At 35.6% G+C, this 72,089-nt stretch overlaps 2 protein-coding genes and 1 long non-coding RNA gene across 3 annotated transcripts; all 3 read left to right on the forward strand.

Annotated features, from left to right (window-relative positions):
* Positions 1–6,573: 6,573 nt before the first annotated feature.
* LOC110854791 (pickpocket protein 28) lies at positions 6,574–11,034 on the forward strand. The gene is made up of 12 exons (XM_022103238.1): positions 6,574–6,815; positions 8,156–8,356; positions 8,517–8,772; positions 8,832–8,974; positions 9,167–9,401; positions 9,480–9,614; positions 9,689–9,833; positions 9,887–9,949; positions 10,021–10,168; positions 10,421–10,518; positions 10,590–10,718; positions 10,790–11,034. The coding sequence occupies exons 1-12, from the start codon at positions 6,574–6,576 to the stop codon at positions 11,032–11,034; spliced, it is 2,040 nt and encodes a 679-aa protein (XP_021958930.1).
* Positions 11,035–27,885: 16,851 nt separating this feature from the next.
* LOC118436836 lies at positions 27,886–28,953 on the forward strand. Its single transcript, XR_004835726.1, has 3 exons — positions 27,886–28,097; positions 28,615–28,701; positions 28,796–28,953. It is a non-coding gene; the product is annotated as an uncharacterized LOC118436836 (long non-coding RNA).
* Positions 28,954–32,648: 3,695 nt separating this feature from the next.
* On the forward strand, positions 32,649–39,191 carry LOC110854793 (pickpocket protein 28). Its single transcript, XM_022103239.1, has 11 exons — positions 32,649–32,773; positions 34,948–35,188; positions 35,255–35,397; positions 37,194–37,440; positions 37,506–37,640; positions 37,713–37,857; positions 37,911–37,973; positions 38,074–38,221; positions 38,579–38,676; positions 38,748–38,876; positions 38,947–39,191. Exons 1-11 carry the CDS (start codon positions 32,649–32,651, stop codon positions 39,189–39,191), a joined length of 1,719 nt encoding a protein of 572 aa, XP_021958931.1.
* Positions 39,192–72,089: the final 32,898 nt, after the last annotated feature.

Here is a 72,089-nt window from a genome sequence, read left to right on the forward strand (position 1 = left end):
GTGGGGTTGACACACATCCCAACCAAAACGGAGGGAAATTATACCACAGAATTATATAATTAGAAGGTATAATACGTAATACCCGTTATTATCATGCCGCTAGAGCCAGTCATGTATCTATATTTTGGGTGTGTTCACAATATTGATTGGTAAGTTTTTTGAGCAAAATCTATGTACATATTCAATACATTGGCAGAAAAATATCTGACGCGGTACATATGTACCTATGCATTTATTCAAATCAGAACATATAGATGCACATTTTCGCAAATTAAGATTAGTGTATGCACACATTTCATTTTTGTCGTGAGTTAGCCTATTAACTCGAAGTTTAGCTTGATACGTATTTATTAAGATAAAGGAGTAATGTTGCACCAGTAATTGTGCATGGTCGAATCAGTTATGGTCAAGCCAGCAAAATGCATACATAGTAAGTAAGGTCCCACAAAGGATCAAGTGTCGCATTGGAGACGAAATTGTATTCACACAGTCACACAGATTCACAACTTATGCAGATGCACACTAAATAATTTCGAGAAAAATCATCATAAGATTTTTAGTATGTGAATATAAGATTTTTTTGAATTAAAGTACGAACTTTTTAAATAACAGCTTATTGGTATACCAATAAGCTGTAGGGAAATAAGGGAAATAAGTAAAAGGAAATAAGAAAAGGGAAATAAGTAAAAAAGCATGTATACATGTTTTTTTTTTTTACTTATTTCCCTTTGGTGACAAAATGTCTTAATCATTACCCAGAAATGGAGCACTGCGGGTTACGAATTGTCTCCAAATTATTCAGAGTGTAAATATGTACATATGTATGTAAGCAGAGGTCATGTTTCACTTACTGATTCTTACAATTAGCCGAAAGAATATGTCGCACTGCTTAAAAACTAATTACGCCATGTCCGCATTTTTCCTAATGTAAACATTTATTAAGATCACTTACCTTGTTCATGAAGGTTTATAGCATTTCATGCAAATTCCCTTAAGCAAGGATATTTTTCGCATCTTGACTACTCCAGTACAGTTCTGGACAAGACGGGGACAGGATCAGATCACTATTTGAAATATATTAGACTTAATTACGCAATTCGCAAGACATGGCAGTAGAGCTCCAAGTTAATGAATCGGCTGAAGAGGAAGCAGAATCACTTTTACAATTCATTTATGAAGATTTATTAATGGAATTGGAGCACATGTTGGAAGAGGAGGAGGAGGAGCAGGACGGTAAGCAGATTTTTATTGCACATTTGCATGCACTGCAAAAAATCAAGAAGATTCACATATTTACGTATTTACATACCTATGTATATTCTCATTGCAATATATTATTTTATTTAAACTAATGGTCAAATTACTTTGTCAAATTAAAGTAGTTTTGATTTGATGAATTGGATTTTCAGGGCCTTAACAGCTACATAAAGTCGAGTGTCTACATACATATGTACATACATACGTAGATAATATGTACATATGTATCTATGTACAGCGGTCATAGAAAATTCTAGGCTTTTACGAGATTAAATATTATCACATGAGAAAAAATCGGTAACGATTAACTAAAGTAATCTATGTATATATGTATGTATACGGAAAGTACAACGGTCACAAAAAACACAGGATTTTCTACCGAAATTGACTCTTTATCGGAGCCAAGTTTGTTTTCGAGAATCGTAGAAACATTTAATTGGCACCGATAGAAATCAAATTTGGCTACAAACACTACCTGTAATTTTGAATGCCATCATGTACCTACATACGTGTACTTATGTACATGCATACATACATGTACATACATCGATTACTTTAGTCATTATAATCCTTATGCACCGATTTTTGTCTCATGTGATAATAATCTCTCACAGCCTTTAAATGCAAATTTCTAATATCGCTTCAATTTCATTTCGAGATTTGAGATACTGCCTAAATATGTACAACTTTTCATGTTTGAATGTGTATCTGTACTACAAAAGTATCGATTGGAAAAATCCCTGAATTAATTTTTGAGGGCATATATCGTGAAAATAATTTCCAAATGAATTGACACTTTTTTTTACTAAGGCAATGACGCTTTTGTGGTACAACATGTACCAAAAAAATCAATTTCACATTAATGTATGAAAATTTGCATTAATCTCAAAGCTCATGAAATTGATGTCATTTTAGTTGGTTTTGTATATCAGTAAAAGTATTGCGTTCGGGTATTTAGATTAGAATTTAAAATCTAGGACCAAGTTATTCCATTTAAATGTCCAATAATAATTTTGATTCTTTTAATAGGTAATATTTATTTTATATATTGCTATTTTTCAGAGTACATTGTCCTCGCTCCAGCCTTACCCGATGTCGATATGATAGAGGACAACGAGGAAGAAAATACTTTCCATGATGCTAACGGTAACACAATTTTAGATGAAGTTGTTGGTTTAAGCTAGAAACTGTAACAATTAAGCAAATTGAAAAATGAATAATTTGCAACGTTTCATTTTAAATAGATGCCGCATCGGAAAATGATGCCGCGGAGAAGAACGATCAAAATTCTGATTCAGGGACTCCCAAATCCAACTAATCAGTAATTTCAATGTACTTTTTTTTATGTCCAAGTACATTTAGCATTATTCGTATTTTTCACACCATACATCCATTTCCAAACTTTTCTGGGCAAAGCTATTTTTTATAATTTTTCCATTGCTTTGAAATAAGTAAATAAACATGAAGCGCACTTGAACAAATTTGTCAGAAATTATGCTACGGTTTTGAAAAAATAAATATACTATTTGAATTCTATATAAATTAGACTATGTTAAATATTCAAATCCTTACTAGAAATTTGTCATCAAAATTTGTCATACAATATGTGCAAATTTCTTTGAATATTCGAAATACGGTAAGGTCATCGTGAAGCCAGTAATATGTGGACACAGATTGTCCAGAAACTAAATATGATTATTTAATGCAAGTAGCTATTAAATACAAACGCTTTCACGCGTATAATATTTAGGTTCATGTCCACATATTTAGGTTCATGTGTGCACATCGTTTAAATATGTAAAATCGTGCAAATACGGTACAATATCCGTTACAATATCCTATGTATTATCCATAGTCGGATCCTTATTTATTTACTGCTTGGATACAATATCAGATTGTTCGTTTAATTAATTAATGAATGAATGGATGAATAAATGGATTATTGAATGAATCTACCACTCTCGTTTTGAGGCTGCTTACGGCTCATGAAGGTAAAATCATATACAAGCATATGTACAAGTTAACTTGTTCGATTAATCATAAATACCTAATTAAATTTATGTTTATCTAAGCGAACAGGACGCTACACATCCCGGCAACCCATTTCCTGTCCGAATTTTCCTACAGACAAAGATACATATTTGAAGTATTCGATATCACATAAATATGCAGCGGTGAAACCTAAATTTTGCCATTATGTGGTGTGCTTTTGGTTATCGAAATGCTGTCCAAATCTTTGCTCCTATTTTTAAGACGAACTTTCTCTTATGCCGACCGATTTTACTGGTTGTCATTCACCTTTGATAAAGAGAAGAAAATCGTAACCACCCGAAAACGAAGATCCGCGTGGTTACACCGTCTCAGTCTCGGTGCATATTTGATTTACGTTTTTCTTCAAACTTACGGAATTCTTTGGCACAATCGTACCTCAAATCGTTCAGTGAAACTAATATCTGCCCTTTTCAACTTGATATATGTCGGCGCACTCGTGGTTACGCTGTACTGGGAACCCGATCCAGGAATCCCGCAGTTGTTAAATGTCCTAATTAAGCCTAGAATGGTTCGAGAAGGGGAAAAAGGTACGGTGTAAGACACTTTTTTTCTAACGAGGTTATTAATCGGTGTTCCATTTTTTAAATCTGACCCGATCGAATTGATCATCATATTCGAAAGCCGGATACGGATTTTTAATTGAAAAAATTGAGACATACTTTAATATTTTTCATATAGGAAATTAGTGTTCTGTAATATTTATCGTTAATGATAAATCTTGTTGTACTATAAATTTGGTATGACTATTAAATTCACGATTTGTTTTTAATTCAGTTGCTAACGTGAAAATCGAAGACTAAATAATTTTTCGAAAATTGACGCAATCGGAATCAGATTTATATAAAAAGATAAGAATGAATTTCAACTAATTTCGCAAATATTTAGCAGATTCGTTAAACCCGGCACAACTTCTGGTCAATATCAGTGCTCGCTTCTTGTTTTCCTTCTCGAACATTGGATATTTTGTACTACCCGCCATTATTGCGACTATTGTCTTCTTCATCCCATGTCAACAACCTTTTTTAGGGTCAATCTTTCTGTCAGTGAGATCTTGTCAGGCTCCATCTGTACTTGTGCGCATGACCCTGGCCACCCTTGAATACGCCACGCTACACTACATGGCCTTAGTCGCGGGAATATTTGCACTTTCAATTGCATTCAGCGGTATGGTGCAACTATGGTTTATTTCTTCAAAACTTCCACCAAAATTTTCGCAAAGGTAAGATGCATATGTATGTACCTTTTCACATTCATTTATTAAATGGAGAATGGATAAATTGTTCAGTTCATTCATTACTCAATCAATTTGTTAATAATTGGTGAATACTTTTTTTCAAAACTGTTGAATGGAGGAATATTGAATAAACACGCACTTGTTTCCCATTCGTGAAGAATAAATAAATGAATAGTTGTATTCATTGCCCATTCTTCAGGCCATGCTTAAAACGTGATGTTAATTTAAAACCCTACGTAATATGGCGTATTTGAGATAAAATTTATAAAAATGAATAATGAATGAATAATTTTTTAATTAAGTTTGCTTTTAATTAACAAATCTATGACAGGTATCGAGAGCTCCAGGTTTTTGAGAAGCTGTTCAACTCATGCGTCCAAGGTCGCAGTTTGCCTCTTCTTTTCTCAGTTTGCCCTATTATACAAATTTTGGGGGGGTTCGCGTGTGTCCGCTTGCGCGATGGGATGAACCATTTACAATTCGCCTTTATCGCTATGGAAGCTCCACTAGTCTCGTTATTAAATGTTCTCCTGTTTTCCCTGGCCGGCCAGATTTACGCGGGCAGCACGAATTGGTTACGACGTTGTAGCAGTTTTGCATTATCCAAATGGCTAATTTGCTTTTGTTATTTTAGCTTATTTTGCATCTATAAATTAACTTCCATTTTTAGGGTCGTGTTTTTTTAATTAAACATACTGATTTATGTTTCATTATTTAACAATTTGGCTTTACAATTCGAAAGTGTGGATAAACACTGGTTCAAAATTATTCTAGGAATTATTTCTCTTCGAATTATGAGCTAAGTTTTAACGATATTTCTGCACAGATACATACAATCTCCCAAAATTCGTAAATAGTTGAATGCAAGTCGATCACAAAAAACTGGTGATGCATGCTTAATATTATTTATTTTACGGATTCTTTATGTGAATAAAATTGCACAAATTGTAATCTAATAGATTAGAATATTTAGTGGGAAATATGTACATGCATAAATCTCTCATATACATAATTATGTACATACCTCTACCTTGTATTAATTACTTGAGAACTAAAGAATATGTACACGTAATTTGCATGATGTAAATACTCGTTTAAATTTCCATAACTATGTAGAAATGTAAAAATTTTATCGAGTGTTTCCGAGTTAACATGTCGACATAGGACTAATAGATGTGTAATTACTAATTTTGTAGCACAACTTGCTAATTATTTCACCTGAGAACCAATTTGTTATTAAATTAAAGTTATAAAAGCAAAGTTTTTAAACACAATTTAGAAAATTCCACGTTACCGAGCCCATGCATATTTCTTCCTGTATCGCATACACAATTGGATGAACAAAGGCTTCCGAGAAAGACAATGGGCATCAACCGACACATTCAGCTTTCGCCTGTAATTAGCTCCGGGGCCCGTGCCGTGCTTTCTTCGTATCTCTCACCTTTTCATACATACGTATGTATATATAGCCGAATATCAAATACCGATGTATTTTCAAATCTTTTCTTTGTTTTTTATTATACGTGGTCATCAGACCAATGCGTCACACCGCCACACCTTGGTTCCCATGCCCACTGTCCACCATAAACATGAACATTCCTTTCCTCAAAACTTTTGCATATGCATATGTCACTTATTTTTGCTATCTTTCATAATTTTTTAAGTTGACTGAAGTACAAATTTTTAATCTGCAGAAAGCCTTAACAAATTATAAGACCATCGGAGAAAGTGTAAAAAACTTCATAAATCATAAATTATTGTATTTGAAATCGTTCAAAAAATTAATTTCTTAATTGTAATAAACTCAAATTTTGAATCTGCACAAGCTGTAAAGGTTTTTAAAAAAACTTATGTGATTTTATTAAATATTTGTCAAGCCCCTCCTGGCATTTCATATTTATAATCGCAAACAGTTCAAAAATCCTACAATTCTGAACACTGAATTGTTTGACGCGAATTTTGTCTCTCGACAATTTAAGGGACTCTTGGAAGTGAACAATAGCACTCGGCTTTAGGCGCGTTTAGTTGCCATGGAGATTGAGATGCGCCCCATCCCACCACACGGGCCCGACCAAGAAATCGTCCGTCCGCCTCATCCTGGTTTCCAGCGGATGCTACTTTACATTGCAAACGAACAATATGAAAATGTACGAAACAAGTGGACAAAGTGGATGTCATTGCAACCATCACCAGATTCCGGATGGGTTCAAGTCTTCGAAAAATTGCCCGGTTTTAGACAAGCTGTGAAACCAGGACTACATCCCTTGATGAGGTAATTTTAAGCTTCTAAAAAAATTATTCATGAATTATAAATTCGAATGCCGGGAGCAGGTCACAATTAATGGAACTTTAGAGCCCTCCCGTGTTTAGGTTTTAACTAATCTCATTTTTGTTGAGTCTCAAAACCCCAAGATGTGATTTTTTAGCTTTCGTCATTTAATGTGAAATGGGCGAGTAACAAAAATTCCGAAAAATGTGCGATTAACCATATTGCATTTATTCGTGTTCAAAAAAAAGGTCCTTCATTCAAAATTCTTGCAATTTTGAAAATTGGAAAAAATTATTCATAATTCATTGGGAAAATTTACTAACAATTAATAATTCGGTATTCATTTTATCTTAAGTAAACTTTATGTGGATTTCGCAATATGAACAAGCGGGCGTGAAAAATAGGATAATGCCTAAAATTATTTATTCATTCTTCTTAATCATCAAATGTACAAAGGTTTACACGGTATTCCGACATTCCAACATTTTACAAAAATTATTCACTCATTACTCATGAATTTGTCGAATAATGAATGATTAATTTATCCACTCTTGATTAAGTAAATGAATATGTACGAACAGAGGTGATAGAATTTATTAATTTAGTGATTTTATATTATTTCACCTACAAGGCAAATGTTGCATATTATCAATTGCGCCCACTATACATACCTTTAGTATTAGCTAAATACTCAATTTTACGCATTCTTTTAATGCATGCGGTTTGCAAAAGGGACACGGTCCACCATTTATAGAGGTCTGTGGTTGACATATTTCTGCCCATTTTTCACAACGTCTATAGGTCTCAATTGCTATTTTTCGCATGTTGACACACCTGTACACGCTCTGTGGGGAACATTTTTTAGGCTGAGCTAACTCTTGGCCGCAAAATTCGACCCAGGTGCCTGTAGTATTAATGTTGGGCGGACACATGCACTCCCCCACAGATTCACGTGTCCTGACTCTATCCATGGAATCCAGATCTTCTTTCGACGGGGCATACCCAGCAAAGGACGTGCCGATAAAGATAGTGACGATGGCGAGTATTTGAAGATTTCTCATCTTCCTGTAATCCGTCAGCTTGACCACATAATAAATATTATAAAAGTACTTATCGTATTAATTCTGAAATCTGTCGAATTAATTCCAATTATTAGAATTTATATACATCCAATTACCTGAGTCCGTTTGAGAAAAATTAATTTACTGAATGGCGATCAGTTTTGTTGGACAGAAATTCAGGCTAATAGCAAAGTTAGAATGGAAACTTTATTCGAATGTCGACGTCTTAATGATCTAATTGTTGTCATAAAATGTATTTATGACATTCTTCCTTTCTTTCAGGGCCTTTTGGTTCATTGTGGTTTTGCTTTGTTGCATCATTGTGTACCTCATTATAAAAGAGGGCATAAAGAGAACCATGGGGCATCCACTAGTCGTGTCAACGGAAACAGAAGAAGTTGGAATCACGAATATCGACTTCCCACAAGTAACCGTTAGTCATCTTGGTGGCTTGAAGCTCACTTCCATATTACAAGCACATGAGTAAGGGTCCATATTTTGCATTGATACTTTGGTTGCGAGTTTAAATTGCTTTATAGGGTTAACATGAACCTGCAACCTTATCAAAACTTTTCCACCCATATGTCCCACAAGGTTTTGATTGCTTAATGTACATATACTTTACGGTTGTATTTTTTTCTAGTAATGATGTGGACGCCAGATTTTCTGCTAATGTGAAAACCGAGGATGGAGTTTTATGGAACAGAAATGACACCGGCGCGCTTCAACAAGTTATTGATCAAGCTTGTTCCTATCAAACTACTTACGCGGGATTGAACAACGTCGAAAATGATGATAATGGTAACACTCATTTATATGTAAACAGCAAGAGCTACAATCTCATGGACGATCCAACATCCCAGATAATGACAGAGAAAATTATTCCGTTCCTTAAAAAAGTAAAGTCCACCAAATATGTTGGTGAATATTTGTATACATGCTGGGTTTTAATTTATAGGCAACTTATAATTGCTCTGACGTAATCGCGGGGTGTTTTCTTAATGAAATATCTATCCCTTGCGCATTATTGTTCAAGAAACGCTTCTCCGAGTGGGGTAGCACGTGCATGTTCAACGGCATCCCAGGGCTAGTTAGCAGACGGTAAGTTCCATTACATTCAGGTTAATACACTTAGGATTCTTTATTTTGCTTCCACTAATCCAATTTCACGTTAAACATTCCTGTCTTGAATTAAATGTCTTCAATAAATTTTGTTCCGTTGTATCTCTTGGAACTAGCAACCATCCATTTTTCCTCGAAGGCCTAAGAACAATCTTCAACATCAATTTACAGATTCCAAACCATGCAGACAGTCATTAGCGAAGAGGAATATACCCCCAACGAGCTTGAAGCATGGAAGGAGGCTAAATTAGACCAAGATATTGGGCAAGCAAAACCGAAAATAATAGGCCCAGTTCGTACCCCTTGGAGACAAACCTCTGCTGGAAAAACGTCAGGTTTATCGTTTATCATAAAAGATGAAATACTTGATAAAGGATGTGTCCATGGCGAGGGAAAAGGGTTCATGGTATGTCTAGGTTAATTCTATAGGCTGTTGGATAATTAAAAACTTCTAGTGTATTAGCAATTCTCAAAATATATCAAGCTCGCCGTTGCTCATCCGTCTGACGAGCCTAAAATTAAGCCTTTCGGGAAATCCATGCCCTTCGGACATGAAGTATTTATTTCAATCAATCCAATTCTACTATTGGCGGATGGTGATATTAAAAAGATGCCATTGGTATGTTCTAATCCATAAAAGATTGCCTGCAATGCATACACGATAATAATAATAACTTTGAAACACTTGGCCAGGATGAGCGTGGTTGCTTTTTTAGTGATGACAAAGCAGGCGCCAACTTGAAGTATTATGAGAAATATACTAAGCAAAATTGTTTCCAAGAATGCATTGCTGATGCCGTCGACGCAAAGTGTCATTGTAAAGGAATTGTAAACCCAGGTAAACAATACAGTTCAAATTGTTATTCAAAAAATGCATGATTCATACAATAGGTGACCCAAAACGAGCATTGTGCGATACATATCACTCGACGAAATGTGCAATACAAAAAGAAAGTAAGGCCGCCTTAGTAACACGTAATTAAAATATGACAAATGAATTACCAAGTCAATATATTTGTTCCCAGAGGAGATGTATGACGAAGGCATACAAGATTCTTGTAAGAAATGTCGACCTAGTTGTCGACAAACCAAGTACACCACGTCTGTCACTTGGAGTCCATTAACGCAAAAACACATGGCGTTGTACAGGAACAAATACAAGGAGCAATTGATGTAAGCAAAATCACTTTAAATTAATTAAATGTAGTAATAGGTCCAACCGTTAATTGTTGTGCTGGACCGCTAATCCCACTATCCGCATAACCCGTTAAGAATAACGTTACCTTGAAATTAAAAAGCTTAAATTTCAAAACGCCACGTAGTTCGTACTTTCTGTACATATTGACATAAATTTACCAATTCGTTCCTGACAAATTTCACTGCATGGGTACACACACAGGTAAATATACTTTTTTAATACCGTAGTAACAATGAGACGTTCTCCATCGTCTACGTCTACTTTGAAATGGACTCCGTCCAAGCGTCACGAAGAAGTGCAAGATACAGCACCTTTGAGGAAGTTGGTAAATGCCACTAATTTTACGTGCATTATTTTTGTATTTTTCTGTAATGGTAAGTCCGAAATTCGAAACAGGTCTTGTGGGCGGAACGATTTCCATGATCACTGGCCTGACCTTGCTGGACATCATCGAAGCAATTGTCGTCATCGCAGCTCTAATTATGGCTCAGCACAAGATTAGGACGAGTATCAGCCAAATGGAATGTAAGCATCTTATTCAAAACAATGTGGTGAGCAAAGCTGACAAATATCACAAATATTTTGAATCATTTCAGTTACCTGGCCCAGCCGTATTCCACGCTTTACATTGCGTGCCCCACCTCCCCAAGAAATTATTGACCTACCCGTAATTAATGTTGACCATTTGGACGTCCAAGAAATTGTTGAGCAGCTTACAATTGATGTCGAGCCTCTGGAACCCCAAGAAACTGTCGAGCCTCCAATTGTCATTAGTGGCCAACCAGGAAATCCATCCCCACCCGAGCATCCGCTGGAAAATCTTCCCGGATTTATCGTCTAATTTTCGAGACGATCAATTCTCCCGAAGAGGTCAGCGAGATTTTTTTAAATACAAAAACCTGCACCATTTCTCGAAGAACGATCATATTGTAAACATAACCTTGGCAACGCTCGAAAACAATTCCAATCATATTGTAAATACATAAGTGCACGAAACACAATTTAAAAATATTTTACACAAAATGTGTGCACGCTACAAAGTTGCTTATGTACATACAATTGATACAAGTTTAATTAGTAGTTTTGGAATCAGTGGCGGTGGAACCGTGGAGAAAATGCCAACAAAAGTACCATGTCCAACTAGAGATTTTGGGCACAATTGTATTCAGCCCGTACACTTTGTATTTTAAAATCTTACCCTCCTAACGGTGTCTCCACAGTTCCGAAGCGACTGCAATAACGGCACCGACACAATAACACAATATGCTATTGTTCTACAACGGATAGGATATGACGCAGTTGTACCGATGTTGAGTGGGATTTTGGCACGGACAAAAAGTCCTGTTTTCATGTGAATCGAGCGTGCACGCGCTCTTCCCTACTTTTGCACTGATCCATGTGAAATTTTAAACTTTCTCCTAGAGATGCGAAATTTGGCATGCACATGCACAAACATATGCTGCATCATAATATAACATCAATTCCCGTTCCGTTCGCTATAAATTTTTCAGGGAAAATCAAAAACCAAGTGGAATATGGGTGACATTTGGTTTTAGGTTTTTCCTGAAAAATTTACAGCGAACGGAACGGGAATTGATGTTATATTTTGATGCAGCATATCTTGGTACATGTGCATGCCAAATTTTGCATCTCTAGGACAAAGTTAAAATTTTCACATGAATCAGTGCAAAAGTGGGGAAGAGCGCGTGCACGCTCGATTCACATGAAAACAAGACTTTTTGTCCGTGCCAGAATCCCACTCAACATCAGTACAAGTGCACATACTTTCTTCATTCACCTGCGATGAGGTAGCGGAGATTATGGAGCCGTACAATAATGCCAAATTATCCACCATAGAGACTCCCAACTTTGTAAAATAATCGCTTTTTTAGATCTTTTCTCAAAACACTTTTTTCTCGACTCCGTATGCGATGTCATTCTTTTTTTATTATTCAAAAATAAAATTATCTTAACCCTGATTTTATTTTAAAGCAAAAATATTGGAAAAAATTTCGAAATCGCACGCGGAGTTGAGGAAAAAAGCCTTTTGTAAAAGAACGAAAAAATCGATTTTTTACTAAGTTGGAACTCCTTAATATTCTCAACATACATAGGTACATATTTACATGTGCGAACGTAAGTTTTGACAACCATAATTTTGAAGTCGAGTTTCGACTTTAAAGTCGACCCACGAGATGTTGTATTAGGTTAAGGTAGCTATGAGCAGGGCTTATCAAAGTATGTTAAATAATCCAAGAGCACCATGTCGCGAGATTTAACCTCTTGCAGTTTTACTCACTAAAATATCAGATTTCTTGCAATTTCCTATAATTATTTTGACCTATTATTAGGGAGAATGCTCTCGGATTTTATGAATTTGGTTGGGTCTAAAATATTTTTTGATACTCCTGTTCACCCTATCGTTTTTGGGACCCCTTTTATTTTTCCCATTAATTTAGCAAATGTACATAAGTATTAGGAGATAAAAAAAGGAAGAGAGTAATGGATAACACTTTAAGATACGACGAATGTACATAAATATATGTACATACATAATTGCATAATGGAATTTATTAGTGGAAAATGTACCTAAACGAGGAGAATTCAAAAATATATGTAGGTATTCATATTTCCCAGCAACAATGTTCGTAGTCACCTATATGCAAAGGGCTAGGTTAAAAATACAAAAATCAAATAAAAAATTAACTAGTAATTAGGAATAACAATTGTTAATGCTTATCCGCATTAGCAGGCTCAAAAATTTGGGGCACAAGATTATGCTTGGCTGCAAGTCAATGCACAATTAACGAAGAATCATATTGTGTCACGTGAGTAGAGAGACGACAATTAAAAAACAATAAAATAACGCCATATGCATAGAGTTGCTACACTAAAAAAAATATATCACAACAACAATGCTCTTAGTCACCCATGTACAAAGGGTTAGATTTTTGTTAAATAATAAAAACAATAAAACCAAATAAAAAATTAGAAATTAGGAATAAAAATTATTAATAGAGTTGCCTATTCTGGGCACAAGATTATGCTTACTTAGCTGCAAGTTAGTGCCCAATTTCAAAATCATATTTACGTCACGTGAGTAGAAATAAAGCAATTAAAAAATAATAATACAGATGCATAGAATTACTAAACTTAAAAATATATCGCAGCAACAATGTTCGTAGTCACCCATGTGCAAAATAGATAGGATCAAAAACATAAAAAAATGAATTAGGAATTAACAATAAATTTATTATTGATCAATTATAAAGCGATTTAGCAATTATCCCGCTAGTTATTAATAATTGTATGATTTTAGAATAATATTACGTCAGATGAGCAGAATTACATAAACGCACATACATAATTCTAAATTGTACGCAAATTGTTATTATCTACAATGTTGCTATACTATATTTATTGCATATTTCTTGTGGAATGTATTTTTGTTTGTGCAAACATATTATATGCGCATTGGCCGCGAAAGCTGTGGGGGGCATGTGGGGGAGATTAATATTGTGGGACAGGGGAGGGAGGGGTTTATATTATATGGGCAGATGATGAGAACATTGAATGATCGGGGGAATATTGTCCACATTTCTGCGGTCAATGCATGCAAATGCGTATTAAATTAGGCAGTAGTTATTTAATTAATTAATTAACAATTAAGCAACTTATGCGCACGAGAACAAGAAATATTTTATTTTAAAATAGTCAGTTTAATCTTCATCATTAGCAAAGTGGTAAATACATATATCGAGCTTTTTCATCAAATTATGAAATTACAACGAAATACACGCTTACACATCTTCTGCAGTAAATTAATTTGCAAACAATTGAATGTCAATTCTTCAAGCAAGCAAATAAAAAATTTTCTTCAACATCTGGACTCATCGCTTTTAATCGGCTATCAGTCCTTGTTCGGTGAATAACTTCAAAAAACTTTATGCAATTTATAATTCCTTTAAGTTTTCAAAGAGATTGCAGACCATAAAAAATTCATGCGTTTAAGGCTTCTAATTTCTTAATTGTTTGGAATTCCATTTGGGATCGGGATTTGTGGACAAAAATTTCTTTAAATTGTGTAAATTTTTGGTTACACGAATATCTATTTACTTATGGAGAAGTTTCACGTTATGTCTTAACACACTAAATATCTATTTAATCATTTTTTTCTATCGTCTAACCCCAATACTATGAATATTATACATATGCACCTACATAAGTAGACATTGACATACATAAACTTACGTAACTAATATGCTCAATATTGATTAATTTATTCAATTCACACTAATTTATATGTCAAATAACTATCAACGCAAACGCTAGAAATATTTCTAGATAAATGTATCTAGTGACCTTTTTTCATATAATTTTTAGTTGTTTTAATCGTTTCGTCAATTCATTTTCATTATAGTTCATTATTTCTTATGTATTTTAATATTATTTTTTTTAAAGAAAACTTCCTCTAATGTGTGCTTTTTCTCTAATTTTATAAGCTTCGTTTTTTATTCTTTTATGGAATGCTATTTCATAATATTTTTTATTTATTTTATTTATTTTTATAAATTAATTTATTGTTTTTTAACATACATGTATTTAAATTGCAAAAAATAATCAATTAATGTGGTCTTGAATTAGCTATATTTTGATTTGTAAGCAGCAGATTATTGTTAAGATTAATATCTGCATTTCTAATTATATGTATACGTTTGTAATTGCTGTTTTATTTAGAACTAAATTAATTTTTGAGGTAGTCATTGGCAACTTTACACATTTCAATATTTAATTTATGTAAATATGTATGTATGTATACAGCTTAAAAATCTAGTTAGGAAAGACTTTAATAAATAAAGATTTATTTCGTTTGAAAATGATGCCCGTCATTTGGCCAAGAACGACACATGCAAAATAATAAAATTAGTTTGGAACCTACTTATTTACCTACCTGTTAGCAAAAGTTCAAAATTTCAAACCAATTACTTTTTATAGAGAGATTATTTTACAAGTCTCAAAACATCGTTCCATTGATGATTAGATCGGCACAGGAGTCAAATATCGCCTTCTGGAACATATGTATGTAAGTAACATCGATGACATCTTATTTTTTTTTCGTCGGCTTGCACACGAATCAGTTACATACTGTCAATTGATAAAAGTGTAAAAAATAAATTGCATAATCACCAATGCACAGTATTATGAGAGGTAAGTAGATAGATGATCAGCTAGATATGGGTGCAAAAGTAAGTTACGTGAGTGCAGGTTGAGTAAGATAAGCATCAGAAACCAATAAGTAAAGCATGTCCAATACATATCCTACTGAATATTATGTAATTGCTGAAATTATTTTTTAGCCACGAAATGTATCGTATCCCGAGCCTCTTTAAACAGAGGCTAAGCGAGTCAGACCCGGCCCTGGGAATTTCTAAAAACTCCAGTCTATTTTTCGGCGCAATATTTAGTGGGGCAAATTGTGTCTCAATAATAATAGTTAGGCACGCATTATGAAAACAACGATTTTATTAAAGCTGTCGTGCTGTCGGTGACACACTGAAATAATCCGACAATTATTAGCAACATTTATTTTTTGACATTAGATAATCTGAATTTTGCGACATTTTTGAGTAGCGAGATCATTTATAATTGAATCTAAATGGGTGGCATCTGTACGTCTCTTTCAATTCAAATAAGGTTAAAGGCGTCCAATCTGTCTAGCCCCATCGTACATAGATCTTAAATAATTATTGATTATTTTAAGCTTGGAGAATTAACGTTCATTTAACACAACGGACACAGGCAGCGTGAGAAAAATCCGTGACCTCATTATTTTTAAAATTTCAAGCTCCGTCTCAAAAAATCTCAAAAGTGAACATATGCGGAAAATTTCCTCGTGGCCGATTTTTAATATCGCAAACAGGTCAAAGGTCAATATTATGTTTTTAAACAAATTTGAAGGGTTAAAAAATCATCGTAGATAATTTTTTGGACCTTTCTAATATTTTATCGGATGCGACATGCGTTTAGAAGAAAAATGAGGTTTGGTTGGACCGTGTACGATGATTTTGACGCCCACCGGAATTTTTCGCCAAAGACAGGTTGGATGTCTAAAATCGCCACCGCGGCGAAAAATCGGAAACTGAAATATACTGACCGTCTTGATATGCAGAAAAGACTTGACTTGACCTAAGACTTGCAGAAAAATAAGCTTGACTTTTGACATGTTGCGATATTAAAAATCGACGACGAGGAAATTATCCGTATACACTTCTGAGATTTTTGGACGGAGTTTAAAATTTTAAAAATAACGAGATCTTGCCGATATAAAAATTGTATCATCGTACCATTAAATATGTCACATACTGTATGTCAAATTTGTCGGTAAATAGTAAAGACCCGAATATATGCCTGCCATATTTGCACCATTGTCGTAACCTTGGCCGCACTAGTATTTCAATTCCATGTTCAACCCATCTTTGGATATACACCGCCAATATAACCGCCCAACTAAAATTATTTTTCTTCCAACCAAAATAAATAATTTTCGCAACACTAAAATTTGCAACCAATGGATTTTTTTTAATCCAACCAAAATGTAAAATATTACAACCAAAAAATTTTGTATTTAAGCAGCAGAATAATTAAGTTTATGCAGTACAAATGTAACATTTCAAATGTTCAAATGCAATAAAATTTTTAAGAAATTTCACAAGTTAGGGGACGTTCATAAACTCCATAACGCAAATGTGCACTTTTTTAACACCCACGCTCCCTTACACCCTGTGTGTCACTCTGGTGACACGAAAACTGGATAGCCCACCCCCGCCTATATCACGTAACGTAAGTGTCAAATTATAGTGGTGTTTTGGAAAATTTTTCAGGAATATTTAGTGTAGAATAGAAAAATTCCTTCGAACATATAGGAACAGTAATGAATTCGCGGAAACGGCGATATAGGCTGTTTAGCCAAAAGCCGAGGGAATACGTTGAAGAAACAAAACAAATTAATTGACGCCGGCAACAGTCTTTAGGCATGTTTTAAAATCCGTCCAAGTAGGATAGATAACCCTCAGTATAAGGCTTTAGGTGCAAAAAGTAGGAAGGTAGAAAGACTTCATCCTGCCTGTACTATATTTCATTCCTAAGCTAATTCTCGAAATTTATCTGTGAAGAATTTTTTTCAACCCACCCAAGCTTATGAACAAAAATAAACCGTAGTAACGTTAGAAGTAGCTCACCCTGCAATAATTATTTGGTTATATCTTGCCCCAAAGGTGCAGAAAAATGCAAAAAAATAGATACATAATTTTTATGCAATATTGCACCAATGGTGCAGAAAAGTTATACAAAATAGATACATAATTTTTATGTAATATTGCATCAATAGTGCAGAAAAATCCAACAAAATAGATCAATAAATATTATGCATCGAGGAAAGTTCAAAAATTGTGCATCACTGGTGCGGAATTATCTACCAACGATCAACGATAATTTTGAAAAATTTGTGTCAAAATTATCTAATAAAATCCGCCGAGTAGTATGCATTATTGGTACGTTTTACATCCCTTCTCCCAATTATTTCGCATCATTTTGTGTTACCGATTGTTAGATATCAACGGTGCTATTAATTTATTAAAAAATTCGATTCGGTTTGTTCGATACCAATGGTGCGATTAAGATGTTCAATAATGGTCAAGGGGATTTTTAAATAGCATCAATTGATGCAAAAAACTCGTTAGCTCCATATATGTGTCTGGGTCACAAAAAAATTTCTGACCCGGGAATGATACACTTTGTTGCTTAATTTCGTGCGTATTTTTGATGGAACTTTCTCTTTCGTGACCAATTTTTCATAGTCACAGGAGGAATATATTTTCAAGGTAAATACATGTTTTATACGTGAAATTTAACTGGATTTTCAATGGAATTGAAGGGAATTTGTAATTCCTTAAAACTAAAGAGATATGGTCGTCTAATCTACATTACAATCACTTTTTATTACTAGACTATGTAATAAAGCCATTATAAGTAATTTGTCCACTTAAATTTTTAATGTACATGGATGGCCCGGCCCCTGCGGGGCCCGGCCCTGGGGAATATGCCCATCCCGCAGCTAGTCATTTAGGCTCTGTCTTTAAGCATTAGTTTTAGTCTGATTTACATAAGTTAGGTATAAGATAAGACTCGACATCTTCACCTGAGGTGTCACTCTAAACAGACCATACGGGCTTTCCATAATGAATAAATTCTATGTCTCTCGCGAATGCGTCAAAATATGCAAATTAGGTGAAAGTACGCACATACATATTGTGGGTAAGATATACATACATACATACATATATACCGATTTATACAAAACTAACCCGCATCACACATCCGCCATGGAATAGAGTATTTCATATACGAAAATTTGAAAACACTGCAAATGCTTTAAACAAAATTGAATGTTTATCTTACTCTAAATTTAACCATTATAGATCGATATCCTAACAAAAACATGTATGTAGAAAACTCCAAATTTTAGTCATTATTTATGCAAATAAAAAAATGAAGAACAAATCGGACTAGAAATTAATGGTCTAACATTGAATATATGCAGCAAAACTCGGACATTTGTACACAAAATTAAGAATTTCCCTTTTATTTATTCATTTGCATTCGTAGAAATATATGTATACCGATAAAGTAAAAACACGTGCATGGACAAATGCATGGATTACATTCTAAAATATTCTCCAATTTGCTTATAAAAAGTATTTACCAATGAAAAGGCTTAATCAGTAAAAGCATCGTTATTCATGCATGTTCAAGCTTTTTAGGGCAATATTTAAAATTCTAAATTCGCCAAAACCAGGCAAAACTAGTTGTGCACCATGAAAAAGCGTTATCAATTTTTGTAACAGATAGTAACCTATTTAGTTTTAGAACAACGCTGCGAGCACAAAATTACTTATGAACACTCTTAGAAATCCAGTAGTAAAATGATGCACATCCGTGTTCATATTCAACTCGGTCAATGTGGTCTTTATAAGTACTACCGTCTGGTAATAATACGAAGTTGTGTATTAAGTTGTATATTATCGATAACAATTTTTTACAGGCCGGAATAATATTAAGGCCAAGCCGTAGCAAGTTTAATACTGAGAAATCAATACCTACTTAACTACATAAATACATAAATACACCCGATTTCTTAAAGTGTGCATATATATTCCCCCAAAGCTCAGCCTGCAGATAGGGAAATTAATTAACGAACAAAACTAATATCGAAATTGGGCATCAATACATATTGGTTTTTATCAGTTAATTTCCGAACTGATTTGACTTTAAAACAAGATAACGGCAAAAAAGTTGTTGAAAGTCTACGCCGCAAACTTCAGTTGAAAAGAAGATGTCCACCACGCTTCGACTTTACCGAGTTGCAAACGCGTATTCAAATTTGTACAAAAGCTTCCCGCAAGGTCCGGTTTCCTGGAATGCGAAACGGGCCGGATTTGTGGCTGGAAAATGGCGAAATGTCCTCCCCTGGCTGTTCTTTTCTTCGGGCTTGGTCATGTTTGGTTTAGGCCTGATTCCTAAGCTGATACAGGCCATGTATCTCTACTTTTTGTATCGGAAAGAAGGATACATATTTCCGGCCGGAAATGAATTCTCTACGCCGCTCCAGCTCGTAACGATTGTTATCTTTTGCTTCATCTGTGGCGTGATTCCGGTCATAAATTTGGGCATATTTGTCGGAGCATGTATGATTGAGAGGATTTTTGACGCGATTATTCCACTCGAGGAAGCTCTTGCCGCCCGAAGTGGTACGTATATAGGGGAACAATGAGGCGATTCACGTAGGCTTTGGTAACGTTGTAAAATCCGTAACTTTTGAAATTGTATGAACCAACTTTTCCAATATTTTATAAAGATAACTAAGGAAAATAAGCTTACTCATTTTTTAAACACTTACATACTCCGTCCTTCTTTTTTTAAACGTTGGTAAAATTATTTTGCTAAACTAATCGACTCTCCAGGTTATGTATGTATCAATGAATGTGTGAATTGCCTCAATCAATGTATAAATTTCCTACTCCTACATACTTCTTAATTCTAATTAGGTAAATTAATTAAGTTTGTAATCTTTGTCATATTTAGGATCATTCCTCGTGAAGTCAAAAAAGGCTAAAATCCGTATTTCAACTTTACTCAAACATTACAACTTTACTCACGATTGTTTGCATAATTAGCTAAATATTAATACGAACTAAATTTTCCAGGCTCAACTACATGGAAGAATTTCGACCGCGATACCTTGATCGAAATCGGAATCCGAGCAGCCTGTCAGGTCCCGAAATTAATCATTTTGATGGCCCCACTTCTTTCCGCTTTCGCCATTTACCAACGCATCGATCCGATCTACATCTTTGTAAAAATCGTTCTGCGCTACGAGCCGTACGGAAAAAAGGTCACGTTCTGGACCAAACTGACCTTCCGCCTCGTCAGCTTTGTCACCTTAATGATAACAGAAATCGAGGATGGTAGAATTATGCAAATGATCGCGATAATCTTTGTCCTCGCAGCATACTTGTTCACCAAGAATGTTGAGTTGCTACATGATCATTGGAAAGTTCAGGGGTAAGAATACATATTCATTTATTAGTAGAAAATGAGTAAACTATTGATTCGTTATTCCATCAATATTTAATGAATGAAGGAATATTTAAGAAATATTTATTCAGTTCACATTCATGAGGAATGAATGAATAAGTCATTATTAATTTTTCATGCAATGCGTAGCTTGTGGGGTATATTGAAAGCTGCAGCTGCTAACGCAAATTTATGATCAAATAAATAAAAAATGCATAATGAGTAATGCAAAAATATTTACATATTTCCAAATTGTACAAATGTACTGAATGAATATTTTCCCTCAAATTTGTGATTAAGTGAATTTTGAATGAAAAAATGTGTTTTTGAACAGGTCTGCTCTAGGCAGTAATCTCCACGTTGAAAAATCTATCTTGCAACACAACCAGATTATCATCGTCTGTCAAGAAGTCGCCCCGATACAATCGCAATCGTCGCTCTACATGCTGAAAGCCAGCGCAAGTGCGATCGTGCTCTGCAACTATCTCACCCTCAAAATGTGGAACAAGGTGCCGCTAACTGTACGTTTTCGCTCCACCACTTTGTTGGTCATAATTTTAAATCTTTCGTTACGGTATGCTTTTCAAATTACGGAGATGACAGAGAGTTTGGCAAAGATTTGGGCCGATGAGGGGGCGCATGGGGGGAATAAAAAGTGTCGCGAAGGGTCAAGGGGATCATGCCGGTGCGCATGTTTGCCGGTTTGTGGGAACATAATTTGTTCCAGCAGGATAAGGATTACATGTCACAGTTTAATTTGGACGTACTGGACAGCACGATTGCGATGTTAATTGCTTACTAATGTGAGGATGGGATACGTAATTCTAAACTGAGAAGAATGGATTGTCAACCGGGCAGTCCCCGATTTGGGTTATGATATTAAAAATGCATAGTTGCATAAATTATACTGTATATGCATAGTTAGTTGAAGACAAAATTGCACTGCAAGCACTTGAGGTGCCTTATTTCTTTGCCTAGGTAAGATTTTTGGCAAGATGGGGACCTGGCCACACCTAATCTTTTCACCGCTAAACAGTTCTCGAAAGTCTTACAATGCGATGGTGTGAAGTTTAAGCCTCCGATTTGGCTGAAACTTTAAAAGTAAATGGTCCAAATCAATACAAATAACGTTTCTTGAGGAATTCTGTAAAATGGTCGCAATTAGTCAAAATATTTAAGGTCAGAGTTGAAAAATCGGTAATTTTGCCCCATCAGCGGGATGGAAGTGGGGTGTGCTTCTTCCGCTTAGTAAAAATCGCCCATTTTCTCGCCCCTATCGGAGGGTTACACTAACATCATCGCATTGTTAGTGAACGGTGATTCAGCGATTTTGCCCACTTGCATTATTTTTACATATGTAAATGTAGCCATGTGACCTCAGGTGAAGCACTATTATTGATCGGCATGAAAAGCTTAATATTTTGGTTGATCATGTTTTATTTTGTTTAATTATGTGTCGTTACTGTCGTTTTTAGTTAATAATGTGAACTTACTGTATATATTTAGTATACTAATTTAATTTAATTTTAACTTACAGCTACAACACATTAAATTTAAGTATGCCTACGAAGAAAAGTGATAGTCGAAACCAGCGTGGGATTGCTTTTTGATGGGTTCGGTAGCTTCATGCCGTGGATACACTTAAAGTAAAATTCCTGCTTCTTCTGCGGGCTTGCCAAACTAATCCTGCTTTGATTGAGATAATTGTCTATTGGTCAGTAAATTTTTACCATTTTCTTTTTATAAGTACATTCATACATTTATACACCCCGTAGTTGCACAAAAACCCGAAAAAAATACCGCTTAATTCTCCACGACTTACGGATAGTATTTGAGCTCATTTTGTTGACTATGTTTAGTTCAAAAAATACTAACTCCACGGATGCTCCAATCATAAGGACCAATTAAATCCAAAATATGCTTTGCAGGCTTCCCCCTATTGTAACCTGCTGAACTGAATCTTGCAACCTTTTAAGACCCACAAGGCTATGAACTTCTCAATTTAGGGTGGGCCACCTGAGAATTTGGCTGGGCGTAAAGTCATAAGGGTTGCAAGGTGTACCGGTTGGCATTTACACTATTTACACATATGGTATCGATGAAGGGATGGATTATGTAAATCAACACCTGTTAAAATTTTCTACGACTTTATTTAATAGAGTGGGTATAATTTTTTTTAGACAACTATGTAACATAGTCTATGTTATCCTACAGTACGGTAATATGGCTGAGGTATAATGTCGAGAAGATGACCAATGTTTCAAACAAGTTTTAGTCATACAGATATTATATGTCGTACTTTGGCATAATAAGTTGGAGAAAGTTTTTTAGGGTAAAACGTTAAGAATTCTTGAACATCCTTACAAGGATTCATAGCTAGGTTCCTGTGCGCAAAATAATTCTTAAATGCTACACAAACTTAGCTTAATGACTTTTAGCCTAATGTTAGACTAATTCAGATTTTCTGACATGTAATGCTTATGTGATATGATTGCATTTATTTTGCAATTACAATATTTTGAAAATAAACTTCATTAGTCTGATTAGTAAATTCCTAAAACCTGCATGGAGCGACCTATATCTAATATAATAAAGCTCAATGCAAAGATAACCTTTAGAAATTCGCTCGTATCCTTTTACTTACATGTATACATGTATGTATACATACTTATCTGTATGTATATGTATACATATACATACAGATAAGTACAAGAATGTTTTCCCCAGACAGAATTTTTTTTCTTTCGCAAAAATATGTAGGTAGTCACATTCTGCTTATTAACCAAATAGCTGATATAAGAAAACCTTGGCTGTTGTAACTGTTGAGCATAAACTATTGCGTTAAATATTTTATGGTTAAATGTTATAAATACTTTCAACTTAAGTAGGAATATATTATGTACATCACTACATTATGGCTCCTACGGAAGAGAACGGATTACTTTTGCAATGCCAGATTTTTATACCCCTTGCATATGTAGAATATACATACAGGTAGTATTATATCAGATAAGGAATAGTCGACCAGGGCTTTGCCCATCGCCCGTAACACCAATCAGATGGACGGAAAGACACGAAAAGCTTTTGTTGGCTAGTAGCAAATGTAGCGAATTCATGACTTCGTCCGTCTGTTGTCCTTCAACAGGATAACGCGAGAACGCATCGAGAGATGTAATCGAAATTAGTTTACGACCTCATATACATGACCCCAGTGGGAGGATCATATAAACTTTTGGGGTCAGTTGGACAACCAGCCACGCTCGGAACAAGAGGGGGTGGTCTGGCCCAACTGAGACTTTTTTAATGAAGTTGAAATAGAATCCCACTTACTCTCCGAGCAATGCGTTCGATTCTCCGAACAAACCAAAAAGCCTGATGCGGACCAGATTTAACCGTTGCAAAGCTCGTCAGTTCTCCTACTTGGTTTTGACGGCAAATGCAATTAAATAGGCTGGGAGGTTTGTATGTAGGTGCACACATACATACATAAGTATTTTAAATCGATTTCTCATGGCTCTGAAATTGGACAAAGTCTTGCATAAACTTATTTTCTATCTCATTCCTTAATGGGAATTGCGCTAAAAACGCTATTTTAATGATAATGGGAATTCTAATTCGATCATGTGAAAAAAATATCGTACGAAATTCGACGCTGAAAATTTTCTGACGAAATCAAAAGTATGTACTATGTAAAGGTTACCCCGACAAGACGTTTGTTTTGGCAAAAAGTGTTTGCCAAAGAATTAAAATGATACGTCAAACGGTTTGCAAAGTAAACTTGCGTCAATTGCGTGTTAACTTACAAACCTAACACAGAAAAGAAGTTAGAAATTGGACATAAAATCCCTCATTAGGAATGAAAATAGGCTAACAAATCATATGTAAAAAATCTGTAAGTTAATCTCCTGCCAATCTATGGCGTAAAAGTTCGGTCATTTTAATAATACAATTTGTTGAGGGGATACATAAACCGTGTTCAACACCACGACGGTTTCCATTATAACGAGATAATTCATTTCTGTTCGACCCATTCTTCTCAATGCCGACGGCATCAACTATTTACGCCTTGAACGTGTATGCTGCGATATTTCAAACACTGGGAACCCTCCCAGTCCGATGGGAGAAATCAAACAAAAAATTCATATACCAACTGAATCACAGAGGGTTACTATTCTGGTACTTCAACATCACCATCGAATTATTCGGAACGTTATGTTGTGGCTTAATATGCTTGAGGGAGATCTTCGTGAAAGTGACCAATGTTTCAGCGTATGTTTTAGTCATCCAAATGTTCTTCGGGTTACTGGGCGTGGCAGGTTGCGGATCAAATTTGCTGGTTTTAATCTATGGGAAAATAGGGACGACAGCTTGGGACAATATTTGTTTCATTGAAAATATTGTAACCAAAGGTAATTGAAATAATCTTCCAACATATACATGGGACTTCAGCATATAATGTTATGTTCCCGTACCACCTTATCTCGGAAGCTTTACAATTGTGTAATTTTCGGAACTGTCATTTGTAAAAATATTTTCCTTGCAGGGTCGAACGCGCCTTTAAGAAAACACCATATTTTGGAACTTATCAACCGCTTGGCTGTATTGAGTATTAGAGTTTATCCAGTCCTGTCTGTCGCTATAGCTTTTTTTGGAACTTGTTTCGAATTCGATCCTTTCTTCTTTGTGTTTAAGTTGTTCATACCCAGCTACATTTTTCGATATTCTTCATTTTTCATTGCTGTCGTGCGATTTATTTTCTCCGCAATTTGCGTCCTTGAGTTCACCAGGATCGTAGCCTTCGCGTACGTTGTGCTGTCAGGTTTAGTCGACTTTATGCTGACAATCATGGGGAATTCGACGGGGGAAAAACTCTCCTTTGGGACGGCCCTTCATGTTTACGCAATGGCACAAATTGTTATCAGATCTACTCAAGTGCTTTGTGAGTTAGCGATGACTTCGTTCATATCGAGCTTAATGGGCGCCACTATTATCGCCTTTTACCTCTCCATTTCTGCGTATACATTCATACCATTCACACTTTATTGGTTATTTCCTTTCACCGCGGTTTCTTCCGTTTGCTTCGCGCAAATTCTTCTAATCCCTTTCATTTACTTATCCGACCAGTCGACTACGATTATTCACAAGTTGAAGGTCCGGCCGGTACGTGTTCCACAGTTTCAGGCTGCCAATCCCTTCAATTTAAGGAAACTGATGCGAAGAAGAATCAATGCTATGCAGCCGTTCATGTTTTATGCGGGCCTGTTTGATTACAGATTCCACAAATTAGGGAAATGTACTAAAGTGGCGATTATTAATAATATTTCTAATTTTACGTTATCGGCACTTTTGACTAAGCGCAAGTAAAATCTCTATGCACATAAGTATACATTGTGGATAGATTTGATTAATAAAATTTGCCGTTTAGTAATAAAGTGTCATAAGGAAATCCAGTAAGTCTGTGGAAAGATTCCGATCATTACTAAAATTAGTACAAATATGTATATACCGTTGCATAATCCATATGTATGTGCGGACAAATTTTATAATTGGAGCCAACACACAAGAAAATTATGTGACAGTTGAGACACTCTCACTTCTAGATTAAATAAACCGTTATAACGCATGTAACCAAGGGGTGAAAGAAATGTGTCATACGTCAAAGTGAATATCATATATTCGAAAATTTGTTAAAATGGAGACTTCTGACGTTTTTCGGCGTTTGTGTATCAGACGTGTCAAATTTAAGAGTTGACAACTATTGTGACCTTTCTTGGCTTTGAGGTCAAAATGGAGGTCACCACTGAGTACGACGTTGAAAAATATGTAGTTAAAAATGATGTGTCACATGCCCAAACTGAAATGTGACACTTTTTCTTCACTTTTCGTCACTGCGACGACGCCATCGTCACACGTGACGTCGAAGCGCAAAAAAAATGACATGAAGTTTCGGATTCATCATTGAAAAACATTTAAAATTGATATGTCACATCAAATGTGACACTTTTTTTATCACTTTTCGTCACTTATCGGCACAGGTGACGATGTCACAGTGTCCATCTTCGAACTCATCCTGTCCCTTGACCTTGGGAGTTTACGTTAAAAATTTCAAGTCTCTATGTCATTCCTTTGAAGAGTTATCGGACCAACGGACAGACAGACGCACACAACGATCTTATAAAGGGCTTTCACTCCTTAATATCATACCTACATATATGTATGCACATTTTCGCAAGTTAGGATTAGTGTATGTACACATTTCATTTTTGTCGTGAGTTAGCCTATTAACTCAAAATTTAGCTTGATACGTATTTATTAAGATAAACGAGTAATGTTGCACCAGTAATTGTGCATGGTCGAATCAGTTATGGTCAAGCCAGCAAAATGTATACATAGTAAGGTCCCACAAAGGATCAAGTGTCGCATTGGAGACGAAATTGTAAACCATGTTTTGAGAATTTTTATGACACAAACACTCGAGCTGGCCCGAGAAATATGAAATTGAGTGCGAGATAATGACATCGTAAAGCCTGGGAATGTGATAAACTTTGTATTCACACAGATTCACAACTTATGCAGTTGCACACTAAATAATTTCGAGAAAAATCATCATAATATTTTTGTATCTGAATATGAGATTTTTTTGCATTAACGTGCGAACGTTTTACATAAAAGCTCCTTGGTACCCGATTTTGTTGACTTATCTCCCTTTGGTGACACAGCGTCTACTTAATCATTACCCAAAAATGGAGCACTATTTAGATTTATGTAGTGCTTCCGCGGGTTACGAATTGTCTCCAAATTATTTAGAGTGTATGTATGTATGCAGTGGTCACGTTTCATAACTGATTCTTAGCCGAAATAATATGTCGGATTGCTTAAAAACTAATTATACCATGTCCACATTTTTCCAAATGTAAATATTTATTAAGATCAGTTACCTTGTTCATCAACGTTTATTGCATTTCATGAAAATTCCCTTAAGCAAGGATATTTTTCGCGTCTGTGTGTCCGGCATCTCTACTCTAGTACAGTTCTGGGCAAGACGGGGACAAGATCAGATCACTATTAGAAATATATTAGACTTAGGATTAATTACGCAATTCGCAAGACATGGCAGTTCTCCAAGTTCCTGCACCGGCTGAAGAGGAAGCAGAATCACTTTTACAATCCATTTATTAAGATCTATTGATGGAATTGGAGCACATGCTGTACCAGGCGGAGGAGCAGGATGATAGGCAGATTTGTATTGCAAATTTACAAAAAATCAGGAAGGTTCACATATATTTACATACATATGTTTATTCTCCTTGAAATGTATTAGTTTGCAACAATGGCCAAATTAGTTTGTCAAATTAAAGTAGTTTCGACTTAATGAATTAGATTTTCAAGGCTTTAAGAGCTACAAAAAGTCGAAAATCCATGTACATACATACATCGATAATAGGTATATACAATGATCGTAGAAAATTCTAGGTTTTTAGGAGATTAAATATTTTCATATGAGAAAAAATCGGTAAGGATTATAACGACTAAAGGATAACATAGATAATGTATGTACCAATTAGTACCAAAAAACAACTTTACATTAATCTATGAAAAGCTGTATTAATCTCAAAGCTCATGAAATTGACGCCATTTTAGTAGTTTTTGTATGTCAGTAAAAGCATTGCCTTCGGGTATTTAGAGTGGAATTTAAAATCGAGGACGAACTTATTTCATTTAAATGTCCAATAATAATTTTGATTTATTTAAAATAAAAAAATAGTTGTTACATATTGTTATTTTCCAGAGCACATTACCCTCGCCCCAGCCTCACCCGATTTCGAAATGGAAGAAGACACCGAGGAAGAAAATACTTCCGATGCAAATGAAAATGGTAACACAATTCTGGATTAAATTGTTTGACAGCTAACTGCACAAAGGGGTATTGAATTGATAAATGTGTGCACAATTTCCAACGTTCATTTTAGATGCCACATTGGAAAATGATGCCGCAGATAACAACGATCAAAATTCGGATTCAGGGACTCCCAAATACAACTAATCAATAATTTCAATGTGCTTTTTTATTTGTCCAAATATATTTAGCACCATTTGTATTTTTCACACTATGCATCCATTTCCAAACTTTTCTGTGCAAATCTATTTTTTATAATTTTTCCATTGCCTTGAAATAAAATAAATAAATAAAGATGAAGCGCACTTGAGCAAATTTGTCAAAAATTATGCTACGATTTTGAAAAAAATAAATGTACTCTCAATTCTATATGAATTAAACTATATTAAAGCCGAGTTGCATATGTCGGCATAGGACTAATAGATTTTTAATTACTAATTTTGTAGCACAACTTGTTAATTATTTCACCTAAGAACCAATTTGTTATTAAATTAAAGTTATAAAAGCAAAGTTTTCAAACACAATTTATAAAATTCCATGCTACCGAGCCTATGCATATTTCTTCCTGTATCGCAAACACATTTGCATGAACAAAGGCTTCCGAGAAAGACAATGGGCATCAACCGACACATTCAGCTTTCGCCTGTAATTAGCTCCTGGGCCCGTGCCGTGCTTTCTTCGTATCGCTCACCTTTACATACACATGTATGTATCCGGATATCAAATGCCGATGCAACTTTTAAATCTTTTCTTTGTTTTTTATCATACGTGGATAATGTGGTCATCAGACCAATGCGTCACACCGCCACACCTTGGTTCCCATGCCCACTGTCCAATATAAACATTTCGCATTCCTTTCCTCAAATCTTTTGCATATGCATGTCACATATTTTTCCCATCTTTCTTAATTTTTTAATTGTTTGAAATACAAATTTTTAATTTGGACAAGTCCTTAACAAATTATAAAGCTATCGGAGAATGTGTGGGAATCTTTTCGAGTCATAAATTTTTACAGTAAATCAATCAAAAAATTAATTTTCCTGCTTGAAATTTACACAAATTCTGAATCAGCGGAAGCTGAAAATAATGAAAAATTTCGGTTATTTTAGTAAAAACGATTCCAGCTCCTCCTGACCATTCATATTTATACTCGCAAATAGTTTAAAAAATCCGAATTTTTCTTTCGACAATTTAAAAGATTCCTGGAAGAAATAAGACTCCGGTGTTAGGCGCGTTTAGTTGTCATGGATATTGAGATGCATCCGATCCCACCACATGGGCCGGACCAAGAAATCGTCCGGTCACCTCATCCTGGTTTCCAGCGGATGCTATTTTACATAGCAAACGAACAATACGAAAATGTACGAACCAAGTGGACAAACTGGATGTCATGGCAATCATCGCCAGATTCGGGATGGGTTCAGGTTTTCGAGAAATTGCCCGGTTTTAAGCAAGCAGTGAAACCGGGACAACATCCTCTGATGAGGTAATTAAAATTGTCTATGATTTTATTTGATTTTTAACTTATCAATTTGAGTGTCGAGAAGTGGTTAAAATTGCTGGAACATTCGTATTTTGTTGTCTTTAGTGTTTGGCAAATTCTATGTTTGTTACAAATACTTCTAATTGCATGTAAATTTGCATTTTCATCATGAAATTTCGCGAATTAAATTCATTCAGTTACAAAGCTGCCCAAATACTTCATTGCGGTAATATTTAATTTGTTGGCTGGCTTTGAGTTGGTAATAGACTCGATGGGAGGATTTGAATTCCGAAAGATTCATGGTTTTATATTTCTTTCTATTATTGAGTTTTTTAATTAGTTTATCCTAACTAGAATGGAACAGCGCAACTATTTCATGAAATACCAACTATGAAATCGGACAATCTGTGGTGTCAAATGGTGCGAGATAACTGAAAGCATCGATTCAAAACGCACCAAAAATGGTAGAATAATTTGGAAAAATTATAAAAGTCCATCAATGCCCTATTGCCCCGTTGCCACAGGAAACGTAAGAAGTTGGAATTATGAATAGCACTAGAATAAACCATAATGTACAAATCTACATACGAAGTAACAATGGAGGTCTCCCAACGTATGCACACAGATTTGGGCCAACGTAGCGTCCATCGATCACAAATATAATTAGTGCGAAATTTGCAAATTGTACTATCTGCCAATACTCAAGTTTAGTGGAGATATTTGCATAAAAAGAGGAAAAAACGTACCCCCAAGGCTGGAAAATTTTCATTTTCCAAATTTGCGGCGCATTTTTCCCACTTTGGATGCAAATATCTCCGCCAAACCTGCGCATTGGCAGATAGTTCCATTTGCAAATTTGATACTAATTATATTTGTGATCGATTGACGCTAGTTTGGTCCAAATCAACGAGCATACATTGGGAGACATCCATTGTGACCAATTGTACGTCATGGCAACCATTCCAGATTCAAAGTGGGTTCATGTTTTCACCAAATTACCCGGTTTTAGGCTTCCTATCAAACCAGGACTAGTTCCCCAATGAGCTAGCTTAAATTGAGAACAATCTTCATGAGTCGGTCAAGTTTTCATCTTTTATAAATTCTTAATAATTTCAATTTTAGTTGTGGATGACACATATAATAAATATTCTAGCTTGGTACATGGCTTTGGTGAGGCAAGGCATACTTGCAAACGACAGTTTTGCATTTATTACCTCGAGAGAGAAGGCTACTGCATTTATCTTGTTTGTTTGTCGGTTAATGAGTTTTTATTTTTAAAATTATGCAAATTAAAAGTAACCGTTGGCATATTCCATAGCAAATTCGAAATTGGTCAAAACGAGCGATACAAATCAACCCAAAGTGCAGGCTAATCTGTAGAAGTAATTTTACAATTTTGGCATTAGATTTCTTACATAATTATGTGAAAAGTGTGTATCTTGCCAACCGTCATTTTCTACTATTAATACAAAATTATATCAATCCTATTCTGACCGCTTATTCCGCACCCTTCGAGCAGAATATTAAAATTAAGTGTTATAAATGAGCGAGCTACTTCCATCGTTACAACGATTTATTTTTAAATTACTTCTACTAATCCGATCACATTCATGACAAAAATGTTGTTCTCAGTTTACTCCAGTACATATATCTAATAACAATTAAGCGAATAGTCTGCTACATTATGCAGGTCTTGAGAATATGAGGTTTACACATCGGACACGGTCCACCTTCTAACTGAGTTTTTGGAACACATCTTTTTCCCGTTTTTGCACAATGGTTCCTAGTCTGAATTGCGACTTTTCGATTGTTCACGCATCGATATATGGTTTCCGCAGTACATTTTGTGGGTGGGGTTAGCTCTCGACCACAGTACTCGAACCAGGTGCCTGTATAATTTGCATGTGCTGGACACATGCACTCCCCAACAGATTCGTGTGTCAAGACCTGGTCCATGAACTCCAAATCAGAAAGTGGAACTGTATAGGTAAGTTCCTCTTTCGGTGGGACTTTCTCAGTCGTGGATGAGACGACAAAGATAACGATGATGGCGAGAATTTGAGAGATGTTCATTGTGTTTTAGATTACTTAACCTGTTACACATAATAAATATTGTAAAGTTTTCCCACACACGTTTTGAAATGACATCAGTTATAAAAATATTGAATTAAGTGTAATATTTTACTGCAATTATCGGAGTCCATATAAGAAAAATAAGTTTCCTGATTGGCGACCAGTTTATTTTGGCTGCTGTATAGGCTAATAGCCAAGCAAGAATGGGAACTCAATTCAATTGTCAACTTTTATTGAGTTGATATTTGAAATGAAATGTATTTGTTCGTTTACGACACATTTCCTTTCTTTCAGGGCGTTTTGGTTTATTGTGGTTTGGATTTGCTGCGTCATTATGTACCTTATTATAAAAGAGGGCATAAAGAGAACAATGGGGGATCCACTAATCGTGTCAACGGAAACCGAGGAAGTTCAAATTGTCGATGTTGACTTCCCACAAGTCACAGTTAGCCTTCCTTCCGGATTTAAATACACTGCAATGACAGAAGCGAGAGAGTAAGTTTATTTCAACTAATTGTTTAACTAAAATTAGAAAAATATCCACGATATAATACTTAAGTGTAGTTAATGCTTAATTTTAAAAAGGCATACGTGCAGGCAATAGTTAATTTTAAAAAGACCTATGTGCACAATGAGAATAAGAAAAGCTCTAAGTTCAATCCACAAATTTTTAACAGTTAATTATTTATCCATAACCGTGCTGATATGGTAAACATGAATATCGTCGTACTAATTCATAAAAGACCTAAGTGGAATCGATGTTTTATTCAGAAAAGACCTAAGTGAGCAGAAACAAAGGACAAAAAGACCTATGTGCAAGTATGTATTTACATCTTATGGCTATATATTGCCAAACCGATTCTTAAGATATCGCGCGATTTAGCCATATGTAAATACATACTTGCACATAGGTCTTTTCGTCCTTTTTTTCTGTACACTTAGGTCTTTTCTGAATAAAACATCGACTGCACTTAGGTCGTTTCTGAATTAATCATCGATTGCACTTAGGTCTTTTATGAATTAATCATCGATTGCACTTAGGTCTTTTATGAATTAGTACGACGATATATTAGTCAGATAAGGCTACGCGTGATATAATGTCCAAAATTTTGTAACCACACCCTCAGGTGGTGTGGTTCTTGTTTGTGGGTGTGGTTCCGCCCAAATTAAGTTAATTAACTGTTGGCGTGCGATATCAATTTTCTCAGACCAGTGAGGCAACCCCGACGGATTATTCGAAAATTTGAAACCACACCCTCAGGGGTTGTGGGTTTCTGAGCCCAAATTAAGTTTTTCAAATCCTGACATGCAATATATCGTTTTTGTCAGCCCAATAAGGCAACACCAACAGATTATTCAAAATTTTGAAACTAAATACACCCTAAGGGGTTTGGTTCTTGGAGCCAAAACGTGGTTAATAAAATCCTATATCGTCGGACTAATTCTAAAACCACGTAAGTGCATTCGCTTCTTAATTCGAAATCCACCTAAGTGCAGTCAGTAGTTAATTCTAAATCCACCTAAGTGCAGTCAATAGTTAATTCGAAATGCACCTAAGTGCAGTCAGTAGTTAATTCTAAAACCACCTAAGTGCACAAGAAAAACGGGGAAAAGGACCTAACTGAAATTCCAAAATTATACAGAGTTTATTAATTATGCAAATCATACTATGAGCTGTAATATGAAAGTTTTTGCCAGATGAGGCTAGTGATGCGAAAACGTTCGAAATTTAAAAACCACAGGTTCAGGGGGTGTGGTTCTTGCGCCTATTTTAAACTTAAAAAAGACCTGGCTGGTAACCTATCTGTTTTATCAGTCCCATAAGGAAATTCTAAAAACTGGATAAATTAAAAATTCACTCCCTCAGGGGGTGTGGTTCTCGGCGCCTAAACTAAGCTTAATAAAGACTCAATCATATAATCTATCTTTTTCTATCTGAATTAGATGAAAGGTTGAGGATATTAAAAACTGTGAAACAAAATCTTTAGGGGGTGTGCCCAGAAGCATGCTATTTAATTTTACGGATGTTTCTAATCCGATTTATACTTTGTCAGTACAATTAAATATGCTATGTCATGAATTTACGAAACTTAATTTAGAGGCCAAGAACCCCACCCATTGAGGGTGTGGTTTTAAATTTAGAACGTTTCAATGGGGTTCTTTTGGTTGAAAAAAGTCATATTACATGCTAGATAGTCTATATTAAGCTTAATTTAGGCGCAAGCACCACACCCCCTGAACCTGTGGTTTTTAAATTTCGAACGTTTTCGCATCGCTAGTCTCATCTGCCAAAAACTTTCATATTACAGCTCATAGTATGATTTGCATAATTAATAAAGTCTGTATAATTTTGGAATTTCAGTTAGGTCTTTTTCCCCGTTTTTCTTGTGCACTTAGGTGGTTTTAGAATTAACTACTGACTGCACTTAGGTGCATTTCGAATTAACTATTGACTGCACTTAGGTGGATTTAGAATTAACTACTGACTGCACATAGGTGGATTTCGAATTAACTATTGACTGCACTTAGGTGGATTTAGAATTAACTACTGACTGCACATAGGTGGATTTCGAATTAAGAAGGGAATGCACTTACGTGGTTTTAGAGTTAGTCCGACGATATGTATTTATATATATATAAATATATATATGGGTGTGTTTATTATTAAGAAATCTAGATCTAGCGAAGCGGGGTAGCGATGTTTCTGAGTGGAGCCGTAATGACGCTGGAGGTCTGCTACAAGTTATTGATCAAACCTGTCACTTGAGGACTACATACGCTGGACTCAATGGAGTTCAAAATTCTTACAACTTTAACGTGGATGGGACTTATAACATCGACGGCTATTATTTATTAGATGATCCAACAGCCAAAGCAACGAAAGAAAGAACTATTCCGTTTCTTAAAACGGTAAGGCTAATTTCATTCTTACAGACCATTTGAATCATACTTAGCGTGTTTCTGTATGACTTATAGGCAACTTACAATTGCGGTGACGTCATCACTGGGTGCTTTCTCAATAGAAAATCAGTCCACTGCGGCTTACTTTTCAAGAAACGGTTCTCCGAGTGGGGTGGCACTTGTATGTTCAATGGCATCCCAGGACCAGTCACAAGACAGTAAGGCTAAATTTCCCTCAGTATTCTAAATTGGGATATGACAGCGATTGGATAGGTCCATCTCCTGACCTGAACCAAACCTTTCCTAGGGTTCTGCTCACGATCGTAGGTCTTCAAATTTTCAGGATACTATTTTCATCGTTACCATCCGGATTGCCACGTCTGATAAACTTATTAGGGCCTACCTCTAATCCGGGACATTTTGACCACATTTAGATTTCATTATCGCATAAATGAGGCAATTCACGCCCTCCTTCGTAACTACGTAAACAGCGTAAAATCCGTAAACTTACAAAAGTTTACAAACTTTTACAAAAATTGCCAAGGAAAACCAGTTTACAAACTTTTGTAAACTTACGCAGCTCACAGGCGTCTTTTAATTTTGTAAAGTATTTTGTAAACTCAATTTGGGGAAGAAAAAAAATTGTTCGATGCAGAAATGTTGAATGGTGTTAAGTTTCGATATGCCTAACCCACTTAAATTTGCGCTTCGACTAATGTGTAAACTTAAAGCTATGTATAACCATTGGGGACAATTAGCGACTTCAAAGGGTCTCTCCACATAAATATTTTCCCAATTCCAGTTCATATTCTTCCATTATGTGCGACTAAAAACCGTTGTATTAAATTACACTTCGATTTGATGATTTTGAAAAATCGGTATGGGTCACCCCTCCAGACGAAAGTTTTTACAGTCTGAATTCATATTCTTCCATACGAAGTGATACGAGCCACAAACAATCTGCATGCAAAATTTCAGCTTTCTATGACAATTTTGAAATCTGGTGCATAGCATCACTTGCATGACCTCCACGGGTCAACAATTTGACCGATTTCGCCCACCTTCGAACTTGTTTCCTAACTTTGTCCAATATGCATATGGTAAAATTGCTAGTCTATCGTGTTCACAGACAGACATGACGGTCCCATAAGCCCGGACACGGGCTAAGCCTATAAATTATTCCATAGCGAGGGTGTAACTATATAGTTACTATATAGCAACCACACGGAAATTTTCGTTATAAGGAAAAGTCGCTGATTTCTCAACCAATCGACCCGATTCTTGTTTCCGTTTATAGTAAAGTGGGGGCGATCTTTCATAAATTTAGATACCCAGCTATGTAGGTAGTCTCCTTCATACTTAAACTGTGAAACGCAACCATTCACCACCATTAAAACTTTTTTCTGGGAGGTCGTATCGAAAAATCGCCAAAGATAGCACTAGATTAGGTCCGTAATTGATTTTTCGGTCTCTTTATTTTTTTCTCTAAAACGCACCCCCTTGGCTGTAGGCGGCGGTCAAGGTTTTCAAAGGGGGGGGGGGTGAAAGCATACTAAGGTGTAACTGTAACTATAGTTTTTTACGTCACCTTAGAATTAGAATTTAGGAGGGTTGAAATTTTTATAGGAACAGCCTCCACTGTTCGTGGTATATATTATATCAATAAATGCAGCTCCACAAATTTCTTCCATTAATTTCCGTTTTCTGGAAATGATCAGCATTTTGTTTCAATTATCAGATAAATTTTTACGAAAATAATTGCAAAAGTGAATTCACGGGAAGCCGTTTGTAAACGTTTGTAAGTTTACGGATTTTACGCTGTTTACGTAGTTACCAAGGGTGCGTGAATACCCTCAATGTATCTTGTATCACTACATTTTGCATTTGAAATCTTCTCGTCATTGAGTATTCATTTACGTTCTTAATCAGGACGTCTAAACCCCTAAAATTATTGCCAAATAATTAGTTTTTTTCAATTTTGAGCTCTGAAAACATTTTTAACAATCATTTTTAGAACACGAACAATGCAGAGCGTCATGAGCGAGGGAGAGTATACTAAAGAAGAGATAAAGAAATGGGAGACAGCCAAGCTCGACGACGACATTGGGCAGAAAAATGAAAAGGATAAGGGGGAAGGTTTCGAAAAAAGGCGTACCCCATGGCGACAAACCTCTCCAGGGAGAACTTCAGGATTATCCTTCATCATAAAGGACGAGAAAGTGGATAACGGATGCGTACATGGTGAAGGGACAGGATTCATTGTATGATATTTATATTGAAGTAAAGTAATTAGGTTCACCAACTTGTAGAATGAAAATTTATACAGCTTACCATTAATCATCCCTCCGACGAACCCAAGATCAAGCGGTTTGGCAAATCCCTGCCTTTCGGGCATGAAGTATTTATTTCGGTCACCCCAATCTTACTATTGGCGGATGACGACATTAAGAAAATGGAACCGGTTGGTTAACGATGGATTTTGTTGAACTATGGCCGTGCTAATGGATCCATTAACTGTAAGATTTTTGTTAAGGACGAACGTCATTGCTTCTTCAACGATGACAAGGGAAAGGCACAGCTGAAGTATTACCGCAAATACACAAAGAACAATTGCTTTGAAGAATGTATTGCTGATGCAGTTTACCAAAAGTGTAAATGTGCAGCATTTGTCGCTCCAGGTAAAAAGCCTAGCTAAGATTATGGTTAGGAAAACTGATTTTTGGTATAAAAGGTGAACAGAAACGAGCTTTATGCAGTTCCTATAAAAAGTTGAACTGCGCATCAGACAAGGAAGGTGATTGACATCTTATGTGTGAAAATTAATTATGCATATTTATTTGCACAAATTGCTTCACCAATTCGGTAATAAGTGCATAAAAAATTGTAATTTTCAGAGGAGATGTACGACCTGGGCATCCGATCTTCTTGCCAGACCTGCCGACCCAACTGCAGACAGACCAAGTACATGATCTCAGTTACGTCAAGCCCATTGACAGAAAGACACATGCGTCAATACAGGGGGAAATATGAGGGGCAATTAGGGTAAAAACATTTGGCTTGAAAATCAATTTGGGAACTTGTGCATATCCAGGGCTAGTTTTAGTTCGCAAAATATTTTTCGCAAATTTTTCAATGGAAAAAGTCCATAAATCTCTATTGGTTACCGAAGTTTGGCTTTTTAAATTTTTGAGATTTTTTATTTGGTAAATTTCAGATGCAAAATTTCGGTAACTAATGGTAATTTGCGAATTTTTCTCATCACAAAATGCGAGATATTTGAACAAAATTTTCGTTTGGGAAGTGTGTTCACTTCGTTGCTTCGTAAAATTCGCAATTTCTAAAAAGTTTTGTTGCGGTGCGAACTCGTAATGAATACCCTCAATATAAGATTTATTTTAGAAAGAATGACACCTTTTCAATCGTGTACGTCTACTTTGATATGGACTCCTTCCAAGCGTCACGAAGGAGTGCAAGATACAGCACGTTTGAGAAAGTTGGTAAATGCAAATCAATTTACTTACCTAGGAACTGTACTTTATTGTCATGAAAAGTCCCAAATCCAAATAAGGTCTGGTGGGTGGAACAATTTCCATGATTACTGGCCTCACATTGCTGGACATTATCGAAGCCATTGTGGTTATCGGGGCTCTAATTGCAGCTCAGCACAAGATACGGACGATTATCAGCAGCATGGAATGTAAGTATCTGATTCAAAAAATTAGTTGAGGAAAGTTTACAAAAATCACAAATATTTCTAAACACTTCAGTTAATTGGGCTCGCTATATTCCACGCTTGACATGGGTTGCCCCAATTCCACAAGAAATTATTGAGCTGCCAGTAATTAATGTCGAGCATTTGGATGCGCAAGAAATTGTTGACCAGGTAACAAATGATGTCCTGCCTCTTGAACACCAAGAAATTGTCGAACAACCTATTGTCGTTAGGGGCCAACCAATAAATCCCTCGCCACCCCTGCATCCTCTGGAGAATCTTCCCGGATTTATTGTCTGATTTGCGAGAGGATCAATGCTTTTCAACAGGTGAGAGCAAATTCTGAAATTTAAAAGATTTGCATGTTTCCTCCAAGAACGATCATATTGTAAATAAACCTTGGCAACGGTTGCTAAGAATTACTAATCCTGATGTTCATAAGCTGGCGCTAGATACAATTTTTAAAATCTATGTCACAAATTGTATGCATGCTCCAAATGTGATAAGGACATATGTACAAGACAAGTTTAATTATACGACAAGCTTTTCAGTGGCTGCAGAACCATGGGGACAAGTAAAGGTCCCCCCTGATACTCTGGATCCAATCATATACAGTCCTTTCCCTTTACATTTTAGAATCTTATGTCCCCACGCTGTCCCCACAGTTCCGCTGCCACTGTTTGGAAAAACAGCACTGAATTAATTAAACAATATGCTATTATACTACAATGAATAGGATATGACCGACTTATACATACATATTTTCTTCATTCATGCTCAATGAGGCAGCAGAGGAATAACGAGGACATACGTAAATAATTGTTAGAATTAATATATGCAAAGCCTGAATTTGTATGCATTTATTTATTGATTAGCTTTTTAGCAATTTTCTTGCATAAGCCAAACAAATCCAAATTTTAAGACCAAAAGTTCGATATAATGTACCTGATAATGAGCTTGCATATTTAAGGTTAAACATGAAATTAACACTAAACTACTTGGTGACTTAACATACATTTATTAATTCGTGGAAAAATGTATATTTTATTAGGCACATGTGTAGATACATATGTATATAATCACCAATATTTTTAGATATTAAGCAATTAATAAGCGTACTTATGTACATATGTGTGTATGTACATGTATCGAAATATATTCATTAGAATTTCCCACACGAAATAGTAGAAAATACTCTGCAAAGACGAAGCTTAGATAAGAAAGGCGACATATTTATATAGATTTGTCTGTATCGCATAAATAACTATTTAATTGTTTACATATCCTATAAAAATAATACATATGTATGTATATATATATATGCACAAACCTAATTGGTGATAAACATAATTATAAAGTCGAGTTTCGACCTTAAAATTGCCCCCGAGATGTTGGATTACTTACAATGGAGGCGCAAACCATGTTCAGCCCAGATAATTTTGTGACCTTATTAGTTTGAAAGAGCAAGTCTATACAAACAACATTTGGTTCGGGACTTGGGCAGATGCGCAAATTTCAGCACGTTATGGGCGCCGCAAGTTCGCAAAAACGCACGAAGTTGAGCTCGCGCTGCGCATTGCCCGAAAAATCATGCGTTTTTGTGAACTTGTGGCGTGCTGAAATTTGCGCATCTGACCAAGTCCCGAACCAAATGTTGTTTGTATAGACTTGCTCTTTCAAACTAATAAGGTCACAAAATTATCTGGGCTGAACATGGTTTGCGCCTCCATTGTTAGTTGAGGTAGCTATGTATGAAGGCGACAAATCCAAGTACGTCAAGTAATCCGAAAGCACCATTTCGCGAGGTTTAACCTCTTGCAGTTTTACGAGCTAAAATGTAAGATTCCTTGCAATTTCCTACGATTATTTTGACCTCCACTTGTTGCGGAGAGTGCTCTCTGAATTTATTAATTTAGTTGGGTCCAAAATATTTTTTGATGCTCCTGTTCACCTTATCGTTTTTGTTTATCGTACCCTTTAATTTTGCCCATTAACGTAACAGATGTAAGGATTAGGAGATACAAACGGCAGAGAGTAATGGAAAAGACTTTTGGAGATACGACGAATGCACATATTTATATTTGCATAAAGGAATTTATTAGTTCAGGGTGGGAAGTTTAGGGCGTGGAAAATTTAAAAAATATATTCATATACGTATATACATATATGTAGGTATTCATATTTCCCAGCAACAACGTTCGTAGTTACCCATGTGCAAAGGGCTAGGTTCAAAATAAATAAATACAAATAAACGCAAATTTGAGCTAGTAATTAGGACAATAGTTATTAGCAGATTCCAAAATTTGGGGATTATGCTTAGATCATGCTTGGATTAGATTAGATTAAATAGATTAGATTATGCTTAGAAATATTATGCTTATGTAGGTGAAAGTTAATGCACAATTTTAGAGTCATATTGTGTCACGTGAGTAGAAAGACAACAATTAAAAAATAATAAAAATTACGACATATGCATGGAGTTGCAACACTTAAAAAAATGTATCACAACAACAATGCTCTTAGTCACCCATTTACAAAGGGTTGGATTTTTTTTAATAGTAAAAGTAATAAAAACAAATAAAAAATTAGAAATTAGGAATACAAATTACTAATAGAGTTGCCCATTCTGGGCACAAGATTATGCTTACTTAACTGCAAGTTAGTGCCCAATTTCAGAATCATAATTACGTCACGTGAGTAGAAATAGAGCAATTAAAAATAATAATACATATGCATGGAATTACAAAACTTAAAAAAAAATATGGCAGCAACAACGTTCGTAGTCACCCATGTGCAAAGGGTTAGGATCAAAAACATAAAAAATGAATTAGCAATTAACAATAAATTTATTATTGATTGATTATTAAGCGATTTAGCAATTATCCCCCAAGTTAGAGATTATGATTAGCTGCAAATTAATTGTATGATTTTAGAATAATATTACGTCAGATGAGCAGAATTACATAAATGCACATACATAAGTATAAGTTGTACGATAAATTTCTATCTACATACAATGTTGCTATATTTAATGCATTTTTCTTGTGAAATGTATTTTTGTTTGTGCAAACATATTTATATGCGCAGTGGTCGCGAAAGCTGGATATGATCGGGGGGATATTGTCCAATGCACAAAAATGCGTATTAAATTAGGCAGTAGTTATTGAATTAATTTATTTATTAACAATTAAGTAAATTATGCACACGAGAACAAAAAATATTTTATTTTAGAATAGTTAGTTTAATCTTCATCATTAGCAAAGTAGTAAATATATCGAGCTTTTTTATCCAATTATGAAATTACAAAGAAGTACACGCTTACACATCTTCTGTAGGAACTTAATTTGCAAACAATTTAATGTTAATTCTTCAAGCAAGTTAACACAAATTTTTCTTCAATATCTGGACTCATCGCTTTTAATCGACTATCAGTTCTAGTTGGGTGAATAACTTAAAAAAACTTTATGCAATTTATAATTCCTTTAAGTTTCCAAACTGATTGCAGACCATAAAAAATTGAAGCGTTTAAGGCTCAAATTTTTTAATTGTTTCGAATTCCATTTGGGATTGGGATATGTGGACAAACATTTTTTTTAATTGTGTAAGTTTTTGGTTACACGAATATCTATTTATTTATGGAGAAGTTGCACATTATGTCTTAACACACTAAATAAATATCTGTTTAATCATTTTTTTTTATCGTCTAACACCAATCCTATGAATATTATACATATGCACCTACATAAGTAGACATTGATATACATAAACTTAAGTCACTAATATGCTCAATATTGATTAATTCTCACTAATTTATATGCCAAATAACAATCAACGCAAAAGTTAGAAATATTTGTAGATAAATGTCGCGACCTTTGTTCTTATAATTTTCATTTGTTTTTAATCGTTTCGTAAATTCATTTTCATTATAGTTCATTAGTTTTTATTCATTGTAATATTATTTCTTTAAAGAAAACTTCATCTAAAGTGTGCCTTTTTCCTAATTTTACTAGTTTTTTTATTCTTTAATGGACTACCATTTTATAATATTTTGTATTTATTTAATTTATTTTTATAATTTATTTTTATAATTTTTAACATATATATGTAAATTGCCAAAATTCATCAATTAATGTGGTCTTGAATTATCTTTTGATTTGTAATGAGGACATTATTTTGAGGATTAATATCTGCATTTCTAATTATGTATATACGTTTGTAATTGCTGTTTTATTTAGAACTAAATTAATTTTTGAGGTAGTCATTGATAAGTTTACACATTTCAATATTTAATTTATGTACACAGCTTAAAAATATATGTAGTTAAGAAGGACTTTATGATAATAAATACAGATTAATTGATAATAAATACAGATTAATTTCGTTTGAAAATGATGCCCGTCATTTAAGCATGAACGACCCAGGAAAAATAATAAAATTAGTAAGGAAATTTTTTATTTACATGTTAGCAAAAGTTCAAAATTTCAAGCCAATTATTTTTATAGAGCGATTATTTTGAAGTTCTAAAAACATCGTTCCCTCGATGATTAGTTCGGCACATGAGTCAGATATCGTCTTCTGGGACATATGCATTTATGTATGTAAGTAACATAGATGACGTATTAATTATATATTTTTTGTCGTCGTCTATTAATTATTAGTACGCACATACATATTTCTAGGTAGAGAGAAATACATATATACCGATTTATACAAAACTGCACCACACATCCGCCATGGAATCATAAGTAATTCATACATACGAAAATTTGAAAAGTCAGTAAATCCTTTAAACAAATTGAATGTTTATCTTACTCTAAATTTAACCATTATAGATCGATATCCTTACAAAAACATGTAGAAAACTCCAAATTTTAGTCATTATTTATGCAAATAAAAAAATGAAGAACAAATCGGACGAGAAGGTAAAGGTTTAAAATTAAATATAGGAAAACTGAGACACATGTACATAAAATGGAGAATTTCCTTTTCTAATCATATATATTCATGTATGTACATATGTAGAAATATTTACGGATAAAGTAAACACACGTGCATGGGCAAATACATGGATTACATTCTAAAATATTCTCCAATTTGCTTATCAAATGCATGACCGAATAAACAGCTTTAATCAAAAAAGCATCGTTATTCATGCATGTTCAAGCTTTTTAAGGCAATATTTAAGATTCTAAATTCGCCAAAACCAGGCAAAACTAGTCGTGCACCATGAAAAATCGTTATCAATTTTTGCAACAGATAGTAACTTATTTAACGCTTCGACCACGAAATTACTTATGCATACTCTTAAGAATCCAGTAGTAAAAGGATGCCAATCAGTGTTCAATTCGGGCAAGGTGGTTTTGATAGGTACTACTGTCTGGTAATAATTCAATATTAAGTTGTACCTTATCATTAACAAATTTTAGCGAAGCAATGTAATTTTAATACCAAGCGGTAGAAACTTTAATACCGAGAAATCAATATCTGCCTAACTTGATAAATACCCCCGATTTCTAAATGTTTGCAGATATATGCATTACCTCAAAGCTCAGAAGACCGAACGGGAAATTAATTAAACTTCACATCGAAATTGGACATTAAAAGTTAATTTTTGTTATTCTGAAATTAATTCGGAACTGATTTGATTTTTAAACAAGATAACGTTTTAATAAACTTGCTCAAAGTCTGCGCTTCAAACTTTAGTTGAAAACAAGATGTCCACCACGCTTCGACTTTACCGAGTTGCAAACGCGTATGCAAATTTGTACAAAAGCTTCCCGCAAGGTCCGGTTTCCTGGAATGCGAAACGGGCCGGATTTGTGGCGGGAAAATGGCGAAATGTCCTCCCCTGGCTGTTCTTTTCTTCGGGCTTGGTCATGTTTGGTTTAGGCCTGATTCCTAAGCTGATACAGGCCATGTATCTCTACTTTTTGTATCGGAAAGAAGGATACATATTTCCGGCCGGAAATGAATTCTCTACGCCGCTCCAGCTCGTAACTATTGTCATCTTTTACTTCATTTGTGGCGTGATTCCGGTCATAAATTTGGGCATATTTGTCGGAGCATGTATGATTGAGAGGATTTTTGACGCTATTATTCCACTCGAGGAAGCTCTTGCCGCCAGAAGTGGTAAGTACATATGTGTATAGGTGAACAATGAGGCGATTCACGTAGCCTGTGGTAATCTTGTAAAATACGTACATAACTTTTGAAACTGTAACGTTTTCAAAATTTTACAAAGATATCTAAGGATAATAGGCTTACTCATTTTTTAAAAAAACTTATGTACACACTCCGTCCTCTTATTTTTAAACGTTGGTAAAATTATTTTGGAAAACTAATAGATTATGCGGATGTATCAATGACTGCGTGAATTTCCTCAATATTCAATTTTCCTACTCCTATTTCTTAAACATAATTAGTTAAATTGATTAAGTTTGTAATCTTCGTCATGTTTAGGATCATTCCTCGTGAAGTCGAAAAAGGCTAAAATCCGTATTTCAACTTTGCTCAAGCATTATGCACGATTGTTTACATAATTAGCTAAATATTAATACTAACTAAATTTTCCAGGCTCAACTGCATGGAAGAATATTGACCGCGATACCTTGATCGAAATCGGAATCCGAGCAGCATGCCATGCCCCAAAATTAATCATTCTGATGGCCGCACTTCTTTCCGCATTCGCAATTTACCAACGCGTCGATCCGATCTACATCTTTGCCAAAATCGTTATGCGCTACGACCCCTACGGCAAAAAGGTCACGTTCTGGACCAAATTGACCTTCCGCCTCGTCAGCTTTGTCACCTTAATGATAACAGAAATCGAGGATGGTAGAATTATGCAAATGATCGCGATAATCTTTGTCCTCGCAGCATACTTGTTCACCAAGAATGTTGAGTTGCTCCATGACCACTGGAAGGTTCAGGGGTAAGCATAAGCATACCTATTCATTCACATTCATTTATTCCGTATAAAATGAATTCATTCATTATTCCATCAATTTTAATGAGTGAATATTTAACAAATATATATTCATTTTACATTCATAATGAATGAATGAATAAGAAATTTTTCATGCTATGCTTAGCATATAGAATACTAGCAAATAAGCCCGTCTTCGCCGAGCCATAAAAGCTACACTATCAGCGTGAATTATTGTCGGCACCGGCAAAAAAATAAATAAAGATAACAACCCTAATTAATATAGAGCTTCGTGGCGGATGTAAATTACCATGCATAATCGTATCGCATAACCCAACGATAATTATTTACCTCAAGTCAAAACACCATATTGTAGCGTTAACTGTATTTATTGAGAAGAGTGCAAATTCATGGCGAACAATTTCAAACTTTACAAATTCAATACAAAATTTAATTGATTCCAGCCAACACATGACAATAGAAAAATTGTACTAACTCTATTGGCAATGAGCCTTATAAGATTATACCAGTAATACATATTATGCCTGGCCACCTGAAATCTTGTACCACCAATGCTCAGACGTCATGGGGTTTAGTCCCGTGGCTCGTCGCGGCTGAGGGCGGGTCGCCCACCGAGACCACCAATGCTCAGACGTTATGGGATTTGATCCCGGTGGCTCGGCCCGGGCGGCCCGCCTGGCCACCTGAAGTCTTGTAGCACCAATGATAGTGGAATTTGACACCTTGGCCCTAACACCATCAGATAACCTACCACAAATAACCACCCACCCTCTGATAACTACCCACCCTCGGATAACCACCATCCCTAGATAACCACCCCCCTCAGATAACCACCATCCCTAGATAACCACCCCCCTCAGATAACCACCATCCCTAAATAACCACCTACCCTTCGATAACCACCACCTCCAGATATCTACCACCCCCAGATGATTACCACCCCCACATAAATAAGCCCACAAAGAGTACCATACGTTCTGACATTTATTGTTTTAAACTTAATTTATTTTGAATTTTCGCGCCATTTGAAACTTGACTTTCTTTACTTTCACTTCCGTTACAGAACATTTACTTTCACTTCTGTTGCCAACAGACATTTCCAGCTTATAATGTAGATACTGAAAAATGCAGAAAAGGAGAATCAGGGATAAAATAAATAAAAAATGCGTAATGAATAATGCATAAATATTTATTCCCAAATTTTGAAAAAGTAAATAATGAATGAATAATTTTTCCCAATTTTTTAATTAACTGCATTTTGAATGAATAAATATTTTTTTGAACAGGTATTCTTTTACTGGTAATCTGGACGTGGAAAACTCCATCTTGCAGTATAACCAGATTATCATCGTCTGTCAAGAAGTCGCGCCGATACAATCTCAATCTTCGCTATACATGTTAAAAGCCAGCGCAAGCGCGATCGTGCTATGCAACTATCTCACCCTCAAAATGTGGAACAAGGTGCCGCTAACCGTCTACGTTTTCGCGCCATCGATAAGCATATTGCTAGTCATCATTTTGAACGTCTCATTACGGTATGCCTTTCAAATTACGGAGATGACCGAGAGTTTGGCGAAAATTTGGGGGGATGTGGGGGCGCGTGGGCATGACAAAAAGTGGGTGTCACGAAGGGTGAAGGGGATCATGCCGGTGCGAATGTTTGCCGGTTTGTGGGGACATAATTTGTTCCAGCTGGATAGGGATTACATGTCACAGTTTAATTTGGACGTCTTGGATAGCACGATTGCCATGTTGATTGCCTACTAATGGGAGGATGGGATACATAATTCTGAGGAGAACGGATTGTCAACTGGACAGTCCCCGATTTGTGTTATGATAATAAAGATACATGGTTTCATAAACAAGTCCACGGGGCATTAACAAAATTTCGAGTGGCAACAGGACATATCAGAAATCCGTAACATTAACATGAACTCCTTAGTCATATTCTAATTTAGATTTCGTTCAAATTTTGTTGCAAAATGTGTTGCAACTGCGGTCCCAAATTTATGGCTATGGCCGCCTATTCACAACATTCCCAGTTGGTTTAGACATTCGGAATAAGTAACGAATTGTATCTAGCGATTCCGCTAGATAATTACACCTATGGATTAACTTAAAATGATAAACCAAAATTCCATAATTCGATCGTGGCATACTAATACGGAAAATGCAATTATTTTGCAAACTTCAACACCTAGGAAAATTGGGGTCCGAAATCGAGGCAGCGGCCAAATCCTAATGTAAAATAATTTTCAAAATTATTTCCGATATTTGACCAAAAGTTGGACTAGTTTGAGTCAAAATCCAAAATTTGCAAAAAATTCGCACATTTTGGCTCAGATCTCAAAATCCACCAATGGGCCCCCCCAATTTTATTACGGATTATTGATCTACTCAATTTTACGCAAATTTTAAGGTACCGTAAAACCTCTATTTATTGCCCTCTTCTAATTATAGCCGGTCTCCAAATATAGCCGGGTCTAGAGACCAAGATTTCAAAATTTTAGCCGGGTCTCTAATTATAGCCGGGTCTCCAATTATGGCCGGGTTTCTAATTATGACCTGTCTTGTCCTCTGTGTCCCTGTTCATAGTCCATTAAAGAAAAATGTTGCACATTATGCCAATCAACGAATAAGTTGAACTACTAATTTTTTCGTATTAATTTCAGGTTAATAATGGATATAATCATGACAGAAAATTTAAAAAACCTGCTAAACTTCGTTTCAAGATGTAGATTAAAAGTGAATGGGTTACTTGTGGCTTATCTTGCTAAATTAGAAAACTCAAATTGAGTCAACATGAATTATATTTGATTTTGTAACATCTAAAATTTTTGGACCAACAAAATTTAGCCGGGTCTCTAATTATAGCCGGTCTCTAATTTTAGCCGGGTCGGTGACCCTCAGTTTTGGATTTTAGCCCCGGCTATAAATAGAGGTTTTACGGTATGTAACTTGAAAATCGTTAGAGCGCGAAAAAAACACTATTTCATTGTATATATCTATCTTAATTAAGCGTGTACGATATACATATATTTAGTTGAAGACAAAATTGCATTGCGGGCGCTTGAGGCAGAGGTCAACGCCGCCGATCTCACGCCGCCGTGCCGCCATACGCCAATGGCATTTAAGGCGCCGCCGCCGCCATAAATCTGATCAGGCCCCGTTCTAGGCGATGTGGCGCCCTAGGTAAAACGATAATGGCGCCCCACCTTGCTCGCACCGTCGGCGCTCGAAAACACTTTTATGTATTACCCCTAACTATATAATCGTACACAAACTTGCATTTTACACTAATTGAATTTACATAAATCAGCATATTTTAGATAAGTTTGGTTAAATATCTTTAATTCCTGAAAACATAATTGAATATTACTAAGGAACAGAAGCCACATTAAGATTCCTAACTTTTTGAGGCTTTGCTTATTCAAAATTTAAATCATACAACAATCGAGAGGCGTAAGCTGGTTATCCCCGAGTTTGATGCGACTAATTTCAAGTTGCTCATACTCAGAAAATTAGCGGGCACATACTTTTTCGTTTTGCTGAATCCGCGGGATTACGAATGTAGTAGAATTTCAAAATCAAATTACAGCCAATACCCGGTTTTTTAAAATGTTACAATTTTACCATTTTAAAAATTCAGTACAATTTTGTTTAGAATTCGCTGAAATTATAGAAATTATTATTTTTTAATTTTGAAGAGTTGATGCTACAAGTTGATGCTACAAGTTTTTTTTAATCTTTTGAGGCGCAAAACACTATTTTTTGGACAATTTCGCCATGATTTTTTTAAATGTTCCGGGCCTTTTATCTTGGAAAGGGGCAGATATGGAAACTCAGTGCTTTTTGGATTGAGAAGATCTACCTGGGGATCACTATTTGCAATGCTTTCTGAAGTTCTTTACTTGCCCCTCTCAGAGAACCGCGCCCCCAAAGTAGGCCTTTTTTTGCCTTTCGCCAAAGTTTTACCCTTAATAACTTTTTGGTTTATGGACCGATTTGGTTGAAATTTTTACTGAAAGTGTATAATCGCTTGGGCTGTAAATTTCGTTTCGGTGATTGGCCATAAACCCACAAGGAAAGAACCTCACCCAAAGTGGGTGTGGCTCGTCGATTTTTTTATGAACACATCCTAGACCACCTAGGGCTCAGAATATGCAAAAATATTAGGAGAAAAGTGCTCGGGGACTTTTTTCCTCAAATCTGGCCATTTTGGACAATGTGCGATGAAAGTTTTCAAAAATCCCGATTGTGGCTGACAATTTATTAAAAAATTACTCCATATATATGGGAAAAATCGCATTCAAGTATACCTATGTTGGTTCATTTCTGCGAGTGAACAATTTTTTTAAATTAGTCCGGCGAAAATCGGAGGTAACCACCTCACGCTGCTGCATTGTAAAGTGTTACGAAGAAATTGCAGTTTATTCCTAAAATTGAAAGTTTCGCAAGTTAAAATTTGTGAATAACTAACAAATAAAATTTTGTAGCACATATTTCAGTGAAAGTCAGTTTTTATCTTATTTTCCACAACAAATCTTAAAATTCCCTCGAATATCTGGCGCCCCAGGCGGTTGCCTAGCTCGCCTATACCTGAAACGGGGCCTGAATCTGATTCCCTATCCCTTCAACATTGAGACGCCGCGCCGCCGCGCCGAAAAATCCCCAAACTTGGGGCCGCCACCGCCAAATCAGTCGGCGTTGACCTCTGGCTTGAGGTGCCTTATTTCTTTGCCCAGGTAAGATTTTTGGCAAGAGGGGGACTTGCCCACACCAACTCTTGTCGCTCCTAAACGTTTCTCGAAAGTCTTACAATACGATAGCGTGAAGTTTAACCCTCCGATTTGGCTGAAATTTAAAAACAAATGGTCCAAATCAATACAACCAATGTTTCTTGAGGCATTCTGTAAGATGGTGGCAATCAGTAAAAATATTTAAGGTCAGAGTTGAAAAATCGGTAATTTTGCCCCGTGAATGGGATGGGAGTGGGGTTTGCTTCGTCGGCTTACAAGGGACACTAACGACCTGTCGTTTGAGTCCAGGGTACCCACTATGTTTTCTAGAATCTACTAGGACCCCACATTGAGGATTCATTCATATTTCCGTGTAAAACTCATATTTGGCGTCGTGCCGTGGCGCCAAACTTAAAAATTTGCATTTTCGACCAACTTCAAACCCCCATAACTTTTGCAGTTTATGTCGGATTTTCAAAATTTTATGCTTAAAATGATCACAAAAGTCGAAATTTTTGACAAAAAAATAAAAATAAAAAATTTCTAATTTTTGAAATATTTTTAGCATTTTTTCGACGAACCCCCATTTCTAAGAAAATTACGAAATTTTGCGAAAAGTTAAAAGCGATAATTTCGGAAAAAATTTCATGGGATAAGAAAGTTGAACTCCTTCTCATGATTTTTGCCAAAAAATTTTGAAAATCCGTCTAGAATTTCAAAAGTTATGGCGGTTTAAAAAATAAAAACATTCAAATTTGGCGAATTTGGCGCCACCGCACGACGCCAAATATGAGTTTTACACGGAAATATGAATGAATCCTTCATGTGGGGTCCTAGTAGATTCTAAAAAACATAGTGGGTACCCTGGACTCAAACGACAGGTCGTGAGTGTCCCTTGTTAGTAAAAATCGCCGATTCTTTCGCCCCAAAATCGGACACTAACACCATCGCATTGTTAGTTGAACCGTGATTCAAAGACTTTGCCCACTCTACGTGAGCAAAGTGAGCAAAGTCGTAGAACTCTATGAAACGCTAAGAAGCTAAATAAACAAAGTAAAATTATTTTTACACATGTAAATGTAGCCATGCGACCTCAATATGTTTTTACCTGTGAAGCATATTCTTGATCGGCATGAAAAGCTCAACATTTTGGTGCATCATATTTTATTTTGTTTTATTTAATTCTGTGATTTTTTTTTACTTTATAATTTGAACCAACTATTTATATACTACCTACTATATCTACTATATATTTAGTATCATAATGAAATTAAGTTCTAACTTATAGCTACTATACATTAAATTTAAGTAAGCTTACTAAGTAAACGAGCGGATAGCCGAAACCAGCGTGGCATTGCACTTTCATGTGCTATGTAGCCCCACGCGGTGGAAATTCTGCAAGTGAAATTCCTCCTTTTTTCTGCATGTTTACTAAAATAATCCTGCTTCAATTGACATAACGGTTCACTGGTCAGGAAATTTTTATTGTTTTCTTTTTACAAATATATTCAAACGTCCAATATACCCGCAAGCAAACGTAAACCCGGAAAAAGTACCACTTAATTTTCCACGACTTACGAATTGTATTGAAGTTTGTCCACATTCTTTTTATGACATTTTGCTCGAAAACTATGAATTCTAATGATACACCAATCACAAGGGCCAAATAGATCCAAAATATGCTTTGAAGGCTTCCATTTATTGTAATACTCTTAACTTTATCTGGTAATGCGTTACGACTCACAAGGCTATGAACTTTTTTCGTTATATTTTCTCTTTTGGGGGTCACCATATGAGGCCAAGTCTCCAACAGTTGAACAATTCCAGCGACAAGCAATCTACCAAATATTTTCCAAGTGATTGAAATTTTATCACTTGCAAAACTCCACCCTATCCCAGTTTTCAATATTGGACTTTCAGCCCGGAATAATTTTAGCCAAGGGTAATTCTTGTCAAAATACCGAATTTCCCACTCAGTTTCGTCTTCTCTAAGAATTAGGGCAGTTTTTCCACATTGAACCAGTAGATGCTCAATGTCCCACTCGTTCTCAAGCTGGATAATGTTGGAAGGTTTTCCTACCATGGGGTGAGGAATGTGCCACGGATCCAATAAGTCAAGTAATTGCAAGTTTGCCACATCAGTTTGGTCGATTCGTTTACAAGTAGGCTTACATTTTTTAAGAACATTCGTCGCAGTTTTGTTGTTGTGGAATCTTAACCTGGCATAAAAATCCTGGACATCCAGTACGTGCGTTGAAAAAATTTGTTCAATTGAATATGGCAGCAATATAAAGTCACTATCAATATCGACTCTCCTGATGGAATTCCTTAGAACAGTTTCCCAGGTTTTGTTTCTATCGGACGGGAAGACCTCGCCAAAACTCTCGTATACTTCTTTCCAGAACGCATCATCCTGTATCAATCGTTCCCGGAAAACTTTTACGTGATAATTGATACTCTGAATATAATGGTCCAATCCACCTAGCCTTTGCAGATAACATGTTACGTTGCCCCACGAACACCCTGGTTTTGCCAGATGAGCGAATTGTGTTATTGATTTGGACTCTAGTGGGGCAGATATCGATGTGATACTAAGACCGAGATATAGATTTGACAATATAATTGAGACCAGCGTAAAGCAACTAATTAAAACTCTAAATTCTGCCTTCATTTCCAACTTGTGTGGAACTTGTGTAGGTCTCTCTAATAAAGTAGATATAACGAATAGCTGTGCAAGCGATATTGCTTCGAACCAGCTCCAGTATAATTTTTTTCCAGATATTAATGCCACTGAAACCAGCATTGTGACGGCACACGTCAATAAAACAATCCAAACTTCCACTTCGAATGGTTTCAATAGAACGCCAAATGAAAATGTTTGCTTAGAATAACACGTGACGAAAGAATATCCAAGCGTGTTGGTAGTGTAGTAGGGGCTTAATGTGAAACCCTCTTCCCTACTGGAGTCCGCATTGACGAATTCCGAATACGTCTTACTTTCCTTACCCCTACGCCTTCTGAATCTATCTACACCAGAATCGGCTTCAGCTTTACCATACGTGAAATTGCCAAGACAAACTAGAGTAAAGAATAAGGTGGCGCGAGGTCGGTACTTCCCTTCTCGTATTAAGCGAAAAGGTCCCATCTCATCGGCACGACACGATTCCTTCTGATTGTAGAAGCCCAATAAGTTCAGTGACATTTTGTTCCAGCTGATCAGGCTTAAGTCAGTCGGTGGGTCGAGAAAACTAGGGAAGCGTGAATGGTTATTTAGAACATGAATTGCTTTAGCTGGTTGTACCAAACTGACAGATCGGGAGTCTGCCCATTGCGTACGATACCAAGTGTCTATAGTAGGTCGTATTATCAAGAAGACGTAGAACTTGAAGATGACTACATTTTCAAGATTTGCAACCATAATACGGGTGAAATTAAGCTGAACTCGGAGTAAAAGTGAATTCATTAAGATGGACTTTTGATTAACGTAAGACATCGCAGGGTACTTTGAGTATTGAAGGCCTTGAATAATTTGTACTTGGTGTTTAGATAATAATTCAAACTCATCGGGGCTAAATTCATTGGTCGATTTCCAATTAAAGTCTGAACTTTGAGTGATAAGAATACCGATAAAGCAAGGGAAAAGCGCACTCACCGGAGTTGCTAATATACCCTGACTATTCGGCAAATTATATGGGGCCCGGTGAAGCGTCCAGGAGCTATTCAACTGGGGGAAGTTATATATATAAATTCCATTCTTGTGATAAATTGAAGAAAAATGTTCTGATTTTAAGCTGTGGTGGACGATGATAATTTTGCAGTCGGGGTCCAGATGTTTTAGTAAGGTATGGATAAAACTTATGTTTGAAAATTTCAAGGGAGCTACAAGGCTGGGGAATGTGAAAATCAAGAATATGAGCAACCCGAGTCCCCTTAAAATTAACATTTTGGAATTGGCATGTGCAAATGATTTACTGGATATAAATGTCTATTGGAATAATGGGGGACTGGATATTAGGGTTGCCGCGGGTAACGGGTCGGGTACCCGTTACCCGCATACCCGCACGATTCTTGCGGGTACCCGTTATCTGCGGGTAGCGAGGACTACCCGCACGGGTAACGGGTAGTTTAGTTGTTATTTAATTTTCGACATAAATCAGCTCACAAAGAAAGTTAGCAGCAAGGTAGTAGATTTGCCAACAAAAGCGCAAGTTTGTTACTTATCCATATTTCAAAATTTGCCATTTGCCAGCAACCAGGGTTTATAATGAGCGTGTCTTTTCGGAAGTCACAGAAGCCTACGGCAGCCTCAAATACTTTTCACGTCCCGAAAATGCGGAGAAATTATTATTTCTCAAGCACAGTTTGTCAGCTCTAACTATCAGTAATAATTTGACTTGTATTTGTGTGTAATTATGTCAGTCTGACGAGATTTTAATTTGTACTTTGAAGAAGAAATACTTCAATCCGATTGATAGCAAAAATTTTATTTATTGATAAAGAATTTTTTTTAATGAAAACATCTTTTAAATTAAAATTTCAAAAAATCAAACTAAAAATTTAACCTTTTTTCAAGCAATATCAAGATTGTCTAGCGGGTATTTATACCAAAAAGTCAAGCCCAAAATTAGGAATCTCGTGATATTTATCTTTCCATTAAATTGCCACTTTGAAGAAAATATTGGGTGCAAACTTTAATTTTTAGTAAATGTTCTGCATCTTTTTCCTCCACTGGACGAAAACCAGGGTGGACTTTGAACTTTGCCTCCAATAAATAGTTTCTTAAACATGTCATTCACCAGAAAGATGGGCTATAATTCCTAATTACTGGCTTGATTTTTTGACTTAATTCGCTATGAAATCCCAGTGTAAAAAAGTTCCATTGTAGGTCAGAGTTTGGTATCAGGAGCATCAAATTACACCTAGCAAATTATGGCATTGCTTAGTTGCACATCATTACATTTCTCAAACTACTGATCCACCTAAACGAGCAAATGACTGATTAAATAAAATTTATTCGGATGGTTGGTTAGTTTTTAACTCAATTCTCATAACGGGTAGCGGGTTACGGGTACCCGCACGGGTACCCGTGCGGGTACGGGTAGTTGGGCAGCGGGTAACGGGTCGGGTAACGGGTAGCATTTTCGCTACCCGCGGCAACCCTACTGGATATGTAATAAATGAATAAATGCATATGTATGTACGTATGTGCTTCGGTAAATAGGAATGGCTTAAGTATCTAACTTAACCAACTTTACACGATTAACAGTTTTTGATGCGAGGAGAAAATGATGAATTTTGGTGTACTTGACGCTCACTGGTGGAAATGGTAGCACGCAGGGTCGCTCCAGCGTATCGGCCCCCTCCAAACTACGGCCCCCGGCCCACCGACTTCGTTATAAAATGTGTAAGTTTTTATATTTCCTATTTTCCTTAATATTCTGATAGCCAAAACTAGATAAGTAAATATATTAAATAAAGGACGAAATATGAAGTGAATTGAATTCTACATAAAACGTCAAATGGAAGAATTCGTAAAAAATGAACAGGGACATACACGCATATCGGTAAAGATAAATTCTAAAACATAAAACCAGCAAACACTTGGCTTATTAACCTCCCTGGTTTAAACTAAACACGAAACGATTAATAATTTAAGTTTTCTTGTTAATATGTAGACTAAACACGTACACATCTTAAGAGAGACACTAATTAATTGCAAAATATAATATTGTTTAGCATCTAGTGTAAACGGCCCAGTCTACATACTAAAATATTTAAATAAACATTAAATTATGTACCGTATTTAGTATTCGTGGCCGTCTGTATTCCAGGCCCCTATTAAGGTTGGCTACCTGGGAATTTAACTGGACGTAAAGCCACAAAGGTTGTAAAGAGTCCCGGTTTGCATTTACACTATTTATACATTTGGTACCGATGCACGAACGAATTCAAGGGATGGATTATGCAAATCAACACCTGTTAAAGTCTTCTACGACTTTATCTAGAGTGTGTATAATTTTTTCAGACAACTACGTCATCCAACAGTAGGGTAAAATGTCACACGGATATTTTCTAGAAGATGACCAATGTTTTAAATATGTTTTAGTCATCCAGATATTAATTACATGTCGTACTTTGGCATAATGAGTCGGAGAAACCCAAAATTTCTATAAGTTTTTTAGGGTAAAATGTTCTTGAACATCCTTACAAGGATTCATACACCTTGGCACAAAATAATTCTTAAATGCCGCAAAAGCTTAGCCTAATGTTGGACTAATTCAGATTTTCTGACATGTAATGCTTATTTGGTATGATTGCATTTGCAATTACAATATTATGGAAAGAACTTTATTAATCTGATTAGTAAATTCCTAAAACCTAGATAGAATGATATACCTACATAATAAAGCTACATAATATACATACATATCTATGTACTTGTATGTACAGGTAACTACTAATGTAGAAAGTATGCTTTTTGAAAGTTGGGACAGAAAAATTTTTTGCTGTTGCACGACAATAGTCACATCCTGTCTATTTATTAACCTAACTAATCTAATAGCTAATGTACTAAAATACAGTAAATATTGTACAGTAAATATTGTATAATTATGGTTAAATGTTATAAGGACTTTAAACATAAATAGGAATATTAATACACTAGCCTATAAGCCCGTCCTAAAGACGGGCCACATGAAACTTTTTAACGCTGCTAAGGAATGTTTTCGTCTTGCAAAGGAATTTTGTCGACTAAGCAATTTTCTTGAAGTTGGTAAGGAAATTTTTTTATGCTGCGAAGGAAATTTTTTTATGTTGCCAAGGAAATTTTTTAACGTTGATAAGGAAAATTTGTAACGTTGCTAAGGAAATATTTTTATGTTGCTAAGGAATTTTTTTAACGTTGCTAGGGAAATTATTTTATGTTGCTAAGGAAATTTTTTAACGTTGATAAGGAAAATTTTTTATGTTGCCGGGGAAATTTTTTAACGTTGCTTAGGAAAGTTTTTTATGTTGCCAAGGAAATTTTTTAACATTGCTAAGGAAATTTTGTAACGTTGCTAAGGAAATATTTTTATGTTGCTAAGGAATTTTTTTAACGTTGCTAGGGAAATTATTTTATGTTGCTAAGGAAATTTTTTAACGTTGATAAGGAAAATTTTTTATGTTGCCGGGGAAATTTTTTAACGTTGCTTAGGAAAGTTTTTTATGTTGCCAAGGAAATTTTTTAACATTGCTAAGGAAATTTTGTAACGTTGCTAAGGAAATATTTTTATGTTGCTAAGGAAATTTTTTAACGTTGCTAGGGAAATTATTTTATGTTGCTAAGGAAATTTTTTTGTGTTGCTAAGGAATTTTTTTTATGTCGCTAAGGAAGTTTTTTAAAGTTCTAATCATTATCATAATCATAATCATAATCATAATTATAATCATAATCATAATCATAATCATAATTATAATCATAATCATAATCATAATCATAATTATAATTATAATCATAATTATAATCATAATCATAATCATAATCATAATCATAATTACAATTGTAATCATAATCATAATCATAATCATAATCACAATCATAATCATAATTCATATCTGTTCCCTGATTGGTGGAGCAGGAAAATCAACAGCCAATCAGAATGCAGGAATGTCACGGAAAATTTCACGGGATGGACTTTTCGAAATTATAGTGTAGATTACCTAAGAAGGAGGACGGATTACCTTTGCAATGCCAGATTTTTATGATCCTTGCATATGTTGTACATATGTATATACACACATAGTATTATGTATCTGGGCAGAAGAATAGTGAAATAGGGCTTTGTCCATGTGCCCTCTTACGCCTGCAGCACCAATCAGAAAGACGAAAAGACACGAAAAGTATTTTTTATCCTGTATGTAGCGAATGAAGCTAATTTGGAGAATAGCTACTTCATTCGAAAACTTTATCTGTCTGTCTGTCAACAGGATAACGCGAGAACCATTCGACATGATCGAAATAGGTTTATGACATGAATCATACTACCCCAGTGGGAGAATCTCCACTTTTGCGGTCAATCTTACCACCCTCCTCCATCTGTGCCAGGGGATGTGGTCGAGACAAACTGAGATTTTTATTGAAATTGGGTCAATTTAACCTCTTTCGTACTACTGATTTTTAAATAAAATTTCCCTTCGGTACGATTTTGATTTCATAATTATACCTGATAGCAACCAATTAAAATTTTCCACCAGTTTGCAATATTCGAGTTTTTGACGAAAAATACGAAAAAAAACATTTTTTAACATTGGTCGGTATAGGGAAAATTCCAAAATTTTGGGTGAAAAACATCGAAAAAAATCCACTTTTCACCATCGAGTTTTCCACAAAATACCGAAGAAATATTCTTTTTTTAAAGAAATTTTGGTGGCAAGGAAATTTCTGCAGTACACACATTTGTGTATTTCGTCGTCAACGGAAAAATAAAATACTACACAAATGTGTGTACTTCGCCGTGAACGGAAAATAAAATAACTACACAAATGTGTGTACTTCGTCGTTAAGAGGTTAACCTCTTATGTGGAGAAATGATATGCCCCTGGTCGGTCTTGGGCGTGGCAGGGGTGCAGTAAGACTTAATCTATTTTGTTTGCTACGGGGCATTGTAACCTATGTAACTAAAAAATTGCAATTTTATTGATCTTACGTTACCTCCTCATATTGGCACGGTATTATTGGAGCCTTAGACCCCTACAGAATCTCGCGTTCCATAATTTATGAACATCCCCCTGCCCTCCTTTGTTTTTCAGGCATATGTACGTTGATTACTTCAACAAATTCAATGCGGAGCAGATTTATGCGTTGCAAACCTCCTCAGTTTTCCTGATTATTTTTGACAGTTAATGCAATTAAATAAGCCGGAAGGTTTGCAGGTGCATACATAATCGTTTTATATAAGTCGATTTCTCCAGGCTCTAAAATTGCAAAAAGTCTTACATAAACTTACTTTTCTACCACATTCCTTAACGGGGTAGCTATAGAAATGCTCTTTCTATTATCCTGGGAATTATATTTTTCTATATTACTAACTTAAATACCAACTACAAAAGCTTGCACAAAGTTAATGTTTGTAATGTGTTAACAAAAATTTCTAAAGTAATGCCGTGTTCGAACTTTCGTATGTTCTACTTACAAATCATAAACTTTGAAAATTAACAAATATTAAGTGTGATTCCCTGCCCCTCTACAGAGTCTAAAGGTGCTTCTATGCTTCACGTTACCGTCACGTTCTCCTCCAAATCCGATTTTATGATTGGCTGATCGAAATTATCACTACGACAATTAAGAATTTTAACCAATTAAAAAATCGGATTTGGAGGAGGACGTGACGGTGACGTGAAGCATAAACACCACTTAAGAGCTAGAATTATTTTAAGAACACTATTTTTTACTAAGACAAACCTGTACCACACCATCCGTCACTTAGCGACACATTCTCCTCAATGCCTACGGCATCAACTATTGACGCCCTGAACGTGTATGCTGCGGTTTTTCAAACATTGGGAACTCTGCCGGTCCGATGGGAGAAATCAACCAAAAAATTCATATACCGACTGAATCACAGAGAGTTACTATTGTGGTACTTCAACGCTACAATCGAATTGTTCGCAACGTTATGTTGTGGCTTAATATGCTTGAGAGAGGTCTTCGTGAAAGTTACCAATATTACAACGCATGCCTTAGTCATCCAAATGCTCTTTGGGTTACTGGGGGTAGCGGGTTGTGGGTCTAATTTGCTGGTCCTAATCTATGGGCAAGTGGAGACGACGGCGTGGGATAATATTTGTTTCATTGAAAATATGGTAACCAATGGTAATTGAAATAATGTTTATGCGACTTAACCGAATTATTTTATGTTCCCATTCCACGTTTCCTCGGAAACTTTACGATTGTGTAATTTTCGGACCTGTTATTCTAAAAACATATTTTCCTTGTAGGGTCAAACGCGCCATTGAAAAAACATCATATTTTGGAACTTTTCAACCACTTGTCTGTTTTGAGCATTCGAGTTTGTCCAGTCCTTTCTGTCATTATAGCTTTTTTCGGAACTGGTTTCGAGTTGGATCCTTTCTTCTTTGTGTTTAACGTGTTCATACCCAATCACATATTACAAAATTATTCATTTACCATTGCCCCGGTGCGATTTATTTTATCTGCAATTTGCATCCTTGAATTCGTCAGGATCGCTGCCTTCGCGTATGTCGTGGTGTCAGGTTTAGTGGACTTCATCCTTACAATCATGGGGAACTCGACGGGGGATAAACTCTCATTTGGGACGGCCTTACGCGTATACGCCATGGCGCAGGTTGTTATTCGATCTACTCACGCGCTTTGTGACTTAGCGATGAGTTCTTTTATATCCAGCTTAATGGGTGCCACTATTATTGCCTTGTACCTATCCATTTCTGCGTATGCATTAATACCGTTTACAATCTACTGGTTATTTCCTTGCATCGCGGTTTGCTGCGTTTGCTTCGTGCAAATTCTTCTAATCTCTTTCATCTACTTATGCGAGCAGTCAGCCACGATTATCCAGAAGTTGAAGGTTCGGCCAGTTAGAGTTCCGCAGTTTGAGACCGCCAATCCCTTCAATTTGAGGAAATTGATGCGAAGGAAAATAAATGCTATGCGGCCGTTCACGTTTAACCCTGGCTTGTTTGATTATAGATTCCACCAATTTGGGAAACGTACTAAAATTGCGATTATTGAAAATATTTGCAATTTTACAGTATCAGCACTTTTGGCGAAGCGGGATTAAGTAAATTCGCTGTGCACCCAATCGCCTTGAAATGAAAAATGACAGATTTGGATAGTAAAGTTTTCCGACTAATAATAAAGTTGCTAATGATATGGGAATCTAGTTGGTAGTCTATATAAATATGGAGTTAAACTGTTAACATTGATTAATGCACGAGTGGATATATACATGGATAAGTAATCCAGGTTCTCCATACATTTGCATCGTTACTACTAAACAACTACTAGTTAAATATTAAATTCATTCATGAATAAATATCTAAATATATTCAAGTTCGGAATGGAGTTTAAATAGAAAATATTGAATTGAACCGGTTTATAAATTTTAAACTTGAAGCTTATACGCTTGAAACCTACATACATATGTTATCCTTTTGAGAAATTAGCACTCTTAGGATTAGAGGGTGTTCCGGAAGTAATGCAACTTTGGTAAAATGCATATATGCAAGGGTATCAATTTGCCCCATATTCGAAATTGGGTGAATATTGTAGTCCACACATTTATCTAGTAGAATCCGAAAACCAGAAGTCGATATCTCTATCCGTTCCAAAATGAGGTCAAATACCACCAAGCAACTCGCAACCATCGTCTGCCACTACCTCGAAAAAGTGGTTACGCGCTCCAAGAAATTGAGCTGTGTTCACTTTAAAAAATAAGAAATTCCAAAAGTGACGATTTGTTGTGTTATACTAAGGTATGAGCTGCAAAAAACGACTAATCGCAAAAAATATCTGGTCGGTACATTCGTGTAGCAGCCCCGAAAGTAATAAACTTCGTGTAGATAGAAATTTGTTATGTCGGAGCGAAATTCGCTGAAGTACTTGAAGTTCTCACCGAACACCATACATTATTTGAAAGCTTAGAAGTTGGACATCAAATCCTAGAAGGTTCTAGAAGCTTATAAATATAGTCAAGAGTAAAATAAAAGTAGCAAGCAGGAGGGCAGAAAAAATCCTTGACCTGAAGTAATTAAAATTAACCAAAATTGATCGTCCTGTACAAGACGATTTACTGCTCAGATTATCAAAATGCTTTTATTTGCACATAGTACAACTCTCCCACCTTCAAGAAAACCATTTATGCAAAACTGGAAATTAAATATAAGCCAAAGTATCACGCTCCGCCTTAAAACGGATCAAATGCAATTAACATGGGAGAGGTGACGTTCCCAAATTTGCCAAATACAAGACCTATTGAAAAATTTTAGTTCCTATCCTAGAAAAAATATTGTAATCGAAAAACTTCAGTCAAAAATTTGAACTTATTTCAACACATGTGGTCAAAAATCTCAAAAAAGGTGACCAAAAACAGTGGCGAAGCACTAATTGTGAGCGCCCAACAAAAACGTCTCCAAATTTGGCGGAAGGGGTGTACGGACCATTGGAAGCAAAACTTAATTAGCTTTAACCTTTGTCCCTTTCTGACCAAAATTTCGCTTTAAAAAATTCATTCGTTGAGTTTATATGTGCATTTGACCAAAGTTGCATTACTTCCGGAACACCCTCTAATTCTAGCCTAAATAAACCCTCACAAACGAATATAAAAAAACTAGCGTCAAAACGATCGAAATCTTCTTTAAAATGAAACCCCATATGACAATGAAGTATTCTTTTAACCTGTGACCTTGTCCTCAAGGGCATGAGGTCAAAAATATTAACGTCTTTGAAATCGCGGTCAAACTTCCTTTAAAATGACACCCCATATAAAAATTAAGGTTAAATTTAATTTTGGACTGCACCCGCGGAGTTGGGTGTAATTCAATTGACCCAATTTCCGAACCCGACCGAGAACTAAAAATTAGAAGCACAATGACGAAAACTTGGTTTGATTATGTTCTCTCGTTCTGAAGATATCCTGCTTACGGACAGGCAGACGGACAGACAAACACACGGACGGACAAAACGATCACAGTATTTTTGCCATTTGAATCAGAATAGTTGGAACGCCGCAATCCTTTGTCTTCTCAAAAAACATGGCCAATTCGCAGTTACGGAGCTATAGTGGGAAATTAAAGTTCACATTAAATTATGTATGTCTATTATACGAAGGGCCGGATACAAAATATATAGGGAGCAGACACAAAAACATTTCTCAGTATAGTTTTAAACAAGCTGAGGAAAACTTATACACTTTTTGACTCTTAGCAAAATGGTATTGAATCATCACCAAACGGAGTGCATATATGACTTTACCGGAGCGGTGATACCGGGCAACACCGCATAGTGAAAGATATACACCGTTGTGGTGATGAAAACTCACCACTTGGAATCAGACTATTACCGACCCGAGGAGAAATTATCACCAAATCAAGACCATCACGGAGTGTATGTATACATATATGACTTCACCACTTTGCTAAGAGTGTACGTATGTATGCTCGAATTGTTTATTTTTCAAAAAAATTGTAAGATCATAATAATAAAAATAAAAATAATAAAGTTATTAGACAAAAACCCAGTCAGGGAGAGAAACTTTTGTGCACATTGTATTTTACATACCTCTTCCAAATTTGTCAAAGAGTTTCCATACTTCAAGTACATTTTACTCCCATACTGATATTCTCGTTTTCTGTGAAATTTCTGAAAATTCTGTGCGAAGTACCACTCGAAAGTGTTCCATTTCGGACAAGTGTAACACAACGAAGTAAATCTCAGAATATCCCTTTTCTGCACGTCAATAAACACAAGAAATATTTGCGCCCGAAACACAACAATATCTCCGCTTTCTTTAAGCTCGTCAATTTCTTCAAAATCCCTAATTTTACCGTTTTCCACCATCACAAAAATCTTTGTCCCGAAAACCTTTCGCGTTCCAGACGAATACACAGACACACGGGTTGGAAATAAATTTCATCACATTTTTCGAACCGGAGGCCTGATGTTCTTCAGATTCTTTACCCGAGATTATAAACGATGAAACGCGGATCACGTTATCTCCTGAAATGATATAACTATTCATGACGTTGTCTTCAATGTTACTTTCATTGTTGCTGCGATGGATCACAAAATCCAAGAGACAGGAGGAACTCAGAATTTGTAAAATTCCGAAAGATGAAATAATCTCGTTTAGAACTAAACTAAAAAATAAAAATCGCTGATCTCGATTCATCATTATTAATTCCTGCCTACGTGTTTGAGAGAGAATGCTTACTTTCGATTATTAAATATATTCACAATAGAACATACATACTTATGGACTTACGACCGACCAAGTCTTCTGATCAGATACATACAATAAATCGATACATTTAGGACATAATATGTGTACGAGTTTTTAAGTGACGACGCATAATACCCGTTTAAACTTTTCTTTTCAGATGCGTTATTAATATTGAAAGGACATAAATTATATAAATAAGTAACGCCTTGTCTCGATTATCCATTGTGTTTCCTTTGTTAAAATATGTAGTTCTTAGCTTGTAAACACATTGGCATTTAACGTGGAGAAACCAAATATACATAAAAAGTTTGTTTAAATATTATGTTGGGTTCGCATTTACATACGTTTGTGTTAAGGGTAGTGTAAGAGTAATTTTAAGGTTATGAGGGACGACGATTTGATGTGGAGTATATTTTTATGTACATAATATGTACATATGCAATTATTATGTACTCCTCATTCAGTATTTTTAAAATATAAATTTCCGAACTGACAAAATGACCCTGACTTTCGTCAAATTATATAGAATTATTATTTACAATGAATGTAACCGCATTGCATTCTGTCATAAGATATAAATATGTTTAGTGATCTATGCATGGAAATTCCATCACTTAACATCGTAAGTTATCAATTTGTCATTAATGTACATTGTTCACTGAAAGTGTGCACTACATACTTATAAATGCATATGTGCTTTAAGTAACTAGAATAAAAGTTAGTTTTGAAGGGAAGTTGCTTTATTTTAATTACTTCATTAGTCATACACGCATTGAGCTTCTTTTGGTATAGGTGAGAACCCTGGACTTAAACAACACCTAACAATTTTTCCTTAACAGTGAACAATTAACAAGTTATTTGAAACTTTCAATGATGCCTATAGATGTAGAAACCTATGCAAACATGTCAAGGAAAGTGTGTCCCAAACACATACATATGTACATGCATACACATTTCAAAAATTTAATTGTGCAAACTTTTGTGATAAAAATGCTCAAGAACTTGTTAGAATAATTGTTTCATATTTTAATTTTACGTTGGTGTGGCAAGTTTCAACTATTATTTATTTTACGTAAGCAAAATGTAAAATTATTATGTGCAAATTATAGGTAATAAACTGAACTTAGAAGCACTTGGGAACAATTGGCATAAAATGTGTACGTGCCACTGTAGGGCATTTATCAACGCGGATAAAACTAACGGAGGTAATATGTGATGCTTTTGCAAGCCGATAATATGTACCATAAAGTCATGAATAAATTTTAATATGGCTGGTTTATTTTCGCGTATCATTCAACGAAATTAAAAAGTAATGGAGTAATAACTTTCCAAAGATGGGTGTTCGGGGATTCTGTAGCACTGAAGCTGACTAGGAAATGTAAATGGAAACATTGGGATAGCGGTAGTATGGGACGATTTTTTTGTTACTTGGATATGAAAATCGGGCATTTGTATTTGAGCCGTACTTATTTCTTTCATCCATCTTGGTAAACAAAAAAAGAAGCTGATTATGGGGTGGCTACAATTCACCTCAATATGGAGGTGAGATTTTACCTGTCACACCTACCTCCACTTGGCAATCATTATTTTTCCAAGTAGTACTCCTGGAAATATCGCGGCTTGGCAAATAAGCTTTATGTAAAATTTACCAGCTTCTTGGTTCAATTCGAACTTAACCCCGAATGACGGTTAAATTTCAATTGGAATTCTAGGATTTCAATTTCAATTTCAATTGGAATTCTAGGAGATTCTTTTCAATTTCACCTCACAAATATCTCTCTCACATCCCTTTTTTGCAGCTTTGTAGGAGACTTTTTATTTTATTTCATCATGCAATCAAATTTGCTTCATGAAGTAATTTAACTAAATTAGTGTGCGTTTAGTTGATGTATATCATCGTTTCAGGTTGAATAATAAATATATATATCTTCATATCTCGTAACCACGTATTGTGTGACATGCTGTAGCACCTTAATATTTTAATCGCGAGATTGACACTATAATCCTGCTTGGGCAGCGCATTTCTTTCGTCGCACTTATTCATTTTGCCAAAGAATGGTCAGTATATATTTAACCTCTTGTAACGCCACAACTTCCGCTCCAATCATCGGGCCATATTACCAACTTTCAGCATGAATTTCATCTATACTGAAGCAAAGGAGACGCCACTTAAGAGTAAAGCCATCTCACGAAGACTTTTCCAACACGGGAATGAGCGTTACTAACCGACGTGTTATCGTTAGTTTTAAAGAGCTTGCAGTGGTTGACATAGTTATCTATTGCATATACATGCTCATTGTTTATTAATAGAAGAGCAACATTGTACTCGCACTGCAAGCACATGTCTAGCAACAGAAGGGGAGCTATCTTCATCATCTGATCCTCCGACGAGAATGCGATGGAGTCCTGGGGAGGATTATTCACGACGTATCATTCTCGATCTAGGCTCACGTAAATCCCCGACCCCTGCTCCTGGCCGTCCCATAATTCGTCCAAGTAAACACTAGCGAAACTACCCCACGGAGTGGGGGCCCCGTAGCTGCCCCGAATTTGTTAAAAAAAATTTCATGTCGAACAGTGGCGAAGCTAGGGGCAAGCGTTGCAGAAGGTCATTAAAAAATCTAAATTAGTTCTAATTATGTTATCCTGCTAAATTTTATTTTATAATCTTGAGTTTAAGAATGCTGAGATGGGAGTCACCACTATGACACTAATTATTTTTCTACAGGCTTTGCCCACATCTCCGAACTTTATCAATAGTTTTAAATATTTTAAATGTAGCAAATTGACCCCGATAAGACGAGACATGGAAATGACATAAATCTTATCATGATGATCCTGGTGTTGATTATAGCTGGTTTAAAAATGATAAATTTACATTGGTCATTTAACTCAATTAGTCATAAAACAACTGCAAAAACTGAAACTCAATGCAATGACGCCAGGGGTCTTGCTCCGATTTTGAAGAAACAATGATAATTAGGTGACCTTAAATAAATAATTAAACACGTGTTTAAGGATTTTAAGGAGTTAAAACTAAATTATGACAGAATATATGCGTGAGAATTTCCATGTTTACAGATTCTCGCTTATGTAATCCATCATAATTTCGCTTAAACTTAAAATGCATGGTGTTTTTTCGTGTAACCTAACATCAAGTGTTTTTTTCGATTTTGACCAGACAAACTTCAAATTGTTCAAACAAGGAAATGCACCGTATTTTTTCATTTTCCTCAAGGCACGCATTTTCACCATGTTTTCACGTGGCGGAATTTTTGAAAAAAAAATTTCATTAAAAATAAGGATTTTTCAAAATGTAAATTTCCTAATTTTTATCTAAAAAATTTTTGCCTAAAAATAGAAGAACGTTTTTGCATTACACGTTTTTACACAGAATTAAATACATTAATTTATGCTAAATCTGTATTTTGATTTTTCAAAATTTCTTGTTTGTTAGTTTAAAAGTTTGTAGAAAAGTATTTCTACACTTTTATGGAAGTAATTTTGAGTTCTTGGAAGCATCATGGACGGTTTATGGAATCATTTTTATGTTCTTTCCCGTTTGAAATAGCACCAAACTGCAAAATTTATAACGTTGTGAGAAATCCTAATTTTGACTGAAAATGTGTTAAAAATTCAGAAAACACGCGCCTTTATGAAGATGCTAAAGAACGCTAGTTTAGGTGTGCGAGCAAATTTAAAACCCAATGGTAGCAAATTTACTACAATCCCGTAGCGTAACGCTACCAAACCTGTGAGGTCATCTATAGACACCATCCAGTAGCAATTTGCTTACTTTTTATTTTGAGTATACCTTGCACTGAATCAAGTTTATAGTCGCCAAAAAACCACAAAATCTTGCTATTTTCACAAGTCTCGTCAAATCTGTCAGGGACAATTGGGACAAAGGCCCCCAGCGAACCTGTGCCTACCGGCCCCAAATTTATAGTTCCGCTAGTGCAAGTAAACTACAAGGAGCATATCGTCATCTAGATGTGACGGTGACAAACTGTTCTTATTAATTTCTCAAGCTTGAAGGGTCTTCTAGACTAAAGCTGTCGTTAAAAACAATGACACTACAGAAGTGAAGACATTAAAGCAACCCATGAGGCTAAGTCCTCCTCCGCTTGCGCATGGTTGTGCCTGCTGGGTGTGGTCGAACCACCACATCTGGAGTTTATTTCGGTTGTGTATTACACACCGCAAAAAACGAACAATTCCAATCAACAAGGTAAAGAAAAATCCTACAGGAAAATCATCATAATGTATAAAATATTGATTTTGTCATGCTGTCTAATTACGCACCGTAATCTGAAGGACCAAAGGATCGATCGACAACGATTGTGGGTGGATTCTGGGACCTAGTGGGTGATTGGAGCTGCTCTCCACCTTTCACCGGTTCTCACGATTTTCACTAGAGGTTGACGGTACTTCACTATCAACATATTGGAATAATTTTTCAAACACCTGGCTGTGAAACACAACTGCGATATACTATTGGAACCCCTAGACATTCTCAGAGTCTCCCAACCACAGAAATGGTAAAGCAGCTCTTCACTAATTCAATTTTCATCGCATTTATTTATTTTATTTCAAGTTTAATATCTAACTCATTTATTTTTTTAGATACCGGTGGAAGAAGAAATTTTCGACCTGACCAAAGTTTTAGTTGAATCGCTTGCCAATCGCTTGAATTCCATCATAAATCCTTCGACACCGACCGTAAATTGTTTCACCTGGGCAGAGCTCCATCAGAAACTTGCGTTACTCCAGAGTGCTTTCGGCGACAAGTGCAGGTGCTCGGCCAATATTGAGGAAAAAATTGACAGCCATAACCACCTTAGACCTCCTCATTGTTAGTAATGCATCAAATAGTGCATAGCTAAATTTGCTCGCAACGATATTATGAATGGTAGTAAGATCTCGGTCATAAATCAAATTATTCTTCTTAATTAATTTGGATATTCTGCATGAATATCATCCAGTTTTATAGATACTCCATAATTTCCTTTTTCCCACGGCTATGTATGGCAAAGATTAGGAAGTGACAATAATAATTGCACACACATTTGTTCGCGAGGCCTTGGACGTTATTGGGATTGATTACATATAGACATTAACAAAAAGGGAAATATTTACATTTGTGGCTGTGAGGACTGAACGTAGTTGGACCATTATTCCAATTCGTAAAATTATTAATTTCGATATATTAAAAAATTTGAATTAACTTTATCTGTCATTTCTAACCATGGCGTGCAATTGTGCTGTTCAGCAAAATAAATGGCTCAGTGGGCCGCTGAATTAGTAACTCAGGTCAATGCCTAGTTGACTTCACCAGAAGGATTGCAGTCTCGATTGGCAGGTTTTCTATGTCCTCTTTATGAATAAAAAACCGTGATTAAGTAAGAAAAAAATGTGTAAAATTCCAACAACATAGCTTTTATAACTGTCGCCGTTGTGGTGCGTTTACTTTCTTGCTCTCTTTATTTTCAACTTCATGAACTGCACTTGGTTCTGTTGGTTGTAAGGTTTATTGCAAATAATAATTGGTCGTCACTATTTTGGTTGTTAGGTCATAAGACAAAGTCGTGAAAGTAGGCAATGTTGAAGTATATAATTGATTGGAGAGTGGAAAAATTAAATAATAATGGAATCAATAGCGAAATATTATGTTGCGAAAGATTGTGAAATAGGGTCATTGTGTTGGTTTCATCTGCAACCTCAAGCGAATGTAGGCAAAAAATTGCATGCATTTGTTATCCAACAACTCTATAAAGAGAAAATGAGCATTTGCTTTAATGTCCTTACTTGCAGATATCTCAAATGGTAAGTTATCAATTTTAAATACTGGGGCCTTCAATATGTAGCTTTATCATGAGCGCAACGAATAACCCACCCCTATTAGTTATTAGAGGATAGTGGCTAATCAGCTTTTGTTTGCCACTGATTCTGGTACACATTTCCAACATTTTCCATTCTTCACCCCCTGCTAAACCTGTACCATTAAAAGAAATGACGACAGAGCAATTAAAGTCCAATGTCCTAATACATTGTAAACCATAGTTGCTATTAAGGTACGGTGGTCGGTTATTTTTGGGAGATTGAATTTCACCTTTTTTTGATTTCACCGCCAAATTTTTGCTTAAAATTTTTTTTGTCAGCTCAATGTTCATATGAACTTAAACTTCATTAAATTATCTACAAAATATGCATAGGTTAAATTCTTACGATTATTAAGGGCTTAACAGTACTCTATAGCATGGGGCAGTAAATCCTGGTCGCTCAATTGTGGTTCTTTGTAACTGTACCTGTCAGAAGTTTTATGGAGAATCGTTTATACTTTTTCTGCACAAACCATTGGCCCAGGCAGTTGTGTCGAATTATGTCAAATTCGATATACGATTTTCACCCGGGCGAAGAAGGAGAAAGAACACTTTGTCCTCGGCCAGCACGGCCAACTCCGAGAGTCCGACGGAGGGGGATGTCCGATTCTCTCAAATAAAATATCTGCCATGTAGAAGATTTCTACACATTCCTCATATACATGCATACATACGTTACCACAACAAAATTTCCAACATGGTTTAAAAGATCCTAGGCGATTTAGATTTCCACTTGTTTGCCATAGTGCTAAATTGACGACGCTTGACATTTTATTAAATCTTCGAGTAAAAACGTCTGAATGGCCATATTGCAAGTTGTCTCGAGTTTAAAATTTTTTATACTTAACTAATAATCGTTTTTTTCACAAAGTGAAACGATATATTAATATTACACACCACACGAAAGTTGGACAGGAATATTTGCACCGAAGAACAGAAACTAAGCAGTAAATTCGGTATGTGACGTAAAACTTACCAAATTTAGACCGTGCTCTATCTTCATTACATGCAAATAACTCAGCCAAACGTGCCCACTAGGAGATCGCTTCTGCAAATATTTATCATCGATTAACACCAATTGTGAGGAGATGTCAGGTGCTTATCTCGGATTTGGACCGGACTAATTTTAAATTGATCACACGTAGGAATAAGCTTAATCGAATTTTTGCATTATGGAGAATACGTACATACAGATGTTCTCGCAGGTCTCGGAATTTAAAAAAATTCGGCCAAAATCTGAACTTTTCGAAACGCTATTACTTTTCGAATTTTAACAAGGCTTTTTTCTGTACCAATTTGTAACTTATTCGATATCAAATTGCCCTACTATACATATGTATATATGTATGTATTTCAATACTTACCGTACAATAATTTGACCCATGTAAGGTAAGTGTCTAGTTTTGAATACAAATTATAAAGTCACTGACGTACATATGTACTACCCAATTAGATGAAAACATATTAATTCACAAGAGAACTAAATAGATGGGTTATTATACCACATACGTCATATTTTATTCGTAATTACAGAATTGCATTCCGGTTAGCTAAATTTATTATCAAAGTTACATACATACGCAAACTAAAATCCCAGACGATTTATGACTCAGAATAAACGTCACAAATTACTGCACTTGAGAAAGGTAAGCTGACCTGACGTCAGGTGAGCT

This window comes from Folsomia candida, unplaced genomic scaffold (genome assembly GCF_002217175.1).
Source record: "Folsomia candida strain VU population unplaced genomic scaffold, ASM221717v1 Fcan01_Sc010, whole genome shotgun sequence".
Lineage (NCBI taxonomy): Eukaryota > Metazoa > Arthropoda > Collembola > Entomobryomorpha > Isotomidae > Folsomia > Folsomia candida.

Excerpts from the sequence above, each read along its gene's own strand:
- LOC110854791 (XM_022103238.1), top strand. The coding sequence starts at position 6,574 with ATGGAGATTGAGATGCGCCCCATCCCACCACACGGGCCCGACCAAGAA. Across the intron at positions 10,519-10,589 it reads CAGCACCTTTGAGGAAGTTG|GTCTTGTGGGCGGAACGATT; the intron begins GTAAATGCCACT and ends AATTCGAAACAG. Across the intron at positions 10,719-10,789 it reads GAGTATCAGCCAAATGGAAT|TTACCTGGCCCAGCCGTATT; the intron begins GTAAGCATCTTA and ends GAATCATTTCAG.
- LOC110854793 (XM_022103239.1), top strand. The coding sequence starts at position 32,649 with ATGGGGGATCCACTAATCGTGTCAACGGAAACCGAGGAAGTTCAAATT. Across the intron at positions 35,189-35,254 it reads CTATTCCGTTTCTTAAAACG|GCAACTTACAATTGCGGTGA; the intron begins GTAAGGCTAATT and ends TATGACTTATAG. Across the intron at positions 37,974-38,073 it reads CTGCGCATCAGACAAGGAAG|AGGAGATGTACGACCTGGGC; the intron begins GTGATTGACATC and ends TGTAATTTTCAG.